The 72,089-nt window shown below is 39.9% G+C and overlaps 2 protein-coding genes and 1 long non-coding RNA gene across 9 annotated transcripts; 1 reads left to right on the top strand and 2 right to left on the bottom strand.

The window, feature by feature from the left end:
• Positions 1-7,831: 7,831 nt before the first annotated feature.
• Positions 7,832-15,470, bottom strand: PDP1 (pyruvate dehydrogenase phosphatase catalytic subunit 1). 4 transcript variants are annotated; one of them, XM_033064541.2, is made up of 3 exons: positions 15,328-15,470; positions 14,883-14,917; positions 7,832-11,807 (listed from the first exon to the last, which is right to left on the bottom strand). In XM_033064541.2, the coding sequence occupies exons 2-3, from the start codon at positions 14,911-14,913 to the stop codon at positions 10,156-10,158; spliced, it is 1,683 nt and encodes a 560-aa protein (XP_032920432.1). In that variant the 5' UTR covers positions 14,914-14,917; positions 15,328-15,470; the 3' UTR covers positions 7,832-10,155. The 4 variants fall into 4 exon arrangements, with proteins under 4 accessions (XP_032920432.1, XP_032920454.1, XP_032920443.1 ...); XM_033064563.2 differs by having other exon boundaries at positions 14,883-14,890; positions 15,328-15,469; XM_033064552.2 differs by lacking the exon at positions 14,883-14,917 and having other exon boundaries at positions 15,328-15,469.
• A 196-nt stretch (positions 15,471-15,666) lies between these two features.
• On the top strand, positions 15,667-17,084 carry LOC117000182. The gene is made up of 2 exons (XR_004418716.1): positions 15,667-15,763; positions 16,195-17,084. It is a non-coding gene; the product is annotated as an uncharacterized LOC117000182 (long non-coding RNA).
• Positions 17,085-38,785: 21,701 nt separating this feature from the next.
• TMEM67 (transmembrane protein 67) lies at positions 38,786-71,133 on the bottom strand. 4 transcript variants are annotated; one of them, XM_033067833.1, is made up of 28 exons: positions 70,980-71,133; positions 68,996-69,084; positions 67,509-67,602; positions 66,121-66,220; positions 65,600-65,669; positions 65,420-65,494; positions 64,177-64,239; positions 61,724-61,878; positions 61,496-61,604; positions 59,911-59,997; positions 57,933-57,998; positions 54,925-55,081; positions 54,418-54,541; positions 53,461-53,566; positions 51,582-51,638; positions 51,388-51,486; positions 50,801-50,899; positions 50,386-50,472; positions 49,632-49,731; positions 49,391-49,530; positions 47,764-47,904; positions 47,206-47,286; positions 45,944-46,060; positions 44,623-44,739; positions 44,436-44,540; positions 43,964-44,066; positions 42,359-42,501; positions 38,786-41,917 (listed from the first exon to the last, which is right to left on the bottom strand). In XM_033067833.1, exons 1-28 carry the CDS (start codon positions 71,122-71,124, stop codon positions 41,837-41,839), a joined length of 2,910 nt encoding a protein of 969 aa, XP_032923724.1. In that variant the 5' UTR covers positions 71,125-71,133; the 3' UTR covers positions 38,786-41,836. The 4 variants fall into 4 exon arrangements, with proteins under 4 accessions (XP_032923724.1, XP_032923706.1, XP_032923696.1 ...); XM_033067815.1 differs by lacking the exon at positions 70,980-71,133 and adding an exon at positions 68,293-68,419 and having other exon boundaries at positions 68,996-69,081; XM_033067805.1 differs by lacking the exon at positions 70,980-71,133 and adding an exon at positions 68,297-68,419 and having other exon boundaries at positions 68,996-69,081.
• Between the last annotated feature and the right edge of the window lie 956 nt (positions 71,134-72,089).

Raw genomic sequence — 72,089 nt, 5'->3', positions numbered from 1 at the left:
AGGAAAATAGCAGGACCAACCCCTGGAGTTCAGAAGATCAGGCTGTGGCCTCTTAAGGTGTCTGCTTGGAGAAATCCAGTGCAATACATCCACAGAGAGAAAAGGAGACCAGAAGAGTCAGCTGAGTTTCAAGTATAACCTCCTCCAGCTTCAGAACTACCCATCTCAATGTGCAGGAAATCAGTCAAAGGCAGCAGGGAGCTGCAAATATGAGCAAGGAGACTCTGACGAAGCTCAAATAGAAAAAGGAAGTTCTGTAAGACGTAGAAGCAAGGATGGGTGAACTGCCAGGAATATAGAGATGCTGCCCAAGCACATAGGGGCAGGGTTAGCAAAGGCAAAACCTTTCTGGAGTTGAGTCTGGTAAGGAATTGTGGACAGCAGCAAAGACATCTACAAGTATATCACCTGCAAAGGAAGACAAGGGAAAATGTGGGCCTGCTGCTGAATGGGGTTGGGGACCTGGCAACAAGAAAGCTGAGGCTCCTGTGTTTACTGGTAAGGCCAGCCTTCAGGAACAACATGCTCTCAAACCTGTGAGAAAGCCTGGAGCAAGAGGAAGATCAAGTTAAACATTTAATAAAAAAAAAAAGCATATTAATGTCCATGGGGCCTTATGGGATGTACCCATGCCTCCTGACAGTGCTGGCTGATGTCACTGTCAGGAAAATTAATTCACAAACACCAGAGGTTTATGTCCAAAAAGGAGACAGAGGAGTCCTTTTACTTTATTCTAATAAAGGGAGAGGCCATGGGGCATTCCCCTGGGATCTCTCAAATTTTTGGAGGATGCAGCCTCCTTTTTATCCTATTTTCCCAGCTGCATTTCCCTCTCTCTTTCCCCATGGGCTGAGGTACTTGAGAGATACAGACTTCCTGGAACACCTGACACCTGGGATTCCCCTCTAATGTATAACCCTCTCTGTTAATTTTTAATTCTCATAGAATTCATCATTTTCCCCCATTGTTTCTTTCATCTTCCAGTACCCAATTTCATTCATAGGCAAACCTACAGTGTGTTTGTAAAGGCAAATGTCTTTTTCCATTCATCAATCAGTGGAATCAATCCCATTGTTTCTTCTATCTCTCAGTGCTAGTCTTATCTACCAGCAGATCCACGGCTTGTTAGTAAAGACATATCCAACATTTCTCTCACCACTGAGGCCGCCCTCAATTATCTGTGAAAGATTATTAGGAAAAGTTCCTAAACTGCAGAAAAGAGTGAACGTCACTCCTGTCTTCAAGTAGGACATAGGGAACTACAGGTTTGTCACCCGCATCTCTGTCCTCTGGAAGGTGATGGAGCAAGCATTCCTGGAGAGCACCTCCAAATAATGAAGGACAAGGTTACGGGGAGCAGCCAGCTGGACTGTGTAACCACAGAGCCCTGTAATACAGCCCAGGCATTGCTAGCAATGCACCACAGGCTTTGTGCTGAATTTGCAAGGCCTCAGGATAGAGAGTCTTCAGACTCACTTTATCCAAACTTCTCTCGACCTGCTTGAAGCTTTACTTAAATTGGCTGAGCTGTGACAGCAATTTTGCTAACTGATCAGGAGGTTAAACAGGAGAGTTGAACTAGATGATGCCCAGAGGTTTCTGGCAAACACACTATTCTGTGAAAATAGTCTAGTGAATTCCATCTAGTATTTGCATCTAATTTAAGTAATGTAGAGAGCATTTTTTAAATTGTTTGACTTGAGAAAATTTTCTCCTTATTTTGACCCTCTCTTTTTATCTCGAGTGAAGGAATGATAATTAGAGGTGATTCAACATGTTTGGGAGGAGTTTACAGATACAGAATGTCTAATTCAAGTTCTTAAAAAAAAATATTTAGCTTAACTGAAATTTAAAGAAAAAAGATAACTAGCAAATAATGGATATTTAGTATTGGTCTTCACTGCTTCTCTGAAGAGTAATACAGCAAATTAATTTTTTTTTAATCCTTGGAAATATATTTAAGCATATGAAAATTAATACACATTTTGACTCCTAGATGTCTTTTGCAGCCATTGTAGCTTATGCTGCTTCTTAGTTTTCTCTTACAAATACATCTGCAAAGACCTATATCTTAAGTAGGTCTATTGATTTTTTAAAATCAAGAGTAGATCACAACTGGTATCAATTTGTTCAAACATTACCTCTGCCTTATAATTAACCACCAGTTTTTTAGATTTTTACCCTTCTTTTACAAGAAAACTTTGAACTAACAATGGAAATTACTGCTTGTTCTAGGTGTGGTAGGCTTTTTGTTGGTTTTGTTTGGGGTTTTTTTCAGCTGGAACAGGATATTTTACTTCATATTTTACAAACTTTCAGCCAGACCAATAGTGCTTTTATTGTCATGATATATATAGGATTTCCCATGAAATTATTAAGCTTAAGATCTGAATCAAGTTTTCTTTTTACTTTGGGCTTTGTTTTCCTGTTATGTTTTGTGGTCAGGTGTGGATGTATTACTGTCCCTGCTAGTCAAATATTCTAGAATGCAATTTTTGCTTTGTTCAGTTAATAATTGATCAATTTGCAATTGCAAAGTCGAAATGTATGTTGCAGTTATGTTCCTGGTAGGTTCTGCCCAAACAATCACTACATCAATACAGACATATTCACTGTTTTACTAAATTACCACCAGTGGAATATTCTGGCAACTAAATTTATCTCAGAAGCTTTTGGAAATGAAACAACCCCAAAAAGTCCTATTTCTATCCTAAGATAAAAATTTTAGTTCTCTGCCTATGAAGCTGCCAGGCATCATTGGATGCTCCCTGTTTTGCAAACAATTCAGTCATCTGATTATTTACTGCCCTCTTGGTAGTAGTCAACCAGTTGCCTCTGATGGACTGGCAGGATCTCCAAGTGCCCTGAGGCCATTCGATTTAAGGATTTAAGCATTGTTCTTGGGAGAGGGTGATTTAAGATAAAGTGAACTCTCTTCAGGATAGCAGCATTCACCTGGGGTATGGAGAACAAGAAAAACTTGTTGAACAAGGGAATGCCACAACGATTAGCTTTCATTTGGGCAACAACTGGTGGAATGCAGGAGAGCAAAATTTCCAGTTTGGCATTTGAACAACTGTGAAAATGTCAGCATGTAGTAGTCGATTTTAACTACATTCTAAGCCAAACTTAACTCTTTGTTGTCTACAAACATAGCTCCAGGGCTCAAAAACCTCTGAAAAAACCCACACAGGCATCATTCGAAAGAGAAGACTGGCAGAAAAAGAAAATGAAATGACAAGTTTGCCTCATGTCCAATTTTCTTTCCTCTATTTAGTTTTTTCTGATCTTTTCTCTTTCATCCTCACTCACAGTTTTCTGTCTTCTGTACTGAGGTGCCACTGCAATGTAAAAATTAGGAGAGTACTGTTTTGCAATGTGCACTGCCCTTGGATTTTAAAATTCCCTGCACCCATACATTTTACTTTTGCATCTGCTTTCATATTTGCACAGAAACAGTAAACATTTAAAAAAATCAGAACAGCAGCAGCTGTTCTTTGTTCAGCTTTTGTTGTTTAGGGTTTTTTTTTCTTCAGCTTAGACATTTAGTAATTTCTGATCTCTTCATCTGCTGTTTGTTTTTCTGAGCAGGATCACGTCACCAACCACCACTGATGCAAGACCTTTCTCATCATAGCCATCTCTGACATCACTGTGGTTTACTGCCTTCTGAAGCTGTTTTATAACACGCACCTACGTTTTCTTCCATGTATGCAATTCCAGCTTTAAAGACACATTATAACAGGTTTTTCCTCCCTTACATTTTCCTACTTTATCCTGATTTTGTTTTTAGGATTCACAGTCTTGTATTTCTGTTTTGAAATACTCCACATTCTGTTGCTTTTCTGAACCTGTCTCCTAATGTCTATTGCCATTTTGGTCACTGCTTCACAGCTTATGATGGGCTTTCATTAGCTAGACAGACCTCGTGTCAACTTTTTTTTTTTTGAGCTAGCTGCTGCAGCAAGTGAGTTTCCAAGTACTCTTCCTGCAGGTACCCTGGGAACACTTGATCTCAGATCAAAGGGACATTAATGATTCTCTGACTTCAGAACTGAACTTTTAATGCTTCAAATGCTCCTTTAAGTTGCAGCATTGAGAAACAAGACCCATAATACTGCAATATTTCTATTTTAATACAGGTTAGCAAGTAGAGCAGACATCAGAATTGTCTTTTATCAATTTAGTAATGATATATTTTAACTGTTGGAACTCTTGTCATAGCTCAGGCAATTTTAATTCCCAAAATTTTGTATGATACAGTGGCTTTAAAATGCAGTACACCAGTTGAAATGCTATGTTATTTTTGGCCCTAATCTCGTGTCATCTTCTCACTGCATTTTCTGTCAGTTGGATTCTCACAGCAGTTCCTTACATATTCTTCACTAAGTAGTAGGAGTAGTCAGGAGCCTTCCTCAGCTGTAGGAAGTATCTTACACGTCAATTCTACAGAATATAGATTCTTTTCACCTCTTTGAACATTATTTGGCATGAAGTTACATAAACATGACCCAAATGTAAAAAAGCCCCAGATACTAAAAATACAAAGTGTCTGTCAAAAATCTACACATATTTTATGCTTATCTTTCTGACATTGAGCTAGACAGCTTCTCAGACTCTTTAATGTCAGCTTTTGCTAAGCAGTGAATGGTACTTCAGTGTTCATTTCCAGATCAGACACAGAAGACAGACACAGGGCTGCCAAGGCACCTGCTAGAAGATTCTTCTGCCTTCTGAACTACCAACTCTAAGTTCAGGTTCTGTTTTTTTCCTAAATTAATATTTCAAGCTAGACTCTTTTGATTAAAAGGCATTGCTCTTCAGTTTTGGATATTTTACTTCTTTTTCATATAAAGACCTGGATCATCTTCTCTGTAGAGATGTTCTTAGGATTGAGTTTTGCAGAAGACTGAATAGAAGAACATCAATTCCTCAATCAGTTGTGTTGGAAGCTTTAGAGATTACTACTCATATAAGCAAGAAGGAGTGCAGGTTTCAGAGGTTATGCCAAGGGAATCATGTGTTGCTCACTTAACTGTTGAACACTGGCAGGGCTCTGGAGCAGGGGAGATAAAGAGTCCTTGCTGTAACAGCAACACCTTGCAGAGCACAGCAGTGACATCCTACACACCATCTGTGTAGGTCACTGCAAAAGATGACACTGGAGCTGAGCCGCACTTCCACATACCTTAAGAATCAAAGAGCAAGAGCAAGCCCTTAGAATAGAGCTAATTACAGGAATAGTAGGTACAAGACAAAAAAAACCCCAGAGTAATTATGCAAAAGTGACAGATGCAAAATCTTCAGGACTGCTGTATCTCTGAAGACCCAGGGGAAAAATGCTTAAGATTCGCCTCCAGAGAACACCTAAATGGAGTTACCTATGTGTGGATAAGGTGACAAAGCTTGTGCTGTGCTCAATGGAGTTAAATGTAGGTGTGGAGCAGGCTGAACAGCCACTGAGCCCCCACAGCATGCACTCAACTCAGCTTTACCACCTGTAACAGGCACTTCAACACTCACGATGCAGCACACACACAGAGGACCCAAGCCAGGTGTCTTAAGAAAAAGCTGGTGAGGGATCTGCCCATAAGCAACAGTGCTTGTACCTACACTGGAATACACTGATTTTTGCAGAGACATTTGAACTACTTCCAGAGTAGCAGGGTGGTAGTTGTACGAACACTGCATGCGGTACAAATGAATACACTTTATAGCAGGAGTAATAAAACCCTATCAAACACTGCCATGCTACAGCTAGGTCTTCTGTACAGAAGCCAGGTTTTGTTAAGAAAGAGTTACTTTCTCTCCCCTCTAGAAGAGGCTGCTACAAGGGAAGCAGCATTCACTCCTCTCTCAATTGCCCAGAGCTGGGAACACTACATAATCACTATTAGCCATTTTAATCAACTTGCACAAAATCCAGAATATCCTGGAAAATAGTACTCTTATTAGACCAGCTGTTGCACCAACACAGTGGGCAAAGTACTAGGAACAACAACAGGAAAGACTGCAGAATTAATGACTATAGGCTTACAGCAATTTTGACAGACTCATTTTACTAATATACAGAGCTTTTGAATGAAACTATGCTTAAGGCATGGCTGTGTGTCAGCTCACAGGTGCTTTCCTGCTAACATCAATGATCTCCCTGTTTATTATACATTTCCCAGTCTTTCAGCACCATGTGACATGACACATGATGTCCAAATAGACAGCCCTAACTGGATTATTTTTGCAATTAAGATGTGAGGCCATACATTAAAGGCTAATCTAAATACACATTTTGGATATTAAAACAGAGCAATTTGTATATGATGCTATAAAAATAGTTTGGTATTCACAAGTTTTATTAAGAAGGATTTTCCGTAAGGAATATATACATTGCAGTTGTTTTCATCTTTTTTTCCTTCAACATAGAAGGAGATGATATAGGGAGAACAATCCTAAAACCATTTTGTACTAGGTGGTCCTTATTCTTTGAGTTAGACAATATTTAGTCTACTCCTTTTATTTGTTAAGTTCTTAAAAAAAAATCTAATTTCTTCTAATTGCCACAAACAAAATAAAGTACGTGTTTATCATGGTATATACTGAATGGTGCCTGTATTTTCTTACTCTGTTTTGTGTAATCTTGGAAAGTTTCATGACTGATTAGGTGGGTCATCTGCAAGAAATGCAGTTTAAGAAGATTTGCACACTGACCAATATACGAGGTAAATTGTTTGGCTCTTTTTACCCTCAGACCTCACAGAACAGATAGAACAGACTATTTATGCATCTCAGATTGCTTTTCATTTTGCCATACACTGCTCCTGCCAACTTATACTTCATTTGTGATCCAGTTATGAAAGTCAGATTATCCTTTCCCTCTACCCAGAAATTATTAACACTCACAAGCAGCAAATAAAACAGGAGTACCCAGCATTGTAACAATTGCATTCCAAATAAAACCACCATGTCACTGGTGTGAGCAATTAATACTGAAACTTGCCAAGGAAGCTTTGAAATACAGTTCTACATGAGTTTCAATTAGAAACAACACTCTTTGTACAACTGACATGGGCTGTGCTTGGCATTCGGATGGGATGCAAAAGCAACACAAATACTACTGGACCTGAGGGAACAGAGGTAACAGAGCCTTAAACTGGAAGTACAGATAACATCTCCCACTTTCATACAGTATTACTGTTGAACTGACACCAATTCATCTAGAACAGTTTTAAAGATTAAAGTAAATCTTGTGTTGACTGTCATGATTCAGCCATCCTCCATGGTTGAGCCACATAACTGCAGCTGTGAAATCCTCAGTTGAAAAAGTAATCCCAGCATCACCCTTACATACACAATATCTGTACTTTGCACAATGCAGCAATTCTGGTAGACAAGCCAAAGGTGTCCTCAGCCTGCAGCACAAGAGCTGTTTCTGTTTAACTCACCATCAGCTCATTCTTGCCCTGATTCAATCTGCACATCTCTATTTTAGACTGTTTATGAAATGCTGTATTGCTTGATACAGAGTGCAGTACACAGCTTTAAGATCTGCAGTGATGCTGCTTCCTCAGCAGCATTGCCCCTGAAGGTACCCAAGAGGGGCTGGGAACTGAGCCACACAGTGCTATTAACAGAAGGATTTGAGCTTTGCTGTCTGGGGGAGGCAGCACCACCATGCCTGATGCAGGGTGGCATTGAAGTGCTCTGAAGTTAAATTGTTTCCATTTATACTTCACTTTCATTGGCCGTCTGATGTGCTCATAACCAGGATCACACAAAACAACAAAATCCTAGCAGAACAGATACCACATTCTGCATCAACTCAACACACATGGACTTCTGCATAATTGATCATTTTATTGGAATCTGTTAAAAGATGTTTGTTCAGATCACCTGTTCAGCAGGCAGTTACACTGCTTCTGTTCACTGCACACACACTGAGCAAGTCTCCAAGCAATACATAAATATCATCTGACCCCATACTTAAGTATCTTTACTACAAAAAAACAGCTTCTCAATAAAAGTTGTATCCATGGGACCAATGTGCATTTCTTCTAGCTCTGACTTGTACCAAATCCATATCAACAATCATAGGTTAAATACATCAATGCATGTTAATAGAGTTTTAACAGTAAAAAAAGTAAGAAAGTTAAATACTGCAACAGCTGAGATACATACTGCATTCAAATGCTAGAACATAGTCTATTGACCTAGTTAATGACACAGTCACCAAAACACAACATACAGAAGCAATGTCAACAGCCAGTAATTGTCTAAGCATTTTAGAGTTCCCCTTTTCCCTTCAAATAAAGAAGGGTTGTGTACATCTTGAATGTGAACTTAGGCGTTATTAACCTTACAGCAAGACTGATGCTGATAGTTAAGGTTAGGTAGAGCCATACTAAAGCTGCAGGCCACTGAGTACACATAGCATATGTCAGTTTAAGGAGCCAATGTTTACTACAGGACAGGTTCATTGTTCAAACTAAGTGCACCCTATGTAACAGTAGCATTAATTGGCAAGACATATTTGGCAGAAAATGCCACTTTTGAAACCTAGTAGAGTTCATTGCGTTAACATTTCATAGTTAATTGAGTGAAGTGTTGATTTAACCAGCGATGATGAGGACTAGGGAGGTATTTTAACTGAAACATCTTGGTAAAGTGAAATAAGCTGACATATCATTGTTCTCTAGAACCCAGGAATAAAGTTAAATGTGTTCTCCCAGTCATCCTTGACCAGCATTTCAGTTTTTAATCTAATGGCAGGTTAAAATAAATCCATATACAATGCAACATACCTCAAATAGAAGCAATGATGACCAATTTGCTGTCAGTCTCTACTTTTACCCTTACAAGCCCAACAATTTTGGCACACAAGTACAGCCAATCTTTTAAGCTCAAATTCAACCATTCCAAGCCAGAGAGACCCATTTCAGAAATTGCTCTGTAATAGCATTCTGGACTGTAAAAACATGCATACACCAGTTGCTCAGAAACACACAACTAAAAGAAGTTGCTAGAAATAGCCACTGAATATACACATACATGCCAGTGAGTTTCCCAATTAAAATGCTATTTACAAGCCATACTTCAACTTTTGCAATTTGTAGTTTTTAATCCAACTTATACATATGAGTTCAAGTGAAGGACATACAATGTGACTTTTCAAAATACTGAAGTGAAAATGAATGCAAATTACAAAGCTACAAAGATGTTAGCAATGACTCCCTGATCTTTTCAGGTGAAAATTATTTACTAGATAAGCAATGTCAGGGAGAGATGGAGTCCATGAAGGACAGGAAGGAACCTCCAGGAAAGCAAACACAGCCTTAACCAACAATACTGACTTTGCAAAAAATATGGAAGTTTCTTTATACTGAAAACTGAAGTCCTCTATGAAGTTATCAGATATCTTGCTGCAAGCTGTAAATGTGTTATTGCCCTACAAGTTGTTCAGAAACCCACAGCCAAGTATTAATGCACAAGAAATTTAGACATTACCATGCATAAGGTATGATTAAGCTGTAACACAATCTCAGGTATTGATTATGGCTTAGACCTGCATTGAAAGTCAACACTTAGACAAATATCCTTATGTGAATGACATTGTCCATATGAAAGTGAGACAACTTTGTTACACTGAAGACTTCCTTGGTTAAAGTGACCTTCTGCTTAGAAGAAACAACAGACAATATATTCACAGATAACCATTGCAAGAATTAGCCCTGTAAAAAATTCAGCAATACTTTTTACTTATCTTTTCCTTAAGTGTATATATTTGCAGATATTGTAGAAGCAAGCTGTTTCTTGAACAGCTACATCTTTAGTTAATTCTTTATCCTACTTCCTCCCTCATCCAAACTTGCCAAATTCAAGACATTGTTCTTAGCAGCATTCATAAAATCAATAGTGCAAAGTTGTTATAAAAAAACTCCTCCCAAGCTAGGACATCCTCTTCAAGTTTTGTATTGGGTCAACAGCACTTCCCATGTTTTTAGAGCTCTGGGGAAAGGGAGGAACAATAGATATGTTGAATCTAACAAAGGAACAATTGTTTGCCAAAGGCTTTTTTAAATTTTATTTTTGAGTGGATTTCTTTTATTTGCTGCTCATACTGGCCCTTGTTAAAACTTTGGTAACTAGTTCACTGCATTACATTCACAATTCCTCATCTTGATATGCACCTATAACATGTGAATTGAACTGCACCACAATAATTGTAATGTCATCTCTATACATTCGAGCCAGCTCTTCTGGAAGACTAAGCATCTTGGACAGTCGCTCATGATCCACAGTTCCAAACTCATTGTTACCCACTGCGTGACGTATCAGGTGAGTTGCTGCATTCTGATCTTCAAATACTGACGAGATTCTCGCTCTCCTTTCTGTTAAGAGCCCATGCATCTGTCCCAAAGTTACCTTATAGCCACCAACAGCTATTGGTTGTTGGTGGTGAACACCTGTGAGGTACTCCCCCACAATTCTAGCCACATCTTGCCTGTGCATTGTCTCCCACAGCCCATCTGTGGCCAAAACCAGGAACTTATCCTGTGGCCGTAACTTGTGATGTATGACTTCTGGTTCAGCTGTGAGGTATGGGGGAGTGTAATAGTTTGGAGGAATAAACTTAGTATATTCATTGTCATTCAGCTGATCTGGGCCTGATTCTATTACTCTCTTCTGCAGTTCAATACTCCATTTAAACTTCACGTCACCAAAAGCTCTGAAAGGCATCAAGAGACCCAAGAGACGATCTTGTTTCACAAGACTTCTCTCTTCAGATTTTGGATGCTCCATTTTCACACGTTCCACTTCACGTTCATTTTGTGCATTGTGGTCATAGGACAAATTAACTGCAGACCAAGATCCATCTTCTTCCTGAACACCAAGCATTGCTCTACTGTCACCTGTGTTTGCAATGTGCAAGTCAATACCATCCACATGGGCTACGCAGGCAGTTGCACCAGAAAACGCTACTCGCAGTACTAGGTAGTTGAGAAAAGAATTTGGATCTCCTACTTGAGCTTCCAAAGAAATATCATTATCAAGCCTCTTAAAGGCATTAATTAAAGCTTCTCTCACATCAGTAGTCTCTCCACTGTTGAGATCAATCAGCTCCTGCCAGTAAGTTCTTAGACTGTTGAAGTAAAGCTTGGAAGCCTCTTTGCTAAAGTAATCGTTGGGATGCTTGTGCCACTGTAAAATGGGCAACAGAGCTCTGCCGCTCTCCACAGCATTTTCTATTTCAAGTAAAGTCTCATGAGGTAACAAAGAGACAGCAATGTAGTAAAACAGTCTTTCACTGACAGCCTGTGCACAAGCACAGCCTGCATGACCATCAAACACACCCAGAAGCATCCCTCTTGTCTGTAAACAAGTGGCAGCACTCCTCCGGTCCTCTATTGGAGCATTAGCAGGCAACTGGTTGCTATCGAAGCCAAGAACAGAACTTACATTTTTACCATCAAATTCTGGAACTTTGAAACTGTATTCATTTGCCTTCAGAATGCTGTTGACCTGTGGAGGGGTGAGGTAAAACCTCTGCGGCGTAGAAGCATAATCCCTTGTGTGAATAAAGTGATTAAAGTGCTCCTTTGGCCTGTAAAGTGCCGCAAATTTCTTCTGCGGTGCATATCTGAAGTGACTGTGAGCAAAATGAGATGACAAACAACACAGATGTCTATGGTGGCAGTAACACGCAGTACTGCCTATTCTGCTAATCTCACAGCTACGAATCAATGGGAACAGATGAGCTGGTGCTGGCATGGCATCAGACAACAATGGCAGCCTGGAGCTTCGGACTGGAATTGCTGAAAGACAAGAGAGCAACTAGGCTTAGTGGAACAGCTAAGAGATTTTTTTTTCCCCAGAATTGTGTTTACAGCTCCTAACCAAGTTGCTTAGCATATGGAGTTCATAGCTTCAAAGGACTTGACAAAGAAAGGCATTGCAAGATGCTTGATAGACACTACATTGGGCTATAACAAAAAAGCTATACCATGCTTCAGCACAGGTATTTTAGCTCTTACACCCACTCAGATAGCAGGCAGGAAGTGAAAGCATCATCCAGACAGCCAATGAAGCTTCAAACAACTTAGCACAATGGTTAGCATGGAGCACTCTACAGAACTGCCACAGGACTTTTACAGGTATTAGTTGTTCTGGTGATTTCACAGCTGATAGAGACAGATGTAGTACACAAGGAAGAAAACTCTATAAGGCTGAAAAAGAAAAAGCACCTAACAGGAAGACTCAAGAAGCAACTCTGAGATAACACACAATGAAGATGGTTTAGACAACAGAAGCAAGAAGTAGGTGATAGAGAACTAATATTTTTTATGCAATTAAAAGTCAGTAGCAGGTTTTGTTTCTCTCCCCACTTTCACATGTAAAGCCTCAGACTTGCGTGACATATACAAAATAGCCACAGTAGTCTATGCAGTAATTTCCTAGCTTAAGATATAAGAGGTACAAGAGGCAGAATGGAAATACAACTTTCCAACACCTATTCTATCCCAGTACATCTTAAGATTATAAAACACTTCAAAAAGCTACTCAGTTGAAGGTCTATACGCAAATTGTTTGCTTCCCTGACTAGAATAGAGGCTTGCACAATACTCTAAAGCTAGTTCAGTGTTAAGATAAACCACTAGCATCTGAAAAAAAATTGTACTGTTACTTACCACATCTAAAAGCATTCCTTATTTTTCATTTCCCTGAAGACAGAGTATGGCATAGCATACTCCTTCTTGTCCCCATTTGCATACCAAATCACAACATTAGTGAAAGTGCCTCTCAGAAGCCTTATTCACCATGCCTCATTATCAGGAAGTCTTTTACAATGTAATACTTGAGAGACAATTCCAGAGTGTAAATGGAGTTGAACTGTGCCTTGTGTGAAGCACACACATCTAAGGCAAATGCAATTTTCTTTTACGATCAAGTTTCATGGTAAAAGCTTTTTCTCAGAAAAGACCATTAGAAGGTCTACTGCAGTTGTAAGTACTAATCTATCAGCACTGCTAGGTGTCAAATTGTTTTACTGAAGAAATGGATACTGCTGTGTTAGGCAAGGTGCTTCAGTCATTAAATGGATTTTTTTTCTTTTTGCCAAGCAGGCATACCAGTATTTCAGATGAGATCCAACCCCATTAAAATATGCAACAAGCCCCAACACTCAGTCTGAAGACTCATGCAATATAGGAGAAATTGCATTTTGCATCACTCCATTCCATTAGTTTTCCATCATTTCAGCCACGATTCTGATCACCTGGGGCAGCAGAGAAGTGTCTGGAAACATATGAAGCTTCACCCCATTCTTCTTTTTTCAAGAAAGGGAAGCAGGACATATTATTCCCTCCAAGCTTGTTTGTTCTTTTTAAGTAAACCAGAGTAGAGCCCATTTCTCTGTTACATAAGTGCTGAAAGCAGAGTAGAATTCATGTTGCTGTCACTCCACTGACTCCCCAGTACTAACGAGTGACTGCTGCACATCAGTAAGAACTCTGAGTCTCCCACTGACAGCTGAAGATGGAAGTTTTCTGTTGTGCTGGTACCAGGAAGAGCTTGGGCTGTAGTCCAGACACCCATGAGCAGCGAATTGGCTGAAGCTTCCAGATGCATACTCAATTTATGTTAGCCATTTGCGTCTCCAGGCCAGGCTGCACATGCACACAGCATGACAGCAGCGGACTGCAATTCCAAATATAGATTTCAAATTCTATTCACTACCTTCTAATTATATAGGAGCTATTCTGGTAACAATTATGTATATTTCTTCACATAACTTTTAAAAGCAACAATTTTGCTTAAGGTTCTACGGATGTGCCTGGCCTACAGCAGCACCTCAGCACTGGTCTCCCACTAGACTCCACCTGGATCAAGCTGTCCTGACTGCTCAGCATTTGCGTTCAGTGCTGACCCACAGTGGTACCTCAACTGTTCTGACAGTTTTGTTGGTCCATGATCAAGCAAGACGACTGGTGCTGTAACAGTTGTGCAGTGCCACCAGAGGTTATTTTTATGATTTTTAATCATTAGTTTATCAAGTGTTACATGAAATCCAACAGGAAGTAGTAAGAAGTAGGCCAAGATTTTCCATGGCTCATATAATTTACAGTAGATCTATGCCAGTTCAAGAGATCAGTCTGTTTCACATACCAGCTTCAATAATTCCAAGTTGATTAAGTAAACGCCTAATTCCAAGTGTCCAAACCCAAACAGAAATTAAAGTCTTTCCCACTTACCCCCACAACACAACTGCCCCAAATATAACCAGACACTCCAGTTGCCCTTTAAATAATTAAGATCCCAAGATTATGGTTGCTCAAAAGATGGCAGAGAAGAAAAACAAGTAGAAAGCAAGACTACTCAAAGTCTACTTCAAGGCTGATTGAATATAGTTCAATCAAAATTTGTGAATATATTAAAATCAATCCAGTGTAAATACCTCTCCAAGCCCAGAGCAGGGTACAAGTGCTACTTTTCAAACTGTAAATATATAACCCATAATGAGTCAGATGGCCAACTTATGGGTTTTGTAGTACTACACTATAAAAATACAAGTATGTTCCACCTTACGTTAATAAAGGCTCGTTATAGCCGTACTATTAGGGATAACTGACACTGCACAGACAGATTCCTCCAAAACACTGTGCTTACCAAGACACCCATGGCTTCAGGTAAAAACACTCAGTCGGGTGCCTTTCCTACATCTGACAGACCTGAATGAGCCAGCTGGAGAGAACAGGGCGGAGAAATAAGCATTGAACACGGCAGCACCGTTAATCCCTCTCTCCGGCCTCAGACACAGCCCAGCCTAGCAGCCCCTTCCCCGGCTTCCATCCGACCCCCGAGCCCGTCGCTCCACGGAGAGAGATACATACCGATCCGCCTGGGCCCAGGACATACACACATTCTCCTGTCACAACATGAAGCCGCCAACATCCACAAAGCAGAAGCCCGGGGGGCGGGGGAAGAAGCAAGGCAGAGAGTTTGTTAGAGAAGACGTAGAGCTCCGGCACGGAGGTGGGACGGCAGACAGGAGGAGACACGCACACACAGCCCTTCTGCGGGCACACGGCGCCGCTGCTGCCGCTCACCCAGCGATGGGACGGAGCCAGCTCCGCAGGGACCGCCCGCACCCGCCGCCCGCCGCGCCCCGCCGGCCCCGCTGTCCCTTCCGGCAGGGCCGCTCTCTGCGCGCCGCCGCGGCGGACACCGCTCCCCGCTCAGGCGCTGCGCGGCCCCGACATGGCCGCCCCTCCCCAGCCGCCCGCCCGCCTCCGGCACGACCAACACCTCCTCCCTCCGCCCGTCCCGGGCACAGACCTGGGCCTTTGCCGGGCGGCTCAGGGACACGGGGGAAGGACCGTGCGCCGGAAAAAAGGAAGCGGTTCGATGGATAGGACCGCGCCCCCGCAAACGCACCCGCCACTCCAAACCCCCCGACAGCCGCTGCCTCACGCCCGCGGCCGCCGCGCCTTTATAAAGGGCCCTGCGGCGCGCGGCGCGCCGCCCATTGGCTGCTGAGGAGGGCAAGGCGGGCACGTGACGCGGAGGCTGAGGGAGCGCGCGGGGGGTGGGGGCGAGGGGGCGCTGCGTGCGCGCGCACCGCGCAGGGGCGGGAAGGCGCGGCGGGGACGCGCACTGTGTCCGCGCCCTTCCCCCGGGTGTCCGTGAGGGCAGGGACGGGACCCGGGAGTTCTGCCCCGGGAAATGGGGCCGCGGCCCTTTGCCCGGAATGCTCCCGCCGTGCCTTGAACAGGTACAGAGCACGTCAACTCCGCAGGAGACCGCTAATGTCTGTCCCCTAAGGCAGGGACCGCTCTACCCTGCGTGAGCCCCCACACTCCTCTGGTCTGGAGTCAGTCACACAACTTCTGACTGTTACGGAGACTGAATATGGGAAATATTTCATGGTCTAAATTCTGTAGGGTGTGTTGGCATTTACTCTGAAATCCTCTTAAAAGAGTGGTGCTTTTCGGTTTTTTTTGTTTTCCTCTTGAAATGTTCGAGTTGACTTGCAGTCACGAAGCATGTTCACTCCGCAAGAGACCACTGAAGCTTGTACTGAAGTTTTTTTGGTATTTTGTGGAGTTTTTTTGGTGAGGGTTTTTTTGGGTTTTTTTGTTTGTTTGTTTGTTTTTTGGGGTTTTTCAAATTTATTTAATTTAATTATTATTAATGTGTTCACAGGGTGGTTTGTCTTCTCCAGAATCGCTCCAGGCAAAGCAGGCTGCTGTGGAGCGCCAAGGACCAGGGACCTCTGCCCTGACACGGCCACACCGCTGCCCTCACTGCCGGCAAGGAATGGCTTGGGGCAGTGGCTGTGAAGAAGGAGCAGCCCTTCCCTAGAAGGACAACGCGATCCTGCCGCTTCCAGCCTCCCCTCCCTCTCCCCTCTCTTAGTTCCCGTCTTGTCCCTGTTCCACATCTCTAGGGCAACGCTCAATTTTGCATGTCCTTCTGAGGTATTACTCTGCTCCAGACTTACTCTTCGTGTACATTTCCGAATATGGAAAGTACATAAATTTGACAGTATTTTGATTTCCTTGATCATCTCTCTGTTTATAGATGCCTGTGCTCTCACACCTTACCATTTTTCAGGATGCCCACTTTGCTGTGTGTTGTTGGCAGCAGATGTTAGCAAGCCTTGAGGTGTTACAATTAGCATTCCCTCAGCAGCTGTAACAAAACATGGGTTTTTGACTATACTTACATATTTTCTCAGTTGGTAGGATGTGTACAGCTATGTACCAAAACCAGGAGAAGAAAAAAGGGAAAATCTGCACTTAGTACCCAGAAGACTCAAGAGCTCTAAGCTCTTCTTGAAATGTAAGAGTGTGGAAAGTACTGCCCTGTGACCCTCTGTGTGAAAACCAGCTAGAAAGATAAAATGATGCCATCCTTAGAAATGCAAGTCTGTCATGGTAGTGGTTGAAATCACAGGGTATTAAAATTTTCATGTATTGGTGTTCTGTTTTGAGAAATTTGTTTATCCAAGAATGGTATGCCATCATTTTCACTTTGAGGCTTATTTTAGAAGTAAAAAAAAAAAAAAAAAAGGCTTCTGAAAGATGCCATTATACATTAAAAACTTCATTAAACAACATGGAAAACAAATTATTTGCATTCCTTTTTAACAGTACCATATGATTAAAAATAGATTACCAGCATGTGCTGAAATAACAGCCATTTACATAATTTTCTACTTGCAGCAAGAATGACTGTAAGGCCCCAAGTTTGGAAATTTTCTTACAGACTATGTAAAGGTGCACTATCAAGCCACCTTCTCACCTCGTCAGAAGGAAGAAGGCTGTGGGAAGACAGACCTCTGCTTGGGTGAATTTGAGTCATCACTCTACGATACACAGAAATGGGTTAGGATGAAGTCATCACTGATCACCTCATATTCCTCTAAGCGAGGAGTTTGGAGTGGCTTCATGTATGACTTTCACAGAGAATGTTGCTAGAAATGTACCTAGAAAAAAAATTCCACAAAATAGTTAGCATTTAGCACTTTTGGTCTTCAGAACATCTTGTGCCCATTAGTTCAATTCTCCGTAATTTGCTGTGAAATTGAAAGGTTAATGGTACAGCTTCCCTGTTTATTGATTTAATTATCCCTTTCTTCCTGATTTAAGGCCAGGAGAGGAGCTACTTTTAGAGCTGGTCTTGGAAGTTGTAGCTCTGTCTCACAGTCTCCTGCTGATATATCTGAACATCAGACAAAATTTGAATTTTAAACTATTAAATGAGAAAAGATTCTGGCCTAAGCAGCCATATATAAATCCCACAAATTAAAGACAAAATGCTAAAATTTGGCTGACATTTTGCTCCTCAAGCTTATGTGAGTTTGCTGGTGTGCTGCCAGAAGTTGAATGTTGCAATTAATTGGAAAGTTAGATTTTTTCCTTCTCTTCATCTTGCTGCTGCCATGACCTTTTTGTGCACTTTGAGCAACAGTCCATTTTTGCTGATTCTAAAGAACAAAAAAATATTCTAATTAATAAAAACATGTTGTTCCACATTTAACATTTTGCACCAGAGACTGATAGAAAAGCAATTACTTGTAACTACTTCAAGGTATGCAAAGTCTCCCTGTTTCCCTGGATGAAAGGATTATAAACGGAGTGTAACAAGAGACATCAGTTCTTGTCTTAATGTGCCTGTTGCCAGCAGTGGCTAATTCTGCACTGCAGAACCAACAGGCAGCTGTGCATTATCACTGCAGCTAAAGTGCTGCAGTACTTACCCTAACACACGTTTCCAAAAAAATACATTTCCAGAGAAACACTGTTACAGGTCATCAAAATCAATTTTCATTTGAAATCAAATGTTTGCAATAACCTTCTGGTTTAAATAGGTTCTTGTTCCTGATGTATAAATACTTTATTGATTCATTTTTATTGACTCATTTTTACTGAAAGCTAGTTCAGGACCACAGGATAATATTTCACTTGTTTTTGACTTGACTCCTTTAATATTCTTATGACATGCTTGCACATAATGTTACAGAAATGCCGTGTTGCTCCTGTGCTTGTTGAAAAGAGCAGTTAGTCATAAAACCTGTCTTAAAACTGAGTGCATGGATCAAACACTTCCCCTTGGCAGGCTGCCATAGCAACCTGGAGAAGGAAAAAGGGGCAGAAGAATCATATAAGTTTTGAGAGCAGAAAGAAAAGCCTAGCAAGGGAGAAAATAAAGGAGACAAGCAAGGCAGGTATGGAATAAACAGGAAGGATTGCACAGGACTAAACTGTGTTCTTTCCTTTTCCCAAGAGCATTACAGAAGCAATGACAGCAATGTAAGTATGGTGTTCCACAGAGCAGCAATTTATTTTTAGTGGAAATCAGGAGCATTATGTGGCAAAAACAAATGTGTCAGTAGAGCTCAGAGCAGATGGAGTGCCTGCAAACAGCAGTGGCCTATGCTCTGTGGTCTGCTTCAAAGGGAGAGTTTGGTTGTACATTCAAGTTTTCTGCTGCCCTCTCAGGGAGTGTTTGCTGTGGGTGGTGCATCTGTCCTGCCTCAACACAGCTGGGTTCCTGAGTACAGTGAACATTTCTGAAGTTTTACAATGAGCTCTGCAAAAGGTGATTTTAAAAGAACGCCTAAGAGTATCAACTTTACAGTAAGCCAGCAGCACTGAGAAACAGGATTCGTCTCTCCCCTGCCCTTTCTAAAGGCAAGTCCAATGGCAAATCACAGACAATTGCTTGCAGTGGGTATTTTGCTGTCACTGTGGGATTCACGGGTAGTTTAATTTATTTTATCTCCCCTGGATGCCCTTTGTATCTGCACTTATAATTCCTTTCTGAAATGAAGCAATGGGTCTGACTCATTCAACAGTTCAGATCCAACTTCCTAGACTCAGAGAGTAATTGAGGTGAGACAGGACCTGCTGAAAGCAGGGACACCTTCAAAGCTAGGCCAGGTTGTTCAGGCACTTGATCAGTCCTGTTTTGGACATCTTTGAGGACTGAGGTTCTCCAGTCTGCCTGGGCCCCAGCTCCAGTATTTCACCACTTTCATTTTAAAGATTTTTAATTTTTAAGTTAATCAGAATCTTCCATGTTAAGCTTGCGTCTGTTCTTTCTTGCCCCTCAGGACTTCTTTGTGCCATCCTATATGTTGTTGTGCACTAGTTTCCACTCTTCACCTGGGCTGGTTTTTCAGGGTCTGGTATCCAGTTTGGGGAATACAGCATTTTGACAGCTTGATGAAGTAAAGGAAATTCTGTAAAAAAATAATTTTTTGGCCAGCTTCAAGAATGATACTTAGGACATTATCAGTGTCTGGCTATGAGGAAGTAGTTTCAGGATATCAGGAAGCTGGATCCAGCAATTACTGTGGTTTTGAAGGGTCTGATCCCTTTTCCAGCTGTAGTCCATAATTTTTCATATTTCCTTGTTACTGTCATTTTAAAAAGTAACTACATTTGCAGTTATAATGGCTGCCATACAAAAGATTCAACAGACTTCAGGGGAAATAGTAGAGATTGACATTGGGAGGGGAATCTGCCTGCATTTTTCCGTAGAGAGAATAGCTTACACTTTTCAACAGATAAAATATTGTTTACCTAATGCTGCTGGAGCAATGATTTCCTGGATTCATTTTATCAGATATAATACCCTGAAATAAAAGATTGCTCAGATGCTGGTAACTGAATACAGCCTTTTGTCTTTACTTGAGGTCACTGGAGTCAAGAGAGGGAAGCCAATGGATGGTCTGTGGAAACAGCTGGCTTGAGTTATTTCTATGCAAATGTGAAAGATGAATAATTTCTCCAGCAATGAGGAAGAGCAACCACTGCCAACTACTAGATACTGTCTTTGCATGAGGGGATACTTTGAAGTGAAAAGTAGTTATGGAAGATAAAATTAGAAATTTCAATTTAAAACCAAGAGCAGGCTCTGAACCAATCACTTAGGTGTCTTGGGCCCCAGGGTTAGATCAGGTCACATTTCCACTTGTCATGAGGGAGTTTAGGAAGAATACCAAAGTGACTTCCTTCTCATTCCTCTTTGCCTTTCTCAGTTTAGTCTTACCTAAATGCTGGGAAAATAAGACCTTGTAGCCTTTAGAGTTTGTATTTGATTAAAAAAAAAAAAAAGCTTTTTTTTCCTGTAGAAAAAAGATGAATTATGTTACTGGTTTCTGGTTCCCTTGGTTAATAAATAGACTTATTATCTCAAGTGACCCCATCTACATAAATATTTACTATTTGCTTTATACTATATGTTTCATTTCTGTTTTAAACAAACCAAACACATATTTGTTCTAACTTTTTCCCTTTCCTGACTAGATCCAATATGCTGTTCTTCCAGGGAAGTGTCCTAAGCAGAAGGTTACTGAGTCTCATTTGCTGCCTCTGAGCCAAGGAGTGGTGGATTCCTGCGTGAGTGACCAGTCTTCACTTCGTGGTATCTCATTACCCTTGCCTCAGCTGACCTGCAGCCAGACAGTAACAGGACTCATCTAGAAAAAGAGGCAGTGGGAATGAAGGTGACAATTATTACAAGTTAAAAGCTTTAGCCATTAGGCTGTTATGTGGTAAGATAGGAACAAGCAGAATGAGCAACACTGTGCCTTAAAAGTGGATCTGGAGCTTTGTTTATGGTATTCAGGAACTGGAGGCAGCCAGCTCCCTCTGAGAGATGCTGGCCATCTCGGCAGAGCAAAGCTATGCTCCTGTGCCAGGCTTTTAATCAAAAGAGAAGGCCTGACTGTGATCATTTCCAGCAGGCCTGCTTTAGGGGTGCCTTTCTTCTCCTGGGGAATTTTTTTATAAGGTCATTTAGAGATCCCCATTCTAATTTTGCCCTGCATTGACACGGGGGTGCTTTCCCTGAATCTGGATTCCAGCCCAGGGCTGGAACCGACTTGCAAGTCTGAATAACCTGCATATTCAGTTGCACAGCTCAATGATGTCCCTGTGGCAGAGGCCAGGGAGGTGGTGCAAGATCACATGTTCCCCCGCAGATGGGCTGTGCCTCTGCCTCTGAGGAGCCTCCATAAAGATCTAGGAGCATTGGGAGGACATTCAGTGAGCACAAGATGACCGCTGTCCTGCTGTTTCTCAGGAGCTCAGGGCACATGTTTCCTGCAAATCTTTTGGGCTTGCAAGTTAGCAGTCCAGGCACCTTATTCCTTCCCCATGATCATTTTACTCAGTGTGTTTTAAATGCCATGGAGCAAGTCCAGATTGCAAGCTAAGTGTTTTAGAGTAGCATTTTAAGAAGAAGGATTATTTATTCTATTAGTATTGACTTTAAACACTGGGGCTAAGCACCAGCCACATCAGGCTGTTTCTTTGAAACTTCTTTGAACTTCAAATGCATCTCTGGGCCTGCAGCCTTGTGTAACTGCACAGATTTGTTCAATTTGTCTGGATGTTATATAAGCTATCTTTTATTTTCCTTTTGCTTGTGATCGTGTTATGTAGGCTGCCTTCTTAAATTTCAGGAACCCTGAGGCAGCCTGAGTCATGTGTATGAAGCTCTTTTTTGCACTGTTGTGTAAGGTAGTGAATTGCAAAGGTCATGGGAATGAGTTATTTAAAACTGAAACATGCTGGGCTCTATCCAGCTCAGAATAGATGAGCTCAGAAAGGCATTTGCGTTTTAAATTACAGTTTGGGTTATCAGGGACTGATTCACCTAACTCACTATTTCAGTTTCCTTAGCAAACAGCTGTAGCACACAATATTTTTGTTTCTTTAAAATGTTTTGCTGATGTAATCATGCATTCCCATTAGATAATGAATAAAATATTTACCTTCAGTACTAGAAAACAAATGCATTCACAAGTATTATCATCATAGGCACAGTCTTCATGCTCATTCATTTTCAGTGCTCACAGCAATTAATCTCCCTTACCATTTGATCCCAATGGGAGATGTAAGATTCATGGTCAAAGTGCACAGAGGGCTTTGATCTACCCAGTGATGTGGGTTGTGATGTGTCACTGTGCCCTTGTGTAAACTGGCTCAGTCATACCAATGCCATGCAGGTTAAAGGTGCAAGAACAGATAACCCTGGAGTCTCTAGGGGAGATCACTGTTTTTCTGGTCACTCTGTCTACTGTCTGGTTTAAGCCATCCAACTGTACTATCATGACCTGTCTTGCTTCTTATGTCATGTCCCCTCTGAGGCCCTCCAAGCCACCACCCATAAAAAAGTGTATCCAGCCATACTTTGAAGTGAAAGTGCTCTGAACTCTTGCAGAAGTACTTCTAAACTTGGATGATTTCACAGACCAGTTCAGGGCACGACTCCACCAACTGCTCAGCACACAGAGCAGGGCAGGCAGCAGTCTCTGGCAGCAGGGAAGGGCATTGCAGTGGGCCAGGGGAGCAGCAGGGAATACAAAACCACACCCTGGGAGTGATTTTTGTTCTCTCCATCAGTCTGTGGAGCTATCCTAGCATCATTTTGGCCGTTTGCAAAATTCATGTGTGCAATTCTAATTTACTTCTCTTTTCATGCAGCAAAATTAATCAAACTGTGATCATACCAACTCCTGTTGAAAATAGTAAGAAAAAGCTATGTGATGAGAAAAAAATACATTAAATTAGTTTGGCATTGAGGAAGCACTTAAATGACTGATTACTGAAACCCAAACCAGTATAATCCACCTCCCCAAATATTGCATCAATGTCACAAAATTTAGTAACAGCATATCCCCAGACAGGCTTGCAATGCAGTTTACTGGTAAATGATACAGACAGAAAGTGGTTAAGCCAAAAATTGTGGAGTCATACATGTGCATGTAAGAGAGGGGGGGAAAAAAGACCAACTATTAGAAAAAAAAGGCTAGAAATGCAAAGGGCACAGTAAAGTGAGTTCAGGGACATGGCACTGAAAGAAAGGAAAACACTGGGGCAAAGGACTTCCTGGAAAGGGCTTGAATGTAAACACAGGTGGGCTCTTGCTGTTCACATGCTTTTTGCTGTGTTCAGAAAAACAGTAACTTTTTATACAGGAATTGTACATGTGAGTCTCTTGCATTTATATCCAGTGTCATGACCCAAGTTGATTGCTAGGATTAAACAGGAACAGCTAAAATAAGAGCTGGAATAAGGGAGAACAGGGTCTATGAAGCATAAGGAATTAAAGATGTTAACAAAAAAATACCCCAGTTATTTTCCTGTATTCAAGTCATTCTGGTTTGTATTTGCATGTATCAGTGGGTAAGATATTTGAGTCATGGGGTGGCATGTTTATAATGGACACCTTGCCCTGAGTCAAAAAGCAGTGCCTTAGGTTAATCCAAGAAACACATCTTGAATCTGCCATCGTATGAAGACTGGCAACAAGCTCATTTTCCCCAGAAAAGAGCTATAAAACCAAGCAAGAGAAAGTCTGCAAGCAGAAAATCCATTCACTTCTCTGATACTGCTCTTATCCTCTTGGACTATCTTAGGTCGAGCAGCTGGAAGACAGCATGTTCTGTAGGCAGACAGCTCCTGGCAGGCAGTCAGTACAGCTGCGAACACCACACTCTGTGCCAAACATGAGTCTGTAATTTCTCTCCAATGCTCAGCTTTTTGAGGATAGCATTTAGTAATTTCCTGGGAAGACAAAGGGTGCCCATCAGAGCTAATGATACTTTACTTGCTCATGCGTTGCCATGTGGGAGGTGGCTATAAAGCACACTTGGAAAATGAGCACACTGATTCAAAATTCCAGCAACGGCGTTGATGCAGGAATTTGCTGCCAGGCAGTTCTCAGAATTGCTGTACCCTTTGTCAGACAAGGAGGCATTTTTTTCTGACTTGCTTTTCTCAGCCGTCTGAATAGGAGAGCAAATGTGCCTCAGGAGAAATAAGAAGTGTGTTAGTTTTCATTAACTTTTAATTTGAAGTCGGCAAACTGAATGAAACCACAGTAGTAATCTGGAAAGGGTATCTGAAAGCCCTGTTGAATCAGAGATGATTCCTCCCTTCTCTCTGGAAAGTACATATTTAAAAGGTGCTTTGTTCAGAGGCACAGTATCCCTGCCAGTACTTGCAAAGAACTCAAACAGTGGGAGCAACTCTAGAAAGTCATTTCAGGCTGCTGCAGCATTCCCCAGGCTGTAGTAAAGGTCAGTGTGTGTGTGTCCTTCAGCCATGTAGAGTTTTGATTAGCCAATCTGCGTCGTTGACAGCTCTGAACTCTTTCCAGACAGCGAAAATCAGGGCTCCCATGCGCACAAGAAGTGCACTCCCCGTGCCCAGCTTGTGCTCAAAGGCATGGGACTTGCTGCACAGTGTTCAGCCTGTAACACATACTGCAGAAGGCTCACACCCAAACATTCCAGTCATGTCAGTAAAGTTCAAAAATGTTGTTTTGCTGCCAGGTCTTTCTTGAAAAAAAAATTTTAAAAAAGTTTCAAAGAAAACTTAAGGAGAAAGGGACTGTAGCATAGTTGAGTCTCTTCCCACACTGTACCAGTTTTCATGGTCATTCCTTAAGGCCATCTTTACAGCACTCACAGTGCGGACCATCATGTTTTCATGATTTCTTGCCTGCAGCAATCAAAATTCTGCCAAGTGCCTTGCCTTGCCACCTTTACCTTTTGTTTTGTTACTGTGGCCAAGCCTGTTTTGGTCTTGTTACCAAGGCCAAACCCCCAGATGTAGTGTGATACTGGGAAGCCAGATATTTCTGACCCAGTTGGGATTCAGTGATGAGTCCTGCCAGAAATGTGCCCATCCCTGTGAACTAGAAATGCCTTCTTTGTTGCATTCAAGCACCACTAACCAGACTTTCGTGGCTATGGATTAGCTTAAGTGTTTGTCAAACACGTGTATGGTGCAGTTGCTCTACATGATGCATTGATATTGTGAATGTTGAAATAAATATAGCATCCAGAGCATTCTCTGGCTTCTCCTGGACATCAATAAGTAGCAAGTAAAAACTTGTTCACTGGCTGTCTCAAACCAAACACCTCTATTAAGAAAAGTTTAGTTTTGATGTTTGAAAATGGTTACTTTTTATTGTTTTGCTTTATCTTCTGTCAGTTACTTTCTGTACCTGAAGAGTAGAGAAAAATGCTGTAGGAAGCAGAGATGAACAACAGGCTTGTACCACATACCAGGGAGCAGCTGGTGAGTGAAGCACTCCCTGACAGCCCAGAACATCAGGGGAGCTGGATGCAGAGAGGAAATGTGCTATATTGATCCATTTCTTCTGTTTTGTTTTGTTTTCTGTTAATACCAGACTACTCCTTTATTTGAGCTTACATATGGGGAGCACTCAGAACTATGACAATGCAGCAAGCCGAGGCTGCTGACGCCAATGAAGGTGGGAGGGAAGAACACACATATAAATGAGAGAAGAATTTGGCCCAGTGCCCCCTTTTCGCTTTTTACAACCCAGGAAAAGCAGAATACTGTTGCTGACAGTATCAGCTCTTAACAGTAATTGCACAATAAGAGGACAGTGTATTAGAATTTATGTTAATACTTAATTTTCTATTTTTTTTTTGCCTGTCTCTTGAAATGTATCTCCCTTAATGCTTGGCTACTCTGAAAAGCCAAGTTCCTGCAGTCAGCATGAACAGGCAATGCAGAGGTAATGTTAAATGATTTCTTACAAAGTTTTATTTTTGTAGAAGTTCATGTCTTTGTGACATTTGTAATGGTGAGGCAGTGATATATTCAAGCTTGCTAAGTGCACTATTTTTCTACAGTCTCAGTCAAATACTGTGAATGAAGATTGCCATAGTTACGGTTGAGTTCAGAAATTTGGCACTGTGGTATTGTAATTCTGGTTTCTTATCTTGCTTCTCTTGCTCTGGTACAGTGGGAGACACATTTCCATCTCTGTTATTAGCTGTAGTGTGATAGATCTTGCACATTCATTTAAAAATGCTTGAGACAATGTGAGATGAGGGACATTTTCTATTGTCTTGTTTTCCCCAAAATCAGTGAGCGACATGGACTTCCTGCACCCAGTCTGCTTGCCTTTGTGCATATCTTCAGTTGAGTCCTTAAAATTCAGTTTGGCATTTTAATTCATTGCAAAAATATACACCACCAAGTAAACAGGTACACTGACTGCTTCCTTTTATATAGGATATATTGCGTGTAAAAACCTGCATTATGTTGGCATTTATTTTGACAAAAAATCAGAGGTCCCAACGTGACTGCAGCTGGCAGGTCTTAACACTGACCTCTGTGTGGTCTCAGGATGGTGGCTGGTAAGCAGGGACTTCATGGAATATCCTCTGAAAAGCAAATGCCTTCTCCCCTAGCTGAGCGACAACAAGGTGTGTCTCGCTGTCAGAACAACGTGTCTCCATGAGCTGCTTTCCAACACATCAAAAATGACACATGAATAGCTGGCAATCATTCAGGCGTTTTGCCAGGCTCCTGAGTCATTCCGAAGCAGGCTGGGAGGTGGCTCGTACCGCCCTTCAGGTGAGGACTCGGCACCTCTGGGTCTGCCCTCCGCCTCCCCTGCTCCCCTGTTCCCCTGCTCCCCTGTTCCCCTGCTCCCCTGTTCCCCTGCTCCCCTGCTCCCCTGTTCCCTGCTCCCCTGTTCCCTGCTCCTCTGCTCCCCTGCTCCCTGCTCCGAGCGGGGCAGCGGCTCAGCGATGCAGCAGCGACAGAGCATCCTCACCTGCAACCCAACCCCTTCCCTGTGCCGGCTGGCATGCCTCACACACCCTTTGCCAGGACAACACAACTTCCAAAGATGGAAATAGATTACTATTTTTAATTTTTTTCCCCCTGCATTGTGTACTGCTGGTTCAGTGAATGGAATCTGGCCGTAGAGGAGGCAGGGGGTGGCTGGGATGGGGAGAGAGGACCTGGGGAGAAGCAAAGAGGAGCAAGGAAAGCAGGTCTGCTTGTCCTCTTGTCTTTTTTCCATCATCCAGCTGTGCCTTTTGAGCTTAAAGGTATCAATCAGCATCTCTTCTTTAATACAGTAAGGACAATAAATATGCTTTATTCTCCTGAGATGATGGATGGGAGGGAACACTCACAGCACAAGATGGGGTAGGGCCAACCTTTGTCCTGCAAATATTTTCCTGTAATTTCATTCCCAAACAGGATTATGCATGTATGTGCCTTACAGTAGGGATCCGCTTGTCATTTGGGACAAACCAAACATAACATGAACAAACTGACACGAACAGAGCTTTGTTTTGAATATTTGAAATACTGGTAGAACTTTTAGGAAAACCATCATTCGCCATGCTTTAATATTGTAATGGAGCTCTCTGAGGTTGTATGCTTATCTGCATAGGGGATGTAATTATATATGCATTTCATACCCATGGTGAAATAAATGTTCAGCTTGCTTGCTGCCTGTGATTGTGATGCCATATGCTTGGCTGAGCACTGCTCCTGATGGATCACTGTGCAAGGATGCCTTGCACTGGGGCTGAGTTCCTTGGTGAGTCACTGCAGGAGAACGCACGGTGGAAAAAGCTCATTTCCCCAGTTGCTCAGAGGTAAAATATTTTTGGATCCATGCCTGGTTTGTGCTAGGAATATTAAGGATGTTTTTGTTTTTCTGATAAAGTTCCATTAAGAGAGTGAGTGATCATTGCTCCAGGTAGCACTGAATTCTCTCAAACTGTAGCTGAGTTTTCCTTTCCAAATCAGTTATGTGGTTGTGTCTGAAACTGTATGGTTGGCTTCTGTGCTGAACATACAGGACTGCATTTACTCTTTCATCTTTGCTTTATCTTTAGTTCCCAATGGCAAACTGGCATTGAGCCCTCATCTGAAATATGGACCGTAGCAAATCCATAATTTTTCAAGCTTTGATGCAGTAATTAGATGATGAAAAACCATGTGATTTTTTTTCTTGAAGCTCTGTTAAAATTATCCAAGTTCTTCAAAATTATAAGTAGAATTAAAGATATGTTTTTAATCAAAATCAAAGCACTGGAAGGAGTGCCCAAATTTTCCTGTGCTGGAAATCTGATGAGGCCCAGAGTGAAGTACTGCTGGAGGTGGGGGTCAGTCAGTAAAGGCATGTTCTGTGCACAGGTGTCTGTGCAAGGGGTTGAGCAGTTCTCATGACAACTGGATGTGAGCAGTAAACACAACAAAAGCAGACAACCAAAGAGAAAGTGATGAAGGACCGAGCATTCTTTTGTCTCTGAGTTCAGTAAATCTATGCCATCAGGATGAGGAAAGGACAGGCCAGTCCTCAAATCAAAGTGTTTGTCTCTCCATTTATCGAATCCTAACCTCTTATTAACATTTTATTTTTTGCATCTGTTCTGTTCCTGAGGGGGTGGCCAGCTGTTTACAGAGGGCAGCATTGTCATCTGAGCTGCCTGTGCTTCTGATGTTTTTTTGACCAAAAAAAGCACCATGCTGAGCAGGGTGATGATTTCTGCTTGTTTCTGCAGAAGGTACAATATTACAACCTTGAGGCAGGTGCTCTTAATGCACAAGGTGATGTGGTAATCAAGTAATTGAAAGAAAAGTAGGGTGATGTATGAGGCCATGATTTATTTGACATCAAAAGTCATCTCATAATCCCTGCTGCAGGCACAAAACCTCGGTGGTGACAATGGGGAAATCTTTTCTCTCCCCATTGTCTTTCCTCATGTTCTTTTCTCTTGTTCCCTATGTCACTTGCTGCTTTTACTTCCCTCATGCAAAAGAAATGGGATGTATTTAGTGCCTTTCCTCCAAATCCTGTGGAACTGTAGGACACCTTCTCTGCTCTCAGGTTGGTCTGACACTCTTTGCAGCTGGTGCTTCTTTATGCCCACCTGCACCATGTGAGGCTGAACCAGAGCTCTGGAGGAATGTGTGGATATCTAATAAGGTTGTTAATGAGGAGTTCAAGCTGGACCTTATAACTAAGCAGATGGTTAGCCACAGGTAATAATCCAGAAACAGCAATGGGAGCACTTTAAGTTGTGAGGGAGGTTATAAGTGTGTGCCTTGCTCCTTTGGGGTCTGGGATGTGTGTCTGTCAAAGCTAGGCATCTGCATGTTTACGAAACGCCCTGAATGTCACCTTTAGAATGAGCCCTGGGGACCAGTTTTCTCTGAGCTGAGGGCTGGAAAGGCATCCAAACAGCTCTGCACAGATAAGACAATGAGGGCTGTGGACTTATATCCTTGCACGAAAAGCCCTTGGACTGCACAGAGCAGCCTTTGCTCCCTCCAGCAGCATTAAATGACCCACCCAATTGGACATCCAGTCTTGCCCTGGGTGGTGGAAGGAAACATTTATCCAGAAGAAGAGTCTATCATAGCCAGAGCAGTTCCCTATCTCTGGATCTCATACAGGCAATTTCACTCTGGCATACATAAAGGAAGCAACACCTATTATTAAAACACTTTGGAAATCATGGTACAAATAGCTCTTATAAACATCAAACACAGGAGAGATAAGCACTTGAATAAAGTAAGAAATTGTGTGCCCTCAATATAATGAAGGCAGCACTGAGGGAAATGTATTTTCCCATAAGAAATATACAGGAAAACCTGCAGGTACTGCAAGAAGAGAGAGCAAAGGATGGAGAGTTAGAAAGCACAAGCATTCTCCTTTCTCAGGGGTGGGAGGACAGGTGGTGGGTCTGTTCCTCACAGACAACAAAGGAGATGTTAGATTTCAAAATGAAGTTTTGATAGTATGAAACCTGAATGGAGATCCTGAGGGTTTAATTGGTTTAGGGTTTGGTGTTCCTATAAACTTCTTTTAGTCCATGAATTTCATTCTGTGTTATTAAAGTCTTCATCAATGTGCCCAGGCTCTTTGTTCCCTGGGCTTTGGAACCTTTATGTCCCTGGTGTGATAGGGTATCTTCCAGGATGCCAGGCTGTATTCTGTTCTGCAGGGACCTATAAGCCCTAGTTATGCTAGGCCATTCCAGGTTTCTCATCCCTGGAAAATAATAAGTCTGAAATATTAGTAGCCCTGTGGAGCTTGTAAGTACTTGGCAACTGTGCAGCTTAAGAAACCAGGAAGGAATAAGGCAGATCCTGAAAAAATCTGTTTATTTTTTTTTTTAGAAGATCTTTAGAAACTGTTCAAAGCAGTTCCCTTAAACCAGGGAAACTGGTTCAAAGGCTGCTGAATTTGATGAACTGGCATTTTCTGATAATACCCCATTTTTTGATGGAAGTTCCTGCCATCTGTAGGACATCAGTTATTGCCTGGTGCAGTGACCTGGTGGAGCCAGGCCAGCGAACTCTGAGCCACCATATCCAGTGAGTGTAGCCCTGCTTGGTCTGCACCTGGCCAGGGTCCCCAGGCTGCCTTCACACCAGGCCAGCAGCAGAGAGGAGCAGCCTTACAGGCAGCCAGGTCTCTCACATCCCTGCAGTGGGTGGCTGGAAGGGCCTGGCCCTCCCATCCTCTCGCTGTTGACGCAATGGAGCTACTAGAGATCTGCCTCTCCAGAGTAGTTTCTAATTTGTTTATTGATGTTGACAGAAGCCCATTTTTACTTCTGTCAGCAGAGGTGATGTGGCTGTAAATGAACAGGCAGCTCTGCCTCCCTCATTATCAGCGAAATTGCCAGCTAAGCACTAACTTCTGGACCCTCTGTGGCTGATACACGGAGCAGAGCAGCAAAACAAGTGGCCTATTTACATTTCACTATGCTGGGGGTGAGAAAAAATGTGGTTTTAACCCCTGAATTGACTCAGTCCATGACCAGGGAATGTACATGTATGCAGATGGCTATATGGCCCCATGGTTTCATGGAAGTGTATTTCTTGTCATAATTTATCTAACAAATCTGTGGCTTTGGTAAGGTCTAGATATTTTGCCTCAATTCATACTTTCTGCATAAAACTCATAAGGTATGAATGGGGATGACAACAAACTGATAACCCTGAAGTGATTTGCATGTTGTTCCATAGAACAATATATATAACATAAACATAAAAGAATGTTGACTCCGATGATTGTATGCATGACATTACAAAATTACCATTAACTTGAGATAATTCAGGAAATTTGCTTTAATTAAGACTACTTTCATGTTTATGCCTTTGTCTCACTGAGATCCTATTCCTATGGTTTTTTAAAGTCCCTTTAATATACATTTTATGCTTTTGTTGGGCACTTAAATAACTCGACTGGAGTTCAGTGGGGAGATTGTCACAAGCAGAAGTGGAAAGCTGTTCCTTGGTCCCTCAGCAGCCAGCAGAAAGAGTCTGACACACAGCCGGTGAATGGAGTGGCCAGGGGAGGTCACAGGTTTGTTCACTTTGAAGAAGCCTCACACTGAAACCCTCCTGGCAGTACTGAGATCACTGTTGGAAAGACAGTGTTTAGGCTAAAAACTTGTCCTTGTACAAGAGCAGGCTGCACAGAGTGGGCTCGGGCCAGGGATCTCCAAGTGCATGGCAGATATTTGATGGCAAATGATACAACATTTTGCAAGGTATTTGGAAGTATTCTGGAGTGTTTCAACCACAATTCTCTGTGGGCATCCCCAACTCTCTGTGCTGCAGTTTCATCACAGAAATTTCCATACCAAAACTTTCAGCATTCAACCCAGGCATTTTTTTGAAAACAACAGCTAATTTCATCAAAAGGCATTTCTCCTATGTTCCCAGATGTTTTAACCCTCTTTGACTCAGTCATCTCTATCCCAGGAAACAAAATAATGTCCTGCATTGGTCTGGGATGGAGAATTTCCCTGGGCCAAGTGTGGTCCCGTAGTTCCTTTCTGTCCAAGAAAAAGCTTGGCTTTGTCTGGTCTGGCTTCTGTCAGCAATGGAGTGTAACTGGACAGAATGGTGGTGGCCAGAGCTGCTCAGTTCCAAGTGCACCCATTCCCAGTGGCCAGCCCTGGCCCTGTGAGGAGACTGCAAAGCAGTGGGACTGCCTGTCGGGGGACACAGGGACAGGGACACACTCGGAGTCTCGCAGTATGGTGGTAGGCAGAGACTAGCATTCGGAATAGGGAGGTGCATAAGGTGAGGAGGTGTCCTTAGGATGAAGGAGGGGACTTGTGAGCTTAGAAGGGAAGAGGAGTTTGGGGCAACAGCCAAGCAACGCCCAGCATGTCCAAGAGCAGTGTGACAGCTGCTCCTTGTCCCTTGGGCGCTGGGCCAGCTGCCCAGAGGCTCTGCAGCCCCTCGTTCTGCAGCTGCAGGGGTTTCCTGCAGAGCAGAGCTCGGCCTGGCAGCAGAGCTGGTGCTGTGCGATGCCTTTGATCCTCATGCAGCCCTTCCCTGCCAAAAGGGCCCTTTCGGAGCAGCTGGGTGGAGCAGGGTGTGCGAGCCGTGCTGCGGCTGCGCTCCAGCAGCAGCTGGAGAGAGGAAGGGATGCTGGAAAACACCCTTCCTCCTCCAGCCTCCACGGCCTGCACTTGTGGGCCTTTTGTTCCACAGCTGTACACGCTCCCAGAGATGCCCCTGCATGCATTGCCCCTTTCAGCTGTCTTCAGCCTTTTGGAGTGCAGCCCCCTGACCCAGGAGCCAGCACAATCCCAGCAGGGCTCCAGCACTGGCACAGCCTTCCCAAATCACTGTTTTGAAGCTGTATCTCATTTAAACCTGCATGCTTAGGTACAGGCTAAAGGGGAATTACCAACTACTTTAATTTGTGCTTTTCCAGAGCTCTCTTTTTTTTTTTCTGATGGGCCAGTGCAGCCTTCCAGCAGAATTAATAAGCACAGATAGCTGCCTGAGGAGTGCCAACCCCTGCCAGTGCCAGGAAGAACCTTCACTGAGAGGCCCTCTTTTCTCTCCAGGTTGTGAAAGGAATTTAAACTTTTTCAACAGGTTACCATCAAGACAATATTCTTAAATCAATACTGCTCTGGGACTGAGCAAACAAGAGGGAGGTTGTTTCAAACATTTCTATTCCAGGTTTGGCTTTAGTACAACCTTTTTATGTGTGTGTAAACCTAGAGGAAAACTGTGTTTAACAGTGTAGTTTGTTGGGAGCATGAATATCTTCCCTTGCTCTGAAATTAACCCTAAAAATAATTACCTTGAGACCAGACTGTGCAAGAGCCTGTGCAATGACACAGCAAGGGGGATTAGGCCACCAATGGGGTTTCAGCATGTGCTTGGAGGGTTTCTTTGAGAAAAAACATTTCCAGCCAAAGGAAATTGGGTGATTTCCCCTTTCCTTTAACTAAATCACTCCTTGGCAACAAAGGAAACACAGACCTGCAGCATCCCCAGATTTTGGACAGGGATATGAGCTTTGGAGCATGTTATCATTGCTTACATCCCTCCTTTAAACTCTTAAGCAATAACTTGGGGCCAGGAAGGTCACTGGTCCCTATTGACTCTTGGGCTAATGGTTACAAACACTGGGGGGCCAGGTACCTTTTACCTGCCAGCATGGCCACCCTGTTGGGAACCATTGATTCTGTTTGCAGGGGTGATTTGCAGGAAGAAAGTGCATTCAACCCACTGCTGGGAGCCCTACAAGATGTTGTTCTCTGCTCCCCACCTTGCTGATGGCTCCAATCCTCCCACAGTGTTTAATTTGGTGCATATAGCCTTCTGTATTGTGGATCTCCTGCACCTTTGTCATATGGAAAAGCTGAAGATGGCAACTTCCTGAACTGTAGACACTTTTCTCATGGAATATCTTTCTCATGTATTTGCTGGGACAGGGCAATCTGGTAATTCTTAGCTAAGGTCTGAATACAAAACCATGCGAGAAGGTGTCATCACTGGGTGGTTGTTTCCACTGCATTTGCTCAGGACCCTCACTGTACTCCCAGCTTGCCCTGTTGGGTGTGTGGATTGCTGGCAGCCAGGGATGGGGTGGTACCTTGTGTTCAGCATTCACATTTACTGCATGGTCTTCTTGCAGTAAAGGGGCTGCAGAGAAGGTGCACACAAGAATGGGCTGCCTTATATTTCCTGTGCAATGCCAAAAACAGCTGAAAGAGCTTGTGATCTGAGCTGATGCTGCACTTTGCTCTGGTGTCTCAGGGCAAAACTGAGGCTTGCTGCCCCTCCTCCAGGCCTGGCTCCTCCACTTCTTCCTCCCCTCACCTGGTGCCACCAGCATCATCCTGGCCCTGCAGGATAGCAAACCCTGCCAGGGTTCCTTGCTCACCAACCACCCTCTGAGCCACATGCCCAGCTAGATCCATTTCAGTGCCACTGCACAGATAATATCAGGGGCTGGGGCTTGTTCCCAGCTGTGAGCTGGATTCTAGAGGTGTTTATTTCAAAGCAGAAGCATACACAGAGCTGGCTCGTGCTCCTTGCAGATGCCTATTATGCTGTCCTTCAGCTGAGAGACTGGCAAGGGGTGTGAAGAGCAAGCAGGATTTTACACTCCTGCGGGAGAGTACACAGGCAGAGAATGTGAAAACATCCACTTCCTCTAATTACACACTGTGGTTTCCAGTACAGCTTTTATAACTATGGATGGCATGACAATCACTGGTGGGTGAAGTTTTCTGAATTCTCTAACTTTGCCCTTACCTACTCCATTCATTTAAAGCTTTCCTAGGTAAAGCAGGAGACAGAAGTCATTCCACGGAGTACGAAACTCCATGCTCTTTCCTATGTAGATACATTTAAATGTCTGATACTTAATTGCATCATAAATAATCCCAGCCCTTCTTTGGCAATGGTTGTTGAGAAGGCAGCGTTTCCCTCGATGACAAGGGGTGGGGACTCAGTGTGACTGTGCAGAGGAGCCAAGAACCCTGAGTGGCCACCAAGGGAGGTTCCATTATCTCATGGGCTCTTCTGGCTTAATGTCTGCTGAGCATGGGCAATGAATATTATTATTTCAAAGAAGTGTGTCATCAAAGCATTTCTCTGCATTTACTCAGAATGTCAGAAATAAACCTCTGGAGAGCAATGCTAGCTTTAAACAGCTAAAGAGATTGAGGAAATTGTGGTTTGCTCACAGTATTTGGGGTGAGGAAGCAAAACTTCCTCACTGATAGCAGCCAACCTTTCCTTTCCTGTGACAACCTGTATAGCAGGGGTTTCACAGCTGCACATCTGCAGCTGCAGACCAGACAGCATCACTGTAGGATCCTGCTCTTCCTGTTGATAGACCAGATGGTCCTGATCCACAGGTCTCAGACCCAGCACTTTCCCATTGCCATGCTCACAAATCCCTGAGACTCATCACAGCATCTGCAGTCTTCAAAGGGTGTCACCTAAGAGAAATAATATGTGGTAAGATCAGTGTTAGCCACCAGTGAGCTGCACCTGCCTCTGCAAGCCAGGAAGCTTTTTTTTTTTTTTTTTTTTTTAATAACTGTAACCATGTCTACACAGATGAATTTGTCAGGCTTTGCCTCCATCCTCATGAAAAGGTGCATCTCCCTGTCCCTGAGGATTTTGGATGATGTGGGGAGAAGCCAAAGCCTCATCATCAAATTCTGCACTGAGCTTTGGGCTGCCCCATGTCACAATATTCACTGCATTGTAATCTCCACAGAAACCAATTTGTCATGTGTCTGACCATGCAGTAATATTTTCCAGTGTTTGTAGGGAGAATAACTTGCACTACAAGGTACAGGAGAGTAATTGATCTTTTCAACAGTGAAGCTCAGCTCTTAATATTCACACACATAAAAAAAAGAAAATGTTGCAAATAGGAAATGCAACCTTTTCCTTCCCTGTCTCAAACTGTCAAAAAACCAGAAACTGTATGCTTTCAGGAGAAATGAACACCTGAGGGGTCCCTCTCCCAGCATCATTGCTGCTCTGACCTCTCAGGATAGGGCAATAAATACCAAGCTTTCAGCACAGCTGTTATTAAAGATTTCAGTTTAATTCCTGCTATGCCCTTGACAATGTTTCTGGGGCTTGGCTCTTTGCAGGCCCAGATAAGCCTGAAAAGGAAGAGGAGAGAAGGGCTGGTGCAGCTGGGACAGCAATCTGGGGATATGCCCCAAAGCCAGCGCCCAGATCCATCCTCCAAGAGGCTGCAGAGGGGGGATGCTGCCCCAACAGCTCCATGGAGTGTGTAGAGGATTCAGATGGAACTGTAGCACGTGAAAGTGCAAAATTTATTCATCCCAGGATGGCTGCCAGTGGCAGGGCACAGATAGGAAGGGGAATCAGGCTCTGAGATGCACTGAGCTGTTTGCTTGGGAGGTAATTTGGTGCAACTCTTCTTGTTCTAGAGATCAGGCAAAGCCAAAAGCAAATATCTCCATTTAGCATTTGCAGAAGAACTGGAGATTTATTTCTTGTATGATTTGAAGGGGATTATTTTCCTGCAGCTGTGAACCAAGGTGAGAAGATTATTGCAACCAGGGTATTACAGTTCATTTTATCCACTCCTGTTTACTCCATATTGCATGAGTCTTTCTGCTACCCTGACACACAGAGCTGTAAAATGGAAATTTGATAACCCCATAATAAAAGACACTTATGTATAAAACCCAACCACTGAAATAAACCATCTAGATCTGTCTATTAATTGCTGCAGGTTTTCTAGGAATAACTGCTTTAGTGCTATGGCAAATGCATTTCCTCCTGTCTGCTGAGACTCAGCCTCTGGTTCTATGAACACCACAGGTTGTGAGGAGACTGACAGGTGTGGGCTCAGCTTTCATAGATAAACAAAAGAACAAATCTGAACATTCAAAAGGAAATTCTCTGTGTGAGTTAATGCAGTTCTGCCTCCTGGCCTCTGCAGGTCTATTCCACAGATAAGCTTTGAACATCAAATATTTCTTCATCAACCCCAAGGGTTGCCTCACCTCTCCCCAGTTCCCAGGCTTGGAGCTACTCCTGCTGTGACTGAAGTCACAGGGAAAACTAAAGGGGTGACAAGTCTAGAGTAACATCAGTAGGTTGGTAAAGCAGTCTGGAACAGAAAGGGATACAGCTGGTCAGGCCTCTGGACCATCACAGCTTACTGAAGCTCTACCAGGGTAAAATGTAACTCAGCTTGCAGAGAGCCAAATGCATCTCCCATGGAGTTGTCTGGGGATTGTCCCACAGGCTTCAGGATCCCCAGCCCAACCTGTGGATCCAGGTCCTCCCCATGGGCACTGGAGCCCAGACCTGCCCGCACCCTTGTGCCCAAGGAGGCTGGCACAGCTCAGCCACCCTGCCTGCAGGATATCATCCACAGCCCCACTCACTTTGGCAGCCAGAGGTGGGACAGCAAGGACTGTGACTTTCTCACAAGGGTATTCTGCCTGCTGTGTCATGGTAGAAACTGGGAAGGAAGATGGTGTTCTGGGATGGAGATGGTATGTAGGCAATAGAAAAGGCAAAGCTGGAGGAAGCCAGTGCTCAAAGAACAGGGTTTTTTTGAGGGGTCTTGGTTTCATTCCTTCTTTTAGACATACACGGAAGCTGGGACTTCACACTTTTAAACTGACTTTTAAGGCTATTTTTGGATTTCATTCTTCTCACCAAAGAACCTGTGCTGCAACCCTGAGGCACACCTTGGCACACAGCACTACTCAGCTTGGCAGCATTCTCTGGCTGAGGTCACATATCTCCTCATTTGCCCAGGGAAGTGGAGAAAGGCAGCAGCTGTCCCAGCAGAGCTTGGGTGCCAGACCTGCAGGAAGGGAAGGGCAGATCTGTACCTCAGTTGACAGTGATGGGGTGGTGGAGGAGGTTGTGTCAGTCACTGCCCGGAGGTTGTGTCAGTCACTGCCCGAAGGCAGCGGCTTGGGGCACAGAGAGTTGAACAGTGCTTTGAATTGGTGAAAAGGTACAGGAGAAATGGGCATGATACTGGGTAGAGAAAAAAATATTAGGGGAAAGTGGGTAGTGTTGAGGGAGACCAGTTTTGAGAGGTTTGGTAGTTACCTCCTTCCACTATCCATTTACTTGTGATTTTCTCAGGAGTGTGTTGCAATGTCACTATCCCCTTCACTCACTGCTCAAACACTCCTGCTGAAATCAGGAAAAGCAAAGCAAAACCCCTTGAGCTGGGTTTGGCTGGCATCACTGCAGCAGCTGATGGGAGGGTGGAAGCTGAGCACACTGCCAGCTCCACTTCTCACCTCTGGTAGGGTTTACCTCAGTCACACACCTGCCCCTACCATTCAAATGAATGTTGTAGTAAAAGGGCAAGTCCTCACTAGTAAATAAAACCTGCAAATTTTAACATATTTTTTAAGTTACTGTACCTTGTCTGTACATACAAATTTTAACTATTTGTAGAAATAATTTGTTTGGTATCTAACTTGGCAAAAAACAACTATCTCATTCCATTAGTTTTGGCAATCCAAAACCATACCTTTCATTGTTGCATGGGCTGCAAAACCCCTTTGTCACAGTTGTTCCAACAGAGCTTCTCCAGGCTGCAGAGCCAGCAGCAGCCTCTGGCTCGCATGGAAGAAGAAACATGTTGTAGGTTTGGATCAATGAGTGGGAAAAAACTCATCTCAAATCTTTGACTTTTTTTATTACTTAGAGAAACAGACAGGAGAGACTGAAATGCCATGTGGGCAAACAGAACATTTAGAAACCTAAAAGACACTCATTACATGAACAACACGTTATAGACGCATATTAATTAAAAAAAAAATAAGCTGGAAATACAATCACAAGGGATATTTCTTGAACAAATATCAAGCTTGATATTTCCTTAACAAATATCAAGGAATAGGGGAACAAAGCTCAGTCAACCCATTCCAAGTTCATTGGACAGCAAGAGTGAAGAAAAGCTTCTATGAATTCCTGGAGCTTTTGACTCCTGTAATTATTTCCTAAATCATGTAGAGTACCTATGTTAGCTATATTAACATTTTAGACAAATGATCTGGAAAAATAAAGCAAAACAGAGTAGTGTGTACACTGAGGAGAAAGAGAGAGCCAAGTGACTGAACTGTTTTGACAGGATGTTTTTAGATTAATTTATCATTTATCTGTTAAGAAGAGTTGCTTTTAGCAGTAGTTCTTGCAAAATGCAAGGTCATTAAAGCTTCCACGTGCCCTACTCTGCAGCAGATGATTAAAGGCATATCTAAAGCAAACTCAAAGGAAGAGTTTTGTATGGAGAGGTGTACCTGGTTAGCACAAGCATTGAGGACAGGGTACATAGTGAGAGCCCACATGCTGAAATGTCTCTAGTTCTGCTGGTACTGAACTGATAAAAACTGAACTAATTAAAACCACACATCTACTGATGGCACAACCACATCTTCATTCTGCTTTCCAGACATTTTCTGATTCACCCAAGTCTAGTCAGTTTAGGTATTCTGACTGTAGTTGGTCATAAATCTGACCACTCTGGAGAATGTAAGGTTGAGGTGTGGTTCTGTTCCCTGGAAAAACTTCATGATCATGAACACATCACCAGAAGTCAGAGGGAACAAGTGTGCCTGTGACCACTGACAGTGATGCACAGTTCTATTCACAGTTCTACTGGTCTAAAGACTAGTATTAGGGCACTTCAGGTCATCCTTGCTCATTAATGGACCACAGCAACTCTCTACACCCCTTTAGTCACATCTGTTAGCTTGAGTAAATATGACAAAGATTTTACTTCCTCTTTGCAGTCTTCTGCAAAGTAAGGACTGTAAGGACTTAAGTTTAGTTAAGCTGTGCAAAGATATCCACCAAATAAATACATGGATACCAGGTAAGGCTAACTTTGCCTTGTGAATATCCAACTGCAGAATATTTTTCAGATGGCTCCTTAGCTTAATTTACAGTTTTGGCTCTCAGTAGATCACTGACAAGAAACCTCACAACTAATGAGGTCATACTGTCATGGTTCCCAGTGGAAATACGATTTTTGGCTGTTTAAACAGATTCAGAACCTAATGGAGACTTTAATTACTACATTCCCCATAAATGCAACAACCTTAATTTTATTTATCCTGAACACTTCACTCCATTAGAAATTTTGTATGCACACCCTTTCTGAGGCATAGCATGCACCAACAAAGAATTGTGTCCATAAGCAGATATGCAAAGAAAGCATGAAATGGCAATGCCCATGCTAAACTGCACATTAATAAATGGATGTCCCACTGCAAATCAACTTTTCAGTTATGTCTCTGGTAACAGCCTTACTGGCACATTCTATTCTATTCTCAATACAACTGCACTGGACTAGCAAGTGACACAGGCTTTGCAGCACCAAAAGCAAATACAGGGGAGCAATAGTGACTGAGATTTCTGCTCATGTTACTCTGAGTTTAGTAGGATATAACATGGTACCAACATGAGAACATGCTCCTTTTTATGAAGCCAAAAACCTTCTGGCATGCAAGGCTGCTTCAACTCAGATAAGCATGTCTGCACTGGAAATCTGCTAAATTCAACTGATCATGTCCTCATTTTCTTGGTATTTTTGCTCATGTGAGTCCCTTGTTGAATCATCTAAAGACAAGTAACACTATTCATGTTTAACTATTTACTGACAAAACATTAACTGTAGGGAGATTTTTCAGTGATAAAAGAGGTAGGTAGACACCTCAGTTTAAGGTGATTTGAAGGCCACTAACAATCTCCCTTGGCACTTGAGTAATTATTAACTCTTCTAAATTCCAAAAATATGATGATGGTAAAACGATTATGGTCTCTGCTATATCTAAAGATAATAAAATCAGAAAATTAGGAGACCATGATCACCTGTGAAAACAATTCTAAAAAAGTTTTAAAAATTGCTTCCATTTCACATGTGTGGAAAAAGTGAACAGAATAATTACTGTTGTTTCCCTGAACACGTTGCATCACACGACAGAAGATCAAGAACAAATCCCAAATGCTAACTGAGCAGCATCTCCTCTGCTCTATCATAGCCTCTTTCTCTACATCACTGTAACATCACTGTACCTCAAATACCTGTTTGGGATGTCCTGTGTAGGCCACACCCAAGAAAAACAAGGATAAACTCCAACAGAAGAGAAAGAATTATACAATACTGTATGACACAAGACAGAAACATTAAAATTTCAAGTGGGAGTCACAGCAAATAAGTGTTCTTTAAAAATTCCTCCTAAAACACTAACTTAATTTAGAATAAATCCTGTGCTGTGCAAATTTTGACACATATTTGCTGAACATTAAACCTCAAAATAACCTTAAAAAAAAAGAAAAAAGATTTAAAGTATTTTCAGATAATTTCAGAGTTGGCAACCTCTCCTGTCAATCAGATGCTCAAAGTCTGTGGTCAATATGTTATCAAAAGCCATAAAATAATTTTTATCTTATTCTAATAATAACACTAAGTTTACTTCTGTCTTATTTGCAAGTACTTTTCTTTTTAAAGGCCTATGGCTTAGTGTTCACAAATTAAAAAAAAGCCAAACTATAAATACAGAAAAATAAAGCTTAATAGCACACAATATAAAAAATGGCAAGCTTCAAACCCATTACACAGTTATTGTTGAAAAGTGCACTGCAATTAATCTGCAGGTCAGAGATGCTTTGATCATGTTCATATTTTCCATGATTAAATCCTTGACAGTTTTTCATCTTCTCAATTAAATGAGAAATCTTTGATCCACCAAGGTTTTGGATGCCAAATTCTTCTGCCCAAGTGTATTACGAATAAACCTAAATATCTAAGAACATTTTGGAAAACAAGCATGTATTAATGAAGAAATACTTACACTAGTATGTTTCAGTATCTAACATAAAATAGCAACTTTAGATAATCTTTAGATCATAAATAAGATTAATTAGGTGCTTAATTTCCTTTAGCATTTTTAAAACGATTTCCACTACCTTTCCACTCTAAATTATGATAAAATATGTGAGATTAATTTTAACAGATACTCATGTTTTCTACTGAAAATTATTTGTAACCTTTTCATCCAAAATTACCATGTGAACAAAATTAATTTCTCACAAGTCTATTTTACAAAATAAATAAAAAACCTCAATATAATTCTTCTCTCACTGCACACTGCTAACTCACTGGATATATTATCTAGTTAAGTATTTAAACTGCCATACTGACTCCCATTTAAAAATTATTACTTTGTTCTTAAATTGAAATTTACCTCTTGTTGCAAATATGTTAGAATAGCTGCTAAAACAAAACTTTGGGAAGCTAAATCCACAACTGAGAAAAACAGGATATCAAAGATGAGCAGTGTTGTTTCATTGCCATAATAGAGAACATCACTGAAAGAGTGTCCTTCATCTATGGAAAGAGAACATTTTTTTAAAAAATTGGGTGAGTTGCAAGTTTGTAGAGTTCATCAGTCCATGCTGAGGAAGCTGGTAAGGAAAAGGAAAATCAGAGACAGAGCAATTTATGACATTCTATGGCAACACAGAGATAGTCCTGTCATTCTATTGAAAAATAATATAAACTTTTTGTTTATAAAATGGCATCATACTGATGAACACAACAGGTAAAACCCATGTGTCACATACAACTCTATTTACTCTTGAAATCTCAGTCAGATTATTTTTAAAAGTTGTTTTAAACAAAGAAGTAGATGTAACTTCCACGTCACTGAAATTTTTAGTAACTATTAGCTCTGGCCCCAACTCAACAAAAGCATAAAAGCATATGTGAAACACTAATCTTAGAAAAATTCAGATTTTAATTAAACTTAAATAATTGATTGATCGTCAGTCATCTCATGTTTGCTCAGCTGTGCTTACAATGGGAAAAGACGAAACTGGTAAGCAGGCCTGAAGAAGCATTGACAATCGCAACCAGAAACCCATTCTTTGAAAAATTGGAATATCCCCAGAAATCATTTGTATTGTCATTAATAGAAAAGGGTCAAAAGTTCAGGGCGAAGAAGACTCACCTCACTTCCTCCTTTTAGGACCCCTCCCCACAAAAACGACCCCAGACTTAATTCAAGAAGCCAACCATGCATGCTTAACAGCTATTCAAGCTAATTACCATAGGAAGCAGGGGATGGGAGGGGCTGGTATTATGAATATGTATTTATTTAAACCTTTTGCCAATAAATAGACTCTGTGACCACCTGTAATTTTGCAGTGTGTATTAGGGGGCTACCCCACGCTGCTGCCCAGCGCTGAATAAACATACCCTTTCTAACTTTAAATTGTTAGAGAGTCTTTTGTCCATCACAGTTGAGTACTCATATTGTGGTAAATCATATGCTTAGTGCCTCATTTAGGAGGAGGTTCAGAGCTTAGCATTATTTTTGTTTAATGGTTCCCCAGAAAACGGGTTTTTTAAGGTGAAAGTACCTTTTTCATAGCCAAAGTACTCTGGACCATTTATCATCCTCTTTATTTTATCAAAAAGCACCACTTCTAGAAAAAAATATATTCTTTACCCTCTTTCTACTTTTTCAAAAAATGTCCAATACAAGTTTGATTGGAAACAGTGAGTTTTCATAATAAACTGTGTATTTCAGTGCCATGAAATCCTGATTATGAATTTCATGTACACACCTGTCACTTTCATCTGCCTTAAATAAAAACATCACAGTCAATGACAATTTATAAACAGGATTTCTGTAATCTAAAGAACTTCGCTTAAATACCTCCCTCACAAGCAGTCATTCAATGATCCCTCCTGCTGTAAAGTCCATTTTAGATTGTAAAACCTGGGAAAGAAATCTGCAGAGAAAACAGGATACTTAAAATAGTACAAATACCACACATCTTTTTACCATTATAAAAAATACTTTTCTCTATTGGTTCCATGAACTCCATGCCAAGAAGTCGTTCAAGCAGTAACTTATCTTTAACAATGTAATCCATTTCTTTATGAACCTGTAAGAAAAAGAAAAACAACACCTGTTTTATGATTTCAGACCTGCTACAAAGTGAAGTACAGCTACTTAGACCTTTGTGAATGAAACAAAACCCACTGGTCTATTCCAAGAGAAAAATAAGTACATAATAAAAAAGGATTTGTCATTTTCAAGTGCAGTCTGCACTGTTGGAGAGCACTTCAATTGTTTGGGTTTTTTTTGGTTTTTTTTTTGAATGAAGCACTATTCTGTATGCCATAGAATCTTTAACAACAAACCTTAAAGCACATCTGCTTAAAGAGCAATTACAGTCCTTCAGATTTGCAATTCTGACTCTGTACTCAGAATAATTATATTTCCCTTGATGTAGTAATGTCAATATACATACATGATCAATAAAAGAACTGAGAAATTTGTTCATGGCATTGTAGGCCCTTGTGCTTTGTTCAAAAGTATTTGCAGACGAGTCCAAAAGCCTGGTAGGACCACGTTTCTGAAATACAACAAGACCAAGACTTTAACAGAAAAAATTAATATTTCAAATAACATTTAAAGAATACCAATATCTCACTTACTCTTGTTAAGGTTTCATGAATCCAGTCATAGTGCAGTCGCATTTTTCTTGAAATGGAAATCTGAAATGTCTGGCCATCTGTGTTTGGTAACAAACCTCTCTGACTACACAGATTTTCCTATACAATCAAAGCAATTGTAAATTAACATTATTAATGTCATTCATAGACCCAAAAATAGTCAAAAGCTTTTCATTTCCTCTCTTTCATGTGTATATAATACTTAATATCTCTAAATATTTGAATCCACTGCACTCTTGTTCTACTGCAGCAAGATTTCCTTATGACATGAAATCCTGACCCCTGCTGTTGCAAAATCATATTTCTCTTCTCACCTGTGTTTGTTCATTACTTTCTAATAATACCTATTCTGATATTTATTCTAAAGACCTTTCATTTAGATCTATAATTTCTTCTATACTTGTCTTGCTTTTTTTTTTCTTTCTTTGTTTTGGATTCCTGACTTTTTCCTTGTTTTTTTCAGGTCACATTTATTAAACCTCAAAAACTCCAAGAAAATAAAAAAATTGGCATCTTCATGGGGAAACCCCCCTGTTTTCCCCAGAATTATATTAAAATAAACAATTAGGAAAAAAATTGTAAGAATTGGTAAGTCAAAAACATTATTAATAAGACTTCTCTATATTTCAGTGTTTGAGATTTAATTTTCACATGGTTATGGTTTTTTTTCTGTCCACTTAACATTGAAATAGCAATATCCTTATTTAAGGTACTTTCTTAAAAGGTACTACTAAAAAGTTACAAGATGTCATGAAATTTAATGCAGTCTCTGATCTTGTATTAGACATTTCATATTTGCCTGATCTTGCAGCAAAGATACAACATATGACAAACAAGAAAAAATACTTACGCAAATTAATTTCTATCAAGAATGGGTGGTATTACCATAACAGAAGAGATGGAACAAAATAATTGATTAACAGATTACAAGTTTCTGTATTAGTGTTTCAGATCTGTCTCTTTACGAAAGCTTTTTGGTATGCACCTTTTTGAACGTGTCTGTGACCTTATGAAAAGCTCTAATATTGAAAAGAAGGTTCTTAAATACATGAAAAAACTTTTTAGAGGAATTTTATATCCTTGAAAAGTGAAGAAGTGACAAGACAAAATAATGAAGAAAAAGAAAGATGAAGAGCTAGTTAAAAGAACTACTGAGTCATATATTTATGTTTATATTTATACATACCAACAGCTGCTATTTTAAGTAACATAGTTCAATGTAGTGCACAATTGCAGATCCATAATGCAAAGGTGTGTGGTCTTTATATAAAATAAATAATTGAGCAGGAATACTTTTACTTACTGCTTCTCTCTTCAGGTTCATATTCATTTCTTCCATATTGGTATCTGCATGCCCATGCACCGAGCGACCATGGATGTAATAACCAAAGCAGTTGTGTGACAAGAGAAATACTGAAATCTAAGAGATGGGGGAAGAGAGAACATTTTAGTCAACAATTATAATTTTATTTTTGATCTTCTGAATTCATAGTGAAGTTCAGTCAAACCAGCCAGCCCTGCTACAAATACAAAGTGGGCAGGTACTTAAAATAATATGGGAGAAAAATATTTAGCAACTCTTTCACTAACTAGCTTTATCTATATGCAACTAGAAACACATACCAGCTTCACGTTTAGTTTATCAACAGCAAGGATCTGCTGCTGTTTGATTTCCCTTGAGCCAAGAAGTTAAAGCTATTAGATTTTATTTTGATTCAAAGGTTATTTCTGTGCTACATAATACATATGCATGATTCCTAAAAGACTGTATTTAACAGAACTTCATTCAGTATGATACAATGCTTATATATCACATAAACTCCAAAACTAATTCTTTTCTACAACCCAGGTACTACATGGGTGTTTCAGAGAAGAGGAATAACCACGGCTGGAAAGATTGATTAAAGAGGTAAATCAGTATTTTTAAGAAGTTCTGGACAAATGAGGTAATCCAGTCTATTCTGACTACATTCTTCTTTGGTTAAAAGGAATTCCTGCAGTGCAAAGCTTCAAAATCCATATATAAAGAAGAGGAAGTTCAGATGTGAGTAAGAGAAAATGCATGCAAAAGGTTGTAACTGTTAAGAGGGACAAAATGAAGTTCAACAGTTGAGACAAGCACAAGACAGGAGCAGAAACTGGACACATACGTATTCAATAAATCCAAGACAACTTGCAAGTCAGAAGGACTAAAACACAAACCATTATACAAAATGGCAGTAAATGGTCCCACTCCTACTTTCTGTTATAACTTGTTATTTTTGAAGTCTGTATCAGCACATGTAACCAATTTAAACTAAAAAAAAAAAAACAACCAAAAGCCCTAAAAATCAGATGTCTAAAAGAGCATATTGATACCTATGCTTCTGAAATAATTTTCCAATTAAAGTTTAACTGAAATTTTGCAGAGTTCACCAATAAAATGAGCTGAAGGAAACATCAGGTTTGGCTGCTAGCTAGTAATCTAAATTAAATGAATAAATATTATTTAATATTTTTATGACTATCTTATGTATTATTCTATTTTAAATGCCACACTACAAATGAGACAAAAGAAATACTTACATTGCTCACGCAACACAAATCAACAAATTGGCTTATCTTATCTTCAACAAATCTTTCATAAATCACAGCAAAAAATACAACCTGAAATAAATCAACCAAATTTTCTTTTATTAGTTCATCAGATTCGATGTTATTAAGCAATTAATTTAATTTCACCACTTAACACACCCACAAATAACAGACTTCGGTAGTGGACACCATTGCACTGGACTTAATGAAACAGGATTGACATACCACTTCCTTTAAGAAGTAAAGTTGTAGTAAGAACCTGCTTTTTATTTTGAGCTTGTCAGATGCTTCAAAGTTACTTAAAATAAAACAAAGTATTTGCATCAATTCAGTCTTTGAGAGGATTAAAATTCTGATTCCAAAGTCAGATATCTCATATCTCAGAAGATTCACTTTAAGTCCTAAAGGTGTACTACACTAAAACAACTAAACTTAACAGTTAAAAACATATCCCATGCTATGATAAGCAGTTTGGACAGTCTAGTGAATTATTCTTGCTTCCAAGAACTAGCCTGAAAGTGATAATTCAGGATGTCACGTTTTACATACTTGTAGGATGGCAATGGCTACCCAGAGTGCAGCAGACACACCAAATCTTAAAATGCGGCTCCAAGGAGCTACATAGCTCTCACTGCTTCTTGTAAGACTGGAAGAAGCATCCATTAAAGCCAGGTTTGAAAATCCCACCACCTGAAAAGAACATCAATACAACAACAGGTGAGAATGAATAGTATTAATTAGGATCCTGTTGTTTCCATCATAACAGGAAATAAGAAAAAATAATGAAAAATGGACCTGGGAATAGTAGCCTGCTCACTATGATGGAGTTCAATTGTGTGATCCAGTGTTGTTACTGAGAAAAACAATTAAAACATAACCTGTACATATATGGGTTGATATATAAATTAAAAAACATGCAGCTCAATCTCATAAAAAGTCATTATTGGCTTTTACTGAAAATCACCAAAAGATTCTACTGCTGTACTGCATAGGAATGTAACTTCTGCCAAATTTCAGCTCTTTAGTCCTATATATTCCAGTGTTAAAGCAAATTTTAATGTGTTTTGCAACTCTTAAAACACTGATTTCTTTTGTTTGTACTGAATAGAAATATATTTTCCTCCACTATCTATCTTAAACAAAAAATCTAGAAAAAGTTCCAAAATAAAAAAGATGAGAGGAGCACTATGTGTGAAAAATAAGTGAAAATCTTTCAGAACAGAAGTTGCACCAAAATGTACTTGTACTTGTCCTCATCTCCTTGTGCATGTTACTTGGGCCAAGAGACACCCACCTCACTACATCCTCCTTTCAGGCAGCTGCAGTGTGCAGTAAGATTAGGTGCTCTCTTTTCTCCCTCTCTTGTAATATTGCACCTAAGTTGGCCCTGGCCTGTATTTATCAACAGCAAAATGCTCACGTAGTGAATGAAGAAAGTTTCAGGACTTTCATTATTTAATTAAAAGGAAACATTTTAAAAGGACTATAAAATTGAATAAAAGTATTAAAATATGTATAAGAACCTCACAAAAACAACAATATGCTGTACATTTTAGGAATACTTCCCAAGATAAAAAAAAAGAATTTACTAAAACACAAAAGAAACAAGCCCAAACATTTTTTAAAAGCTAAAGCACAGTTTCTCACATATCCTCAAGCTGTAACTGAAGGCATACTGCCATCAGGAACAGAACTGGCACATTTTATTTCCTGCATTGTCAAAGGGCACTGCAGCAAATCATCAGGAAGGAAGCTCAGTTCAGACAAATATGAAATGAGAAATAAAGCTGTATATTGTGGCAGGAGAGTGCTAGTAGGCAAATAAAGAATCAAGTGTGTACACAGACCTATCAGTCTCTTAAGCCCTTTAAGGTAACTCATTACCTTAAAAAAAACCCAAACAAAACTAACAAAGATCTCTAAGGTAATGAAAGGTTGGATTTTTTTTAAGTCTTCCTTAATAAAATATTGCAATGACCTATACACACAAATAAATTTAAAAATGCAATAAAATAATTATTTTACTAAGTCACAGGATTTCAAGTGAATGTAAAGGTGATTCACTATTAGCATACAGAATGCAAGAATTAAACTCAGACCCTTATGTTACACTTTGGTTATGAATCATAAATGATGATGATGATGATGATGATGATGATAATAATAGTAATATTACCTCCAGAAAAAAAAGAACTGCAAGCACTTGAAAGAGAGGATTTATTTTCCTAATTGTCTGAATTTCATTCCATTCATTTGCTATAAAGTATGTCCTCCATATGCTCACAGGCGCAGCAGCACTTTTAGTAACACCTTCACCTAAAAAGAGTACATTGAGTAAAGCTCTAAAATTTAATATCTGAGAGTAATATCTGAATTTCACCAAAGCTGCTTATACAAACAAGCATCGTTTGAATTACCTTCAACTGCTTTAAGAACTTTGCCCTTAGGTCTTTCCCAGTCAATAAAGAAAATATCAATAGCAAGTTGTGAAACCAGCAAGTGTAAAAATTGCAGAGCCTAAGAGAGAAAAGTAAGGACAGAAACAGCATATACAAAAAGATGGAGGAATAGTCACTGTGTGGATTATTCATTAAACATAACAATCAATAGCTTGATTATACATGAAACTGCAACTTTATGACCAACTTTTGATATTTTTTTGTTTAAAAGCTTCTAATAATGGTAAGTCATGTGATGATGTCCAAAATTATGAAGAAAATGCAGCAAAGTAACAAATTAAAAAACTGACTATTTTCCCATAACATACTAACCTGCACTCAGAATTCTACATATTTGAACATAATTATTTGGATCTGTCTTCTCTCTAACCAGGAACTCACGGCACTTACATTATGCTTTAAATGGAAGTACTTGCTTTCTTGGTATGATGCTATTTTATCTGGCTGTCTTTATACCTTTAGCCTCGAAATAATTATTTTTCAGTCTTTCTCTTGTGACCTTCTTGAGACATTTATTTTCCTATAAAGACTCCACAAAATAAATTTCTATGGCAAAATGACTTAATTCTTAGAACATAATTATTAGGACATAACATCTACACACTAATAACTAATAACTGTACAAGATATTTAAAAACAAGCCCACTGAAAATATATGAAAATATATGAAGCATGCTGTCATGTATTTTATGGTGAGGAAAAAATTATTTACCTTTAAACTAAACGCACATGCTACGTATGTAACAAAATCTTCTTCTTGAGATGGGAGAGGTAAAAGGACAGATACAAACTGCTGAGCCTATAATTGAGAAGTTACATTGAAACAGTACACCTGGCATACATGACAACATAATAAATCCTTAAGTGCGAATAAGCTTTTCCAGAAAAAGATCAATGAATGTGTAAAAAATTTAAATGACTAATAAGCAGACTGCAAGTACAACAAATCCTAAGAAAAAGAAACAGGTGAACACAAAATTTAAGCACACAAAACAGAAGATTATATATAACTTGCCTCAATAGTCTGACAAGAAAAAAAAAAAGAAGAAAAAACCAGTTAATATCCATGTAAAAATATATTCAATATTACTAGGTTTTCATACATCCAAATCTGGAAAAACACTTACTTTGAAGAATACAAGCCAATAAATCCCTGTGCCCAGCGTGATGATAAAGAAAACGTTGGCAAGGTCTCCAGCATAGAACAGTAAGAACTTGAAAACTGTCTGCAATTATAAAAACATGCTGTAGATATCTGTAAAGCTAATTAAGTAATGCATATGTCCATAATGCATTCATATAAAATGTTATGTAACTCACATAGGAAACTCTAGTAGCGAAAAGTAGCCCTGAACAGAAGCTTTCCATCGTGGTTATATAATTTATGGTATATTCACTAGCTGAAACTCCTAAATGCTGGTTTTTATTCAAAGAATTAATGTGAAAACCGAGTCCACTCAACTGATCAGAATAGCCCTGCAAATATCTTTAGTTTTAGAGCGGTATTTCCTGAATAACAGTATCAGAATCAAAAAGAATGCAAAAACCCAACTACCTCAAGTGAGCCTAACTCTGGGGCACAGTTCTATGCAGCTAGACTAGAAATTATTTCAGTTACCTTAAGAAAACAAATTGTTATAATCACAGGGAATGACAGCAAGTGTCCTTAAAGAGAGGAAGAGATGTCCCATTTCAGTTTGCCAGCTGTTCATACCTGCAAGTCAATTATAGAGTTTCCTGTCCGCCTCTTCCAGCCTGCTGTCTTGAGAAGGGACCATAACACTGCCAGTCCACCCAACACACCCAGCGCGATCTGAACACAACCAAAAATTATTTGCAGATATTTTTAAAACACAAAACACAGAAGTAAATCATTGTATCAACAAATTAAAGGGAATTACAACTTACATCGGTCTGAATCTGAGCCTCTGACTGATTCATCTCATAGCTGACTGCAAAAGAAACCTGAATATTTAAATACAAAAAGTAAATATGCATAGAAATTCTGAAGTGCTACAACCATTACAGATAGTAGTAGTTTTCAGTTTTAGCTGGTGGGAATTTCTATCTAGGGCTACTATACAAGTAACACACACAATTTTTTTTTGGTGCATATGACCTGGTGTGCTCAGGTGCCAGGCTCAGTACCAGCATGGACTATGCTACTCTTACTGCAGATTTTACCAGCAGTAATGCTGGGCATGGGTGCCTGCCATCTGCAAGTTACTAGTTACACCTGTTTGTAATTCTTTCAAACGTGCATGATTTTTTTCCTCCTGAAAGGAGACACTGAATGTTGATACACTCCCTTTTGTCAGTGATTAAAGGTAACCTTGACGTAATCACATGCTCACATGCAAAATTATATGGTAAACTTGCACAGCCCAGATACTGGGTTTTTTTCAGTTTGTATGTAATACAAATTGTCATGCAGCTTCAAAATTGCTCCTTCTAGCTTAAATTTAACCTAAGACCTCTTTTGACTTTGGTCTGAAAGATTTGTACATGAAAGAGAAAATCTTTGGCTTGGTTTTATAATATCCTGGCCTGAGTCTTTGTCACTGCACAGCTAAATTTAACACAAGCATGATAATAAACGGTATTGTTAATTAAGTTTAAAAGAAGTATCCTCCTCCCCCCGCCAACCAATCCCTTCCTCCCTACATCTTGTCTTCCCCAAACATTTGTTCTTGTCAGACCTCCTTCTATCACTGCACTTAGACTTAAGTCTAAATATCCTCAGTACTACAAGCTCAGTGTTTACAGAAACTGGAAACAAAATTCAGTGTATCTTTTTAGTTGCATAAAATTTGTTAAATGCAACAAGACATCCAAAACTGACAATACCCAAATAGATCTCACATAGCTGTAAGGATGAAATAATATGACAGAAAATTGAGGAACTGAAAACAATTGTTCCTACCATGACTATCTGAATGAATTACTTTCTAGATACAGTGCTGTCTCAGCAATTAAGTAGAGACATCACTTAAGCAGGGAAAAAAAGGTCTTGATTTTTCTATCTTTCTAATTCTCTTCCTTTCATGCAACTAATATGGAACTCGAGGAATGCTTCTAGCACCACAAATTTATTCTAGCCAGATGTCTATTTGTACTGGAAGTCTGAACAGTTGAAGGTTGACAAGCAGAAAATTCTACTTTTTTTTTTTTTTCTACCGTCCTAAGATCAACATTTTTACTTTTTAATGCAGTGTGATCTAACACACAAACAAGAGAGAAGAATGGGGATCTGAGCCACTGGCCATGAAGGCAGGCAAAAGGGGAAGCAGGAAATGCCCCTTCTGCATCTGCTACAGCAGGATTTGTTGGTTTTCAGTACAGAAGGATGAAACACTAAAGGATGTTTTAAATATATTACCAATATTTTAACATAAACAACAGGTGATCTGAAATGTTTGTGTCATAACAACCACCTCTTAATGCATTGTTCTAAATAAAAATACTAATTCTGTGCATAAATTGGTTGCAGTGCTGCATGAAGTCTTTTACCTGTTATTTTATGTGTGTATAATTTTATTTGAACTGCAGCCTAATTTAGCATTATAAAACCAACTTTAAATTTGAAGTGTTTTAAGTTAAAAAATACTGAAGGTAAATTGAAAAGAGAATACTTTTAACTGATTTGTTTTAAAAGGTTTTTGTGAAAACTTGTAACTTCAAAACTGATCAGAACTAGAAACTGCTTATCAGATTTTTATAACCCACTACCAAAAACTGGAATTCCAATAGAACTAAAAGTATAATTAAGGTAGCACAAAGATCTCACCATCACACTCTGGGTTTCAGGGTTTTGGATAAGCACATCTGTGTAATCAACAGTAATTAGAGGAGGGTAGATAGTTCCTCTCTGTGTATGGGATACCAGACGAATACTGCAGAAATACAGAGCATGATTTTTAATACAAAAGAAATCAGATGAGTGCTTGAAAAGTAATCACTGAAACTTGCACTTACATGAAAATACTAAATGAACAGAACAACCTGATCAATAAAATGTGAATTTCCTAACCCAATGACATGACACGTCACATTTTAAAAGCAACTCAAGTGTACAAAGGCATGTACAGCAATATATTAAAAAAAATAATCATGAGAAGGATTGTTTAATTGTAAGAAAATACCTGAATCAATCTTTACCTGTCTGCACATTACAGGAGGATATCACATAAAGGAAACAAAAAAAGTTTCTTCCAAAATACATTCCAGCTGAGATGTGCAAACAGTAATGACCCTAACAGGCAGTCTCACAATTTTAGTTAAATGACTACAAGCCTATTCTGGATTGTATAACAGAATAGGCAACAGGTTGCAAAAATACTGCAAAAAAGAATATGGAGTATGAAATAATATCCTTGTATAGTCAGCAACACACACATTGAAAAAGAATTAACAGAGGAGTTTTTAGGTCCTTCCAGATAACACCTGCTTCTAAGAGGTGACTGAATACCTGCCAACTTGTGCTATGCAAACATGGTCTGATCCTTGTACCTAGAAGGGAATCATGGTGATTTTAATTCCCACAAGTCAATGTTATTTTCTTTCACTCATCAGAACAACCTGTGGAAATTCAGGCCATTTCCAAATATACAATGGAAAATGCAGCACATATTACATATTAGACATATTAGAAAATACATAACAAAACAACTTTAAGACAATAAAGTGAAGACTTTACAACACTGACTGTATTTTCTATGTACTATATATTATATGAGTTAATCACCTTATTGTTATTTTGCTTGCAATCCGAATTACCCTTGGTGGTTTTCCCAAGTCATTCTCTTTTCCACTAAGTGCATCAACCAAAAAAAATCGACGAGTCAAAAGCCAGTTGTTCATATTATTGTCTAGGAAAAAACATGACAGTTTCACAAACACATTATTCAACACAAAAAGATAATTAAATGTATTAGAAACAACACATATAATTGTATAACACATAGTAACTACTGAGGATATAAAATGGTTTATTTTCAACTTATACAAATACATAATTAAATTAGATTATTTTATTTCTGCATATTATTGATTGGAAAGGTGTATGCAACAAAAGTTTGGGCTTAAACTATCAGAACTTGCCCACAAATACTAAATTTTCAAAATGGAAACAAGTTATGGTGTGTTGTGGTATCTTTAAATGCAACACAGTAACAGTAATTAATACAGATTATTTCTATTTGAAGTTTTCAGATTGTTTAAATTTACAGAGATGCTGCTATGACCATCTTACCTTGATTAACAAACCTTTCATTGTATTGAAGATTCAAATTTAAAACTGGTATGGCCCAAAGTTGTTGCTCTCCATTGCCACCATTATATTCAAGGAACAGGTCATAAAAGACTGGATTAGCAAAATCCAGTAAAATCTTAGAAACTGAAATTTTGCACTACAAGAAAAAACGTGGAAATAAAAAGATCACTTTAACAATTCATTATTTTGTCAAGATGTGGATTCTTTCCCTACAAAATTATTGTGGAATCCGTACCACTTCTTCACAAAAGAGAGAATCACAGAATCATCGAGGTCCTGCATGAACCTCCATTTCTCCAGGCTAAACACTCTCAGCTCCCTTAGCTGCTCCTCATAGGGTTTGTGCTCCAGACCCTTCCCCAGCTCTGTTGCACCTCAATGTCCTTTTTAAGAGAGGCCCAAAACTGGACACAGCACTCAAGGTGTAGCCTCACCAGTGCCACGCACTGAGGGACAATCCCTGCCCTGGTCCTGCTGGCCACACAATTCCTGTTATAGGCCAGGATGCCACTGGCCCTCCTGGCCACCTGGGCACACGCTGGCTGGTGTTTGACCAGCTGGCTGTCAAGCAGAAACCCCAGGTCTTCTTCTGCTGGACAGCTTTCCAGCCACTCCTCCCCAAGTGTGAGCACTGCATGAGGTGGTTGTGACCCACCTGCAGGACCTGGCACTCAGCCTTGTTACCTAAAACCACTGTCCCTGGCCCATCAATCCAGCCTGTCCAGATCACCCTGCAGAGCCTTCCTGCCCTCCAGCAGATCAACACTCCCACCCACTCTGGTGTCAGCTGCAAACTTGCTGAGGGTCAACTTGATCCCCTTGTCGAGATCACTGATAAAGACGTTAAACAGGACCAGCCCCAGTACTGCGCCCTGGGGAAAACCACCAGTGACCAGCTGGATTTAGTTCCATTCACCACTCTCTGGGCCTGACATCAGCCACTTTTTCACTCCACGAAGATTGCACCTGTCCAAGCCACGAGCAGAGAGCTCCTTGGGAAATGGTGACAAAAGCTTTACTCAAGTACTGACAGACAAGGTATTCCAGCTATCCCCATGCAGTTACAAAGTACTTACTATTTTATGCAAACTTCTTGGAAATGATTGCAAATAACTAGAACGACTAATGTGGAGAATGAAGCTCTTAAAGTTTTTCAACGCATTTGGAAAAAATATCCTAGCAAACCTCACAGACGTAAAATTTGAAACAGTGTGAACATTAAAGTCAAGAATACTGAAGTCATGGAGTACTGAATCTGGTTCTGGGCTCACCAGCACAAGAGAGAAGCTAAACTACTTGATAGAATCCAGCACAGGCCACTATGGTGAGGAAGAGACTGAAGCATCTCTGCTACAAAGAAGAGCTGAGACTCTTTTATCTGGAGGTAAGAAGGCTCAGGGGGATCTTATCAATGTGTACAAATACTGTACAAGGGAGGGTGTATGAGACAGAGCAAGCTCTTTTCAGCAGTGCCCAGTGACCAGACCAGAGGCAATGGGTATAAACTGAAACAGGAGGTTCCCTCCGAGCATCAGAAGACAGGTTTTCACTGACACAGGTTGCCCAGGGAGGCTGTGCAGCCTCACTTCCTGGAGATAAAAACCCATATGGAGATGGTCCTAGGCAAACTGCACTATATGGCCTTGCTTGTCTTGTGGACAAGACAGCCTCCTGGGTCCCTCAGCCACTTTGTGATTGTGTGAAGAAATTAGATGTGAAAGCAGGTAGCTTTTTGCAAACGTGAACAACCATGCATCTTTAAATACTCACATAATTTATAAACCATATTTTCTCCAAACCCATATGGAGAAAAAAATGCTTACAATGGACAAAAATTATATTAAAAAATACTCAGTAAGTTACTGATGTATCTATTCAAACCCAACAATATTAACTGTTATTAATACTTAACAACAAATAATACAGATTCAATATCAAATACTCAAGATTTTAAATAGAAAAAAAGCCCCAGACTCAACTAGTTCAACGATCCTAAACAGAACATGTTTTCATTCTGTCTGAAATACTGATATATGGATTAAACAACATTACACAATATGGAAGAGTAAAAATATTTAACAATGATTTGTCAATGTTATTTGGTAAACACTTTCAATTTCCCAGACTAAGCTTCGGCAGCTATTACCTTCCAAGACTTTCACACCACCTAAATAGTAGCCAGAGTTTTATATTTTTACACTTCAACACATAATGTAGGGAATGATTTTCAATGTTAGATGAGTTAATGAACACTATTAATATATAAGTATGAGATGCCTTGCACATATTTGGAGTTTTATAATCATGTTTCTTTCTCCACTCCCTTGACAAGGAGATGACCACCTTCTCATTTAACATACTAAGAGACAAAAATTAATGAAGCTTTATCACTAGCAGAACCATTTCTGTGGCTGACATAATTTAGTGTTGTATTCCCTTTTCCTTTCTTGGTGTTTAATAAAGTGTGAAAACCCAACAGTTTTTTGTTCATAGTTAAGACAGCTAAAGAATCTCTTTCCTCTGATGGGTCATCTGTTAAATTAAAATATATTTTCAATCTCTTTACTGAATTCACTAAAATCAGGGCATACAACAAAGAGTAAATGGGAACAATATTCAGGCATGGCATGACTGAATTTGCCTTCTTTCCACACGAAAACTGGCCAAAGATGGTGGTAGAAAAATTAGGAGATATGATACAAAGCATATGGCTGTCATAATTCAAGTGCTGTGTTCTTCCACTGCAAAGTCAGCAACCTCACAAATAAAAAGGCCAGTTTAATTTATTGTGCTATGCAGTAAACAAGTTTTGTAATATAGTTACATAATTTTTAAAACCCCACACTTATTTCACTCCATTTCCCAAGAAAGAACTCCATGTTGCAGTATATACCTACTCCAAACACTCTTCAGTATGCAGTGAATAACTAATGACATATAAAGAAGCTTAATTCAAAATTCAAAATAGCATTTTATATCTTACTTACACTTTGTTGGTAAGTTGTCCCAAAAACATAAGCTGCATTCAATTTAGTTTGGGTATCAGGACAAAGCTGAATAAAACATAGTTATAATTAGGTTAATTCAAAGGTATAGTCTTCTAATATGAAAAATATTTACAAGCGCTTATATATTCAGAGTTCTCACAAAATATATTTTGTTCTATTTTTTAATAAAGAAGGATTTATTTTGGATGAAACACATTTTTCTTAAAATTCTGGTTTAGCTTATTCATAGTATTTTTCAGTTCCACCATGAAATCTGTGGACAGCAGCATCCAAACAGGCAAGAAAAGTCTTTCTGTGGACTGAATGTTCAATGTACTGTGTCCCTCAAGCACAATCAGTGACTTCTGCTAAATCCAAGAATCCCATAAGAAAAGAAGTCAACATTCACACAGCCCTGTTTCTCTTAAGCTGGCATTCTCAGAGAATCAAAGTTATAGCAAGTAACAGATTTTTTTTTTTAATACACACTTATATTTTCAGCAAAGAACAGCAGATTCAGCTAAATCCAGACAAAAATAGTCCAAAGTTTAACTAAATGAGCATATCATTTAGTGGAGGGCAGAGCCATTTTCCTAAAATAAGAATAAAATCTAAATTTCCATAAAACACAATTTTATTAGCGTGAAACTGAAATTCTGGGAATTGCTAAAATTATGCATTGAGACCACTTTAGCATTGTGATGTCTTATCATCATGCACAATCTATTACAATAAAGGAGGCTTTGAATGGAAAAGCTATTCCTTTCCCATTGGATCTTGATAGCTGTTAAAAGCTTTGCCCTAGAAAATAAATCTGCCCCAAAAAACCTAAATTTATATGTCAGAATATATAATTTTCTATACATAGTAACTCTCTTAGTAACCTGTTTTCTTAAACACTGGTTTTCCTTAAAACTGCAGACACAGACACAAGATGGCTCATCCTGAGGCAGTAACAAAATAAATCCTGAATGTCAGCTGCTCTTCTGTAGACACTGGAATGTTTGAAGTGATGTGCTCCAAAAGAAAAGGAACCAACAATTCCCAATTGTTCTTGCTAGTGTTCCTGTTGTTAGTATTCCTATTGTATTGCCTAGGGAAATACTGAGAGTGTGTAGAACACCACTGGACTGCTAAACAAATTCTATTCTGTAACACGTTGCAGCTGCCAATTGTTCTCTCTCATAGACTAATTACTATTGCACTTTCTAATTGCTGCTTACTTGTATTTTTCACAGCCTAACTACAGCACATGGTACTGCTGAAGTAGAATGTCTATGACCCTGAAATCTGAGGTTGTAGCATCCAAGGTTGTAGTGTTCCAGCCAGTATTCCCCCTTTCTATGTAAAGTCTCCCAGCATGTATTTATAACTTTCAGTTAAGAAAAAGGCACATGCTAGTCATAGTATACATTTTATATTTAAAACCAATAGAAATAAGCAAGTAAAAAAATCCCAAGATAATGCAAAGAAAATGGTGTAGATCAGCTTTCCCACCTCCCTTGACAGTGACATAACCACTGATTTGATTGTCACCCCCATGATGTGTGCAAATAGGTGACAGGATCTAACAGGGACATACTCATAGCATCATCTATAAACACATGTGGACACAGAGCTAAAGAATACACTTTTCTCAACAAGAAAAAGAGGTTTAGTAAGAAACTACACACATGAGCAACTATGCTGAATGGAAGACAGAGATAGTTGTTTCTGAATGACTAACACCATTTCTCAGAGCTCCCCAATATGCCAAATTTATACTGGTCCAAAGGATGAATGCAGTGTTGATGAATTTATACTTCTGATTTTGTAGAGATCATCATGAACAAGAATAAAGGGCCATTTTTCCTAATCTATATCTACAGTTATGAACCGTCATTAGTGTAATAACCAAACTCTTGGCTTTTGTATTAATTTGGCTAAAGGCACTCAGAACATTGTGTTATCAAGAAAAGACAACTGAAGTCAAACATACCTGTAAGATACCTCCTTCCAAACTTTGCCACTTGAGAAAGTTTCCTGCTGCATCAAATGAGGCTGCAATGAATTTCAGCTTTACATCCTGTTGATGAAAAAAGGTAAAGACCAATGATACTGCTCTGAACTGGACATAGACATTTTAGAGACTGCTGACTAATTGTTTAATGTTTCCTAAAACTTTCAGCACAATCCTTCTTTTTTTGCCCTTTTGATTTTGTTTTTAATCTTGGGTTTGGTAGCTTACTTAAAAAAAAACCCCAAAACATTCTTCTACAGCTTCACTGGTGACATGGAAAAAAATCCAAAGGAACTTCTAAACATGTAGACATACCCTAAACTAATCAGAAATCTATGCGGATTTCTAATGTATACTATGTTGGAATCTAGAGGGCTTCCAGGACCTTCAGTGTTAGGAGGAATAACAAGTATTTTAATTATTGAAACAACTGCTATATTGCAACACTATTTAATTTAAAACATAGCCTTGCAGAATAAGGCTGAAAAAGACTATTATTTTATTTTTGAGTCAATAAAACTCAAGATAAGTTTGGAAGTATAACTGACAAACAGGTTATCACTAGTGTTATGTTTTGTGATTAGCTGAACTAGAATAACCTATTCCAGGTATTCTATTTTTACAATGAATTTGGAAAAATAAATCACTTTGCTGTTTGATTTGCTATCTGATTTCTTCATAAAAATGTGCCAAATAACAAACTACTTAAGAAGCAGTCATCCCTCCCAGAGATGGGTATCTGGCTTTGTTAACATTATTTTTCTCACCTCTTTTTTTTCCCCCTAATTCACCGCAGTAAAAGGAAAAAGCTGCAGTAATTCAGTGTATCAGCTTGTAGAGCTTTGTATCAAAAATATTATAAATAAATCAAGCAGGGGGAGAAATGTGTGTGTAAGCAACAGAAAGTGTTAAACACCACAGAACAGTGATGAAGAACATTGTTCCCAGCCACAGAGCTGATAAATGGGCTGTGATAAAACCTGGCACAACTTGTCAGCAAAAGACCCTGCACTTTGGAACACCAGAAAGGTGGCAGTAAAGATACAACACATCACATTTACCCCTCTTTTTCACATTACTTCACCATGAAATCTGACAAAGGGATGCACATATTTTAAACATGCAAAAAAGACAAAGACCAACTTTGCCTCACATTTATGAAGATGGAAGTAAACAAGACTCTAAAGCAAAAGACAGTGTCAAAACAACTATGAACTCCTAAGGTGTCTAAAAGGTTTGTCTGATTAGTAGTTTACCACTGCCAATCCAGGTCCTTGGGCACAATGAACACTTTAAAGCTCGCATCCTTTGTTCCTTGTGCCCTGGTCAGACTACACAGGCAAGCACATCTTGGTCTCATGAGAATGTGGGTATGGGAGTGAAAGCAAAGGAAGTGACTAGACAGTATTTTACACAGGTGCAACACACCTTCCTCTTCCATAAAATCTCACACTGAGTTTTGTTACAGTAACTGCCTAAAATCTACCTTTAGTAGAGTCACACGTATAATAAACCTAAGCCTTTTTATGTGATTTTGTCCTCTCCCTAATGTATGCTTCCCTACCTTATCTGTTCCCTTAAAGGTGAAGGTTGTAGGAAAACGGTTTTTCTCAAGCACTTGGGATGCTAATCCTGGTTGGTCACCATAATACAACCATGGAAGATTATGCCTCCTGAAAAAGAATTACAATGTTTTCTCTAAATAAACAGTATTTTTCATCAAGGAATATTTAGAATAATAATTCCCACACAAACCTACTGAAGACCAAAAGTTATGGAAAAGGCAACTTACCAGTAGGGTATTGAATGAATGACGCCCACCCTTGCTGTACTGACAAAAATATACTGAAACAAACCACAGGCATCAGTACTTGAAGAACTCAATGAATTCATATTCATCACACACATATTTCCGAGAGCTTGGCATGCTGTTAGATTAGAATACAACTGCGGTAGAGAAACACAAGAAAACAGAAGACAAGTATTTAATTACCCTCCCTTTTGTGAGGCAGTCATAAAATTGATGTTATTTTTAAGAAGCCACTCTTAAACTTCAAAGCAATTTCATTTTGTCAACACCTAGTATTTTCTCCCAGGTATTCAAAAACCATATTTTTATAGATTTGCAGAGGGCAGCATGGAATCTATACTCTCACTTTTTCAGCTTATTTTAGTTGCATCTGTTAGATGGTAAAAAGTGACAGAAATGTCAAAATCTGCACTTAGAAAACAAATTAAAATCGAAATGTTTAATATCACTTAGACTGTATGGCAAAGATGACTCCTTCAAAGACCTCAGACTGACAACTACAGATGCATGTAGTGTAAGTATTTTCTCTTCAGTTTTATGCACCTTGTTCAATTTTGGTAAACACACCAGTGCCAAGTGATGTGCAGAGGTGACATCTGGCATCTGGGTGCAGGGGTCGCTGCACTGGTATTAACTTGCCACCTCCTTACCCTCATTTGTGTGGGTCAGACCAGCAGCTGCTCATCACTTTCAGGCAGCACCTCTGAATGGCTGAGCAAGGTCAGGCAGACAAACAGGATAACAGTGATAAAGAATGGGACCAGTGGGAGAGTACATCTCAGAGCTGTGTATATGAGATGGTGATAGGAGCAGCCATAAGGATGATCTGGGAAAATTCTGGACATAAGTCTGCTGAAATACTGATTGACAGAACACCTGCAAGCCTGGGAACATGGCCTGGGAGTCTGAAACAACCTTGAGAGGTGCAGCTGGGTACCTGAACTTCAGAGACCTCCCTGAGATACCATCAGTAAGCACAGACCCAAGGAATTATAACAGCAACCTACCATCTGGAAAGATGAAAAGAGTCTAGAAGAGGGTTAGGGTTTAGAAGAGGGAAAACATTCCAAAAGAGTAGATAGGAATAGGCAATTGCTATTGATGGTGGTACATGAAAGAGTAAAAAAACGGTCTGGAAAAAACTAAAACTAGCCTGACATTGTCATCTATTGGCTGCTCCAGGTGGTGCTGCCCTACACCACCTATGTCTCTCTGATATAAAAATTACTTTTTACCCAAACTAGAGGGTGAATCTGTCCCTACCTCTCGTCTCTCTCTCAATCTCTACACACAGAGAAGGTTCCCAACACAAACTTTTCTATGAGCTCTCCTAGGCAAGTTACCAGACTGTGGCTAAGGATGCCTGACTGCCACCATATTCTGCAATGTTGCTCATCTTTGAAGTGAAACTTCATCTGTCATCAGTTTTGACGCCCCACTCCTGGGAGTGGTTTCTTGAGTACTGTACTGGTACTATTTGGAATAATACACACACCTATGGGTAATTCATCATAAGCACATTTGCTGCTTTCCTAGTGACCATTTTGTAGCAACTTGTAATACTGAAATGTATCCCTGCTGCTACCATTGACTGCTGTTACCACTGGAGTACATATATATACACTTGCTTTACTAATCATAACTGTACTCACTTGACCAGTAATAAATTGCAGTAATCTGTAATAAAAAGTGTAGGAAATAAAGACTCCATGTATTCATATATTATGGAATCCTGCAAATCCATATTGTGATCTTTAGAGACTTCTAGACCAGGCAACCCTTTGCGGGGTGTCAGATAGGGACAAAAAGTAGAACAGAGAAGTTAAAATCTGGTATTCCAGAGAGCAATACAGAAGGAAAATGAGAATGTGTGATAAGATAATTGCTAAAAGGGAGGCAGAAGCACATGGCCTTCACAAGGGTCTGTGATTCTGTGGCTGCAGCCACCCTTTTACCCATGGTTACTGTCATCCAGAACAACATAATGGTAAATAACATTTGCATACAGAAAGCAAATTAAAGCTAAAAAGGGTAGTTCCATGGTTATGAATAACTGAAAATCAACTAAGAGGCAAAGAGCAGGTGCCAGTAAATACTGGATATGTAAGAAGTTTATTTTCTGAGTGATCCCTTACTGGATATGCTCGTTTATATCCAAATATATGTGGATAGTAGATTGCATACTACTGATATTGAAGGATTTTTCTTTAACATCATTCATCTTGTAAAAATTCCAGTACTGTAGACTTGCATTAACATTGACTATCCTCAATAATTCTAAGCATTTTGTATATATAATTACTTCTTTTCTATTCTCATCTCAAAAACAATTCTTTAAAAATAAACAAGGTAACTTCCAAAAATAAAGGTGATATGCTTTTACAGAGTACCATTCTGTATAAAAAAAGCAAACTGCAAACATTAATGAAACTCACCCAACAGGCAAAGGCTGAGGACTGCAGATTTTTCAGAAACCATGCTGATGTCAGTGTTATACCCTGTAAATAACAAACTTTTTCACTGTCTTTGTTCACAACTCATCCATAATGTAACAGTCTGGAAAACTATGTCAGCTAGAAGATGCTACTTATTTTTTTCTAAGAGCTTTCTGTTCTTTGTAAATATCACAGTCTAACAATATCAGTTCAAAACAGAACCATAATGCAATAATTTCTTCCATTTCACTAAATTAGACAAAGTATACAGGACAAGAGCTGAAATACTTAAGCTTTGAATATGGATTCTGTGATGCAGAAGTCTTCTTTACCACACAAGAGAAGTACTAACAATTTCAAGGGTAGGATGTTGACTTGATGGAAAATCTAACTCAGGACCAAATTTGCCAAATACTTCACAACCTCCTTTTTACAACTTCTCACATTTGAACTACACATAGCATTCATACATACTGTAAGCAACTGAAAAGACACATTTCCAATAAAATATTAATTAGAAGATGGTATTATCAGGGAGCAAACCAGTGATTGATATCAGAAAAACTGAAGACTGCTTTTGACTTTCTTTCAAGTGGTAGCTTTTAACATCAATTCATTTAGGAGCAAAATAAATTTCTTAGCCATACAGCATTTCCTGAATTCAGAACTACTTGGAAAATGGTCCTAACTTTGAGCAGATTTCACAATTAATGAAAGTTCATCAGATAAAACCATTAAAACCCCTTCAATCCAACAGAACATATTTTCATTCATTAGCCAATTCAACGAGTTCAGCAATTTCATACATAATCTTAAACTTTACAGGTGCCCATTTTCCCCTAAGATCAAGAAGTACACTCAAGCCTTGTATCTTTTTTCAAATGTTTTACACAAATACTAAAAAAGTCCAGAGGTACTCATGGATTCTTCAGCATGTTTTAGTGATACAAGAGTATGCCTTAAATGCACACAATTAATAAAAAAGGACACATGCTACTTGCTTTGCTACTAAAGTCATGTAAATTACTTCCCTTTTTAAGTTTCTGAGAGGACATGAATCTTTAAAAGCTTACTCCATTAAAACAATGCTTGCTTGGTGTTCATACCTACACCCTATCTTGATGCATATGACCTTACAATGGCTGGAATCAGGCAAAAGAGTACCACCTTTGTTTTCCAAGAAGGGGAATTTGAAAGTAAGTAATGACAAAGCTTAAAGGTGTTTCAGATTAAGTACACTTACTAGCTGTGCAAAACGAACAGTTGCAACTCCCTTTGGGGGTAAGCCTTCACGAGCCAAGAAACACAACCCCCCAGTCTGAAAGAAATAAAAGAATAATAAATATTGGTAAGATATTGATACACTTGTCAAAATAACCTTTCTTTTTCTGAACTTTAATACAATAACCTTTGTTCTACTTACTAGAATGTTTGGGCTGTTGCAGTCACAAGAGTTGCTTACTTGGATGAATGTCTTTTCACATCTTACACACCTATGGATAACAAACATGAAGAATGTACTTAAAATTTAGTTAAGTGTGATATTTAGTCCTAAGTGAAAGTTGATTACATAGCATGCCCGGGAACAGCATTACCTGAATGAAATTAGCTTCTGAAATTCAGAAGCTGTTACTGATTTGTTTCTACTATCAGTGAAGTAGAAAATAAATAATTAATCATCATGATAAGAACTCTGTTCTGCTTCCAATCCAAAGCCTGCTTTTTAGTCACATTAAAGCACGACAAAAAAAAAAAAACCAAGCTGCTGGCCATATAAGGGCTTCAGTGAGCACAAAACATGGTGAGCTTGACACAGGGCTGAGGATTTCCAATCCCCTGCCTTCAAAACTGTCATGCCAAAGACACACTGTTCCTCAGGAATATTCCCTTTAAACTAGCTTGACACGTTCAAATTTATCATGACAAAAGGCAAAGAGCACCCACCTGCTTCCTGATGCGTCTGAGGCAGAGAATGACTGCTCACTTCCATTACAATGCATGCACAATGCTTCATTAAGCAAGACTCCCTCGATGCTTCTTTCCACTAAGTAGAAAAGAAAAGCAGCTGGGATAAAACTGCCTGATGCAAAGTGTCACAGGTTAAGAGAAGTGTGAAAAAATTCAGTTTAGTTTTAAATGAGAAATGCAACATTTCATGCCTAGTTTGGTTGTTCCTCTGTTATTTACTCTGAATAAGATTCAAAGGCCTCACTGAAAAGCAAAAATTCAAAACAACAAGTTTGCAAATTACTGGGAAAAAAATTACATTTCATCTGAGATTATTCACAGAAATGTCACAATTTCCAAGTTTCCAAACTGCATCTTCCACCAACTATACCACCTGGCAAGAGATTGCAAATCTAGTTATAAAATAAAAATCCAAACCAAAAAGAATAAAAAAATACAGTACTAATGTTCTTCCTGCATGTCAAATTACAGAATCAGCTTTGCTCTCAATATTTTACCATAAAGGCCCAAAATGTATTTTGTAATTCTCCTACAGTTTAAGGTAGAAGACTGGTATTCAATGTTTTCCAGATTCCTAGGAAAATTATCGATCTGGAAAACAGTGATCCTCCAACATACTCTGTTGGAAATGTAACCAAAGTGGACATTTGTAATACTCATTCAGAGAATTACAGGCATTCCATGTCCTTGAAAATAAGGAAAACTAGAGGTTCCAAGAGCTTTTATGTTTTACACCACTGATGAAAACTGTACTTTGGTCTTGAATTCTACTATGCAAAATAAGCAAAAATCAATTTAATGCAAACACTAAATCCAACATTATTTTTCTGTCTACTGAAAACCACCTGCAACTACTAGAGAGCATCAAGTAAGAAGCACAGATATAGGGAAGCACATCTCAGAAAGTCTCAAGTACAGGTGTCTCAGGGAGGCATGAAATCCACTAACACTAATGCACAGCCATTGGCTTGGTTTGCTCAGACTGTTCTCTTCCACCTACTCATGTAATTCCTTTACTGCTGTTTATAATTCAAAACATTGTAATGTTTTTGTAGTCTATACTGCCTTTATTTTTATTCCAACATTAATGACTCCATCCATTGCCAAAGAGCTTGAAGGAAGTGATACACCAGTATTCATTTATAGAATGTTTGCACAATCGTTTTTATTGCCATAAGCAATGATACAAATTTATCCTGTCTTTCAGAAGTGACTATTCAGATCAAGAGCAATGTTGAATTTTTACATTAGATATGAAAACATATGTAAAATTTTCTTTCTTATTTAACAGAAGAGCATATCTTAGTAAACTCAAATACCTAAAACAAGTGCTATCATCTCATAACTGGCATATATTTTTTTACCTAGTATTTCATTATTGGGGCATTTACAATGTCCTTTTGAAGTCAAGCCTTTGGGGCAAGTAATACAATTCCATCCATCTTGAGTAACTCCACTCTAAAATAAAACATAAAACTATTAGAATTTTCAAAAAATAGAGATCACTCAGTATCTGTGAAGAATGCCTTATCCAGCTATTAGCTACTAGAAAATGTGTTCAGATAAAACATCGATAACATTCATGAAGCATTTAAAGGTAAAAAAAGGCTAAACAATCTGGGAAAAGCAATTTGTAGCAGGCACACACAAAAAAAGTTAAGCTATTATGAGCCTGTTAACTTACATCCTTCAGCAAAAATTAAAAGTAGAATGTTTAAAAAGAGATACACTGAATAAACATAGTAATGCATACACAGACATTTTATATATAAATTGCATATTGCAATTCCATATAAATATACAGAAGTAATGGAAATGGAAGAGTTCTAAGTGAAGCAGCTTACATAATTGTTTGGAATTTTGTACCTAGCCAGACAGTTCATATCTACACTTATTTTATACTGTGAAGTAACTGCACTACAGATAAAAAACACTGAGGAAAATGAAGAGAACTGCTCATCCTCAAGTGATGTTACTCCCTTCTCCACTATCAACATTTTATCTTTGCAAAAGCCTTGGCACTGGATCAAAGGCAAATGCTACCATTGCAGAAAAGAGGAAGACACAGCAAAAGATCACAACACGAAATGATATGTGCCAAAGTCCTTGTCTAACACAGCAAGAAGATGGAAAGGAAAGGGAAATTACCTACATAGCCCATTAGCCATTGAACACTTAACTCAGGCAAGCAAGCTGCTGTCCTGACAATTCTTCTATAGTTATTGAAGGGAAAGAAGTATTCAGGAAGGCTTCACCCTCAAAAGTTGGAGGAAAGCTGGAAAAATATATTTCTTTGCTTACTATAGAGGGAAAAATCTGCTTAAGCCTGGTGTCATGGTTCAATGCTGAGACTATGACACAAAATTATAGCTTAATTTGTCAAGGAAGGTCAGAAGAACTGATCAAATTATAATTATAATTAAAGTAACTTAGTGCAGCTCATTTTGAAGTAAGAAGATGAAATATTGTGGATTATAAAGACACAGCCTAAATATTACAGTAATAGTATTTACATAAATAATCAGTTAAGATACCTATGAGCTGAAAAGCACCTTTAACATGGTACAGAGTTGTGCTCTCTGGGCAAGGACAAAGCAGAAAAGAAAAGCAGTAGAAGGAAGTCGAACACTTAAAAAAAAATCTTATTTTGTCTGTGGTATCAAATTTGTTATTAAAAAAGCTGCAAAGTAAGAGAAACAACAATTCTAAATTCCCAGGGACTATTACACAAAAATATTTTAAATAAATGAAAAATAACTTGCAGTCAGGACAAAATTTAAAATTAAAAAACTCATAATGGTTATGCTTAGTATTTTATCAATATGGCAAACATGAAACATTCACTACTTACCATATTTTCTGGACATTTTTCACAAGTAACAGAGAACCCACCATTACTAGAAACCATCCTGTATCCTGGCTCACATACACAGGAACTACCTGAAGAAAACAAAACAAATTCACTTTTAATCTATAGAAAACTGACTGGTTGTAACAGAATACTAAGAACAACTACTATTGTTCTCAAGAGATCAAGATGGATTATTAGATAGACACATAAAACACTTAAGTAAGATGTGAATGAAAATCATCTTGTGTTTTAAAAAATGTCTGTTACAGTTAGCCCACAGATGTTTTAAGAGAATGTTACAAGGCTGACTGATCTGCCAGGGTGGAACAGGACCCAGAGCCTGTATTTTGTGGGTTTTTTAATTAAACCAAATTTTACCAGTTGGTCTGTAATAGATAAAATCTCTCCATCTAAATCTTCCCATAGCCTTTCCTCTCTACAACATCAGCATTATATGTTTGCATACAAGTTTTATTTTTTTAATTTTAAGTCAGTCCTAAAACCAAAATGTGTTCCTATGAAAAGGTTTTTCAAAATATAACTGTTGTATAAAAAGCTGTTTCAAACTCAAGGCTTTTAAAATTGTGCATGGGGATCAAGGTTTATCTTGAATAGTTCTCAGTGAGGGAACAGAACATACTAAACATTTTTTATCAAATTAAACATTATTTTCATGCACAGTATAATGCCCATCTGCTAGTGCTCAACAACTTTTGTTTTGGAAACTTTTTCTCTCTCAGTGTCATGAACTTCTCTCTGTATTTTTAAACACAAACCAAAACTGATTACATGTACTAATAAACTATTTTTATCATTTATGCCTATTGAACTGTGCAGGCAAAAATAATGTCAAATTCTGTGGAAAGTTTTGTAACCTTAAAGTACTTTCTAACAAGACCAGCTATACAAAAACATTTGTCAGAGTGATCAACCATTTCTACTTAATTCTAAAGAAGAAAATGCCCAATTGGGTTAGATCAATGAAAAGTTCGAGTTGTGACACTCACAGTGACAAAACCTAGATTTTTAGGCATGTCACCTGAAAGCAGAATCCAGACTGATGAGCCAGCCAGGGAGTGTATAGGCAGTCACAAGCAGAATTCAGTCAAGACGCAAACAGCACTGAATGGCACCTATCTACAACTGCTCCAGTCAGATTTGCAGGAAGAAATAAACCCTTGAGCTCCCTGAAGCCCTTTATTTAGAGGAAGAATCAGCCTAAAAGGAAGTTATGGCTATAGACACACACGTTATCGGGGGATCTGATAACAAATAGCATATTTTTTTCCAGTAAGTGAACTATGGGATAAGTCTTTAGGGAACCATGGTGGTGGCGGAAAAGGTGAGCAGCTTTCACGCAGCAGCTGCGAACGCAGCTCTCCACATCCCTGCTGCTGACTGAAGTGCCAGTTCTGAAGAGAGATGTTGTTGGGTGTTAGTCTCAAATTTATACACACAGCAGGGAACCCCCACTCCTGTTGGGACTGTGTATTTATAAAGGATGGACCCTAAAGAAAGCAGCCAGCTATCTGTATTTTCCATTTAGTGCTGTCAGGCTGTGCTGTATCCGCTCCAAGCTCCCGCCTGGGACTGGGACTAGCGTAGGCAAACCCCAGGATCTCAGACACTTGGTCTCCCAGACATTCAAGTTTGACAAGGAGTTTCAAGTTACAGAAGTGTTCGACAACATAAATGCAGGGTCCTGTGGAATTTTAGAGATGCAAATGCAAAGACAATATAATGCTTGGGGAAAGAAAGGTTATAAGATAAAGGTTGAAAGTAATTTCTCTGAGCTGCATCTCAGATACATCACGGCAGCGCTGGGGCCTCTTAGGTCTTTGCGGGATCCTGGCCTTTTGTGGCTTTCCCAGACCTGCCCGAGGGCGGCTGTTTCACCGCACAGCCTGAGCCCGCTGCGCATCTCCCGCTGCTGGGGGCGGACTCAGCGCGGAGCCGCCCGAGCCCCGCCTCCCCCACCGCTCACCGCCGGCGCTCTGCCGCTGGTGGGCCCCGCAGGGCGCGCAGGCCAGGCGGGAGCTGTCGAAGTAGCGGTCGGCGCCGCAGTCGGCGGGGCGCTGGAGTGGGACGGAGAAGCCGCGGGCGGGGGGCAGCGCCGCCGACACCGCCATGAGCAGCGCGGCGGCGGCGGCCGCGCGGCCCCGCGTCGCCATGGCCACCGCGCGCCCCGCCCGCGCACGCTGATTGGCCAGAGCCCCGCGGTACGGCGAGCGCCGGGGGCCCGCCGCCGCAGCTCGCGAAGCGTCCGCGGCCGCCCCGGGGGACAAACCCGAGGTAGCCCGAGTTTATGTATTCGGTACACAGAGCTTTGTTCGCCTTGTGCGTGATGAGAAGCGCGAAACGAGAGGACGCCGCGGCCCGGTTCGCAATTTCCGATACCTCATCTTGACCTGGTGCGTAGTGTATCATACAAATGTGACACGTGTTTGTAATTTCTCCCCAGAGAAGAAAGCAGTAACAAGGTGAGAGAGCACAAAATACCTAGAGCGATCGGTGTTCTTCATGCTTAGGTGGAACTTTCTGTGCATGTTTCTGCCTGTTGCCTTTGGTCTTATTCCCTCAGATGTTACCAAAACTTTGCAAGACACTGTGTCCTGGATTTTAGTTATTTCTCATTGTCCCCCTCCTGCGAGCTAATTGCCTAGCTATTTTGATTTTCGACATTAGCATGTTTTATTTCTAACTGGATCTATTTTGTTGGCTCAATATCTGTAAAAGGTTGAGTTGATGCTTTCAAGTCGAATTATCTGTCCCCAGGCTCAAGTTCTTGTAAATTTGACTTTGTAAAGATGTAACTTTCAACCGGGGTTCTTTATTTGTGGAAACCTCCACCTTGTATCCGGACAGAATAAACAATGTCTTTTTTCTAAACAAGGCTCTGTCTGTATTGAGAGAGCTCCTAAAAGTCGGCAACATTGCTAGGTGAACCTACCATAAATAGTACAGGGTTTTTTTTCCTGCGTACAATGGAGCAGACAATTACTGGATATGCATAAAGACAGGGGAGAACACGGAAAGACAAGGAAGGCAGGCAGGATAAACATTGGGATAAATACAGCTCGCTTGCACAGTCAAA

The sequence above is a fragment of the Catharus ustulatus genome, chromosome 1, assembly GCF_009819885.2.
Source record: "Catharus ustulatus isolate bCatUst1 chromosome 1, bCatUst1.pri.v2, whole genome shotgun sequence".
Taxonomy (NCBI): domain Eukaryota; kingdom Metazoa; phylum Chordata; class Aves; order Passeriformes; family Turdidae; genus Catharus; species Catharus ustulatus.
Note: the sequence above shows the minus strand (reverse complement) of the source record. Positions and strands in the feature narration are given on the sequence as shown.

Excerpts from the sequence above, each read along its gene's own strand:
- PDP1 (XM_033064530.1), bottom strand. The coding sequence starts at position 14,943 with ATGTTGGCGGCTTCATGTTGTGACAGGAGAATGTGTGTATGTCCTGGG. Across the intron at positions 11,808-14,882 it reads TCCTGGGCCCAGGCGGATCG|CAATTCCAGTCCGAAGCTCC; the intron begins GTATGTATCTCT and ends CTTGTCTTTCAG.
- TMEM67 (XM_033067833.1), bottom strand. The coding sequence starts at position 71,124 with ATGGCGGTGTCGGCGGCGCTGCCCCCCGCCCGCGGCTTCTCCGTCCCA. Across the intron at positions 65,495-65,599 it reads GCAACAGCCCAAACATTCTA|ACTGGGGGGTTGTGTTTCTT; the intron begins GTAAGTAGAACA and ends TATTTCTTTCAG. Across the intron at positions 49,531-49,631 it reads AGTTCTTAAAGCAGTTGAAG|GTGAAGGTGTTACTAAAAGT; the intron begins GTAATTCAAACG and ends TACTCTTTTTAG.